At 39.9% G+C, this 72,089-nt stretch overlaps 1 protein-coding gene across 1 annotated transcript; it reads left to right on the top strand.

Annotated features, from left to right (window-relative positions):
- The first annotated feature begins 46,252 nt into the window (after positions 1 to 46,252).
- LOC140888083 (uncharacterized) lies at positions 46,253 to 46,966 on the top strand. Its single transcript, XM_073295758.1, has 2 exons — positions 46,253 to 46,763; positions 46,827 to 46,966. Exons 1-2 carry the CDS (start codon positions 46,253 to 46,255, stop codon positions 46,964 to 46,966), a joined length of 651 nt encoding a protein of 216 aa, XP_073151859.1.
- The last annotated feature ends 25,123 nt before the right edge of the window (positions 46,967 to 72,089 follow it).

Raw genomic sequence — 72,089 nt, 5'->3', positions numbered from 1 at the left:
TGTTTTATTTGTTCCAGATTTGATTAAAAACATTATTTCTGTTTCTATGCTTGATAGAGATGGTTATTCTTGCAATTTTGTGAATGGGATTTGCAATATTTACAAGAATGAATGTTTGATTGGAAATGGACAACTTGAAAACGATCTATATAACTTAAAATTAAAAGACGTTCCAATAAATAATGTTGATAAACCGGTAACAACAAACAAAAGGAAAATCGATAGTCAAAACCCGGCAAACCTTTGGCATGCTAGGCTAGGTCATATTTCCTCAAGGAGGATGAACAAGCTAGTGGGAGAGGGCATGTTTGATATGTCTGATATTAACTCTCTACCTACTTGTGAATCCTGCCTGAAAGAAAAAATGACTAAATCTCCTTTTAAGGGGAAACCTGAGCGTAGTCAAAATCTGTTGGATTTGATCCATACAGACGTTTGTGGTCCATTTAGAATTGGTACTCAATATGGCCACACCTACTTCATTACCTTTACTGATGATTATTCAAGGTATGGGTATTTATATTTAATGAAATATAAGTCTGAAGCATTTGAAAAGTTCAAAGAATTCAAGGCTGAAGTAGAAAACAAGCTAGGTAAAAGTATTAAAGCACTTCGATCGGATCGAGGTGGAGAATACTTAAGTACCGAGTTTTTGGACTATCTAAAAGAGAATGGGATTCTTCTCAGTGGACTCCTCCTATGACACCACAGCTGAATGGTGTATCGGAGCGTCGTAATCGAACTTTGTTGGACGTGGTTCGATCCATGATGAGCTTCACTGAGCTTCCACCTTCGTTTTGGGGCTACGCGCTTGAAACGGCGGTGTTGTTGTTGAACAACGTCCACACCAAAGCAGTGGACAAAACACCATACGAGCTATGGAATGGCAAAGCTCCTAAGTATTCGTACTTAAGGATTTGGGGATGTCCTGCTTACGTGAAGCAGACAGTGGGAGATAAGCTGGATAGTCGATCCACCTTATGTTATTTTGTAGGGTATCCGAAGAATTCAATCGGATATTATTTCTATCATCCTACTGAAACAAAAGTGTTTGTTTCAAGAAATGCCACCTTCTTGGAGAAGGAGTTCTTATTGGATAAGAAAGGCGAGATGATGGAACTCGAAGAAATTCGAGAAGAACCCGAAATACAAAATAATGATCCTACACCTCAGGAACCATTGATGGACACGCCTATACCTAGAAGATCCGAGAGGACTTCTAGACCTCCTATTCGATATGGTCTTCTTCTTGAAGGGATCAAGATGAACCCGACGTTGGATGTGATCCAAGAAACTTCAAGGAAGCAATTTCTAATGCGGATTCAAATTTATGGCTTGAAGCTATGCAGTCGGAAATGATTCGATGCATACAAACCAAGTTTGGTCTTTAGTAGATCCTCCCGATGGAATTGTTCCAATAGGGTGTAAATGGATCTACAAGAGAAAGCTTGGGCCTGATGGTAAGGTATTGACCTACAAGGCGCGATTGGTGGCGAAAGGTTATACTCAAAGACAAGGAGTTGACTATGATGAAACCTTTTCACCAGTTGCAATGTTCAAGTCCATAAGAATCCTTATTGCCATAGCTGCTTGGTATGACTATGAGATATGGCAAATGGATGTGAAGACTGCATTTCTTAATGGAAACATTAAGGAAGAGATCTATATGATGCAGCCTGAGGGATACACATCCATGGAAAGCGAGCATAAGGTATGCAAGCTTCAGAGATCGATCTATGGTCTCAAACAAGCATCAAGAAGTTGGAACAGAAATTTGATGAAACAATAAAGGATTTTGGTTTCATCAAGAACCCGGAGGAACCGTGCGTGTACAAGAAAGTAGTTAAGGATGCTGTGACATTCTTAATACTTTATGTTGATGACATCCTACTCATTGGGAATGACGTAGGGATGTTGCAGTCAACAAAGATATGGTTATCAGGTAGATTCTCGATGAAGGATTTGGGTGAGGCATCCTATATTTCTAGGGATACAGATCTAAGAGAATGATAGGACTTACTCAAGCTACTTACATCGAAACCATATTGAAAAGGTTTTCAATGGATGGGTCCAAGAGGACATCTACCTATGTGTCATGGAGTTTCTCTATCCAGGTCTATGTGTCCCAAGACTGATGAAGAGGTAGAGAAAATGACACATGTACCATATGCGTCAGCCATTGGTAGTATCATGTATGGGATGATATCTACCAGACCGGATGTAGCATTTGCTCTGAGTGTCACTAGCAGATATCAAGCTAATCCCGGTCAAATTCATTGGAAAGCCGTGAAGGACATTTTAAGTACTTACGAAGGACTAAGAATATGTTCATGGTATATGGAGGTAGAGAACTTAATTAGAAGGCTATACCGACTCTAGCTTCCAAAGTGACGTGGATGACTCGAAATCACGCTCTGGATTTGTGTGCATGCTCAATGGCGGTGAAGTCTCTTGGACGAGTTCCAATCAGGACACCTCAGCGGATTCCACCCACCTGAGGCAGAATACATTGCAGCATCAACTGCTGCAAAAGTGTCCGTTTGGATGAGAGGAATTTCGTCCAAGAGCTGGGCGTTATTCCGTAAGTTGTTGGTCACAGTCCCGGTGTACTGTGACAACACGGTTGCCCATTGCTCAGGCAAAGGAACCAAGGGTCCCATCAAAGAGCCATACACGTACTGAGGAAATACCACCATCCATCCGGGAGATCGAGGAAAGAGGAGACATCACTGTCGAAAGAGTGGCCTCTGCAGCCAATATCGCTGATTCACTTACTAAGCCCTTGCCAGGACCATTATTTGACAAAACATCGCGAAGCAATGGGTCTAACGTAGTATGAACTAAGTTGGGCTTTAGGGCAATTGGGATATTGAAAGAGTAGGTGCCCGGTAAGCCAAGTTGTGTCTAAGGAGGCTTTGATGACTCTTTGTATAAACAATCTTTTTGTTTAATATAATTTACACTTTTATTAATGGCAATGACTTTATCTTTCTTTCATATTGTTATATTGTGATATACTATTGTTTTTTTCGATAAAGAACTTGAATATACTACAGTGTATGTAAGATGTGGTAGTACATGGGGATGTCCTATCATGAAACACATCTTTATAGACACTGTAATATTCTAAACAGTTCCAATCCGATTGAGCCGTCCGTTAGTAAGGATAAGGATCGCTCGAGATTGAGAACCCCTAGCATTTTTGCTATTCAGAGTACCACGTTTCATTGGTAGGGAACATAGAGATGTTCGAAAGCATGCAAATGGATATTAATAAATGAATGAGTGAACAACCCGTAACCGTGACTTTCCAAGTGGTTATCACTTCGAGTGGATAAAGTCCGCGGTTTTGGTTGTACACCATTAGTCATTACTACTTGAAACATCATTGAGACTCTATATGCAAGGTACTTGTGCTTTGACCACGTTTACCGACTCTATTGGGGTCATAAGATGTCGGGATGTGGTACAGTTACAACACATATAGGAGTCGATGCTTTGTTGTCAAGGATTCACCACACATACTTGCGAGTGTGGATATCCTATGCAATCTGAGGAGATATTAGTGTGACGAATCTCTGGCCAGAGTACATGATGTGTTTTAAGAAATGGTTTCTATAAGTAAGCACATACGATGTCAACTAATTTGATCTTCAAGATTCATTGCATAGTTATTCGAATCTCAAACGACACTCGATTTACCAATGGTTGTTGAATTCGATCGGGATATATGGATGAAGGGACCTCGGTAACTGTACGCTAACCAAAACCTTATTGGTTCTTGTAGGCACTAGCAGTGATACCTAGGGAATCATGGGGCGATGTTGCTAGGCGCTCTTACCCGATTCGATTGGGCAAGTCGGAAAATTGTTGTTTCCGAGTCACAAGGAGTTGTGAGCCCACGGCTAGCTGTATCCCTGAACCATTGAGGGTCATACAAAGTAATGGCTTTTTAATCCCCGTTGAGATAGTTAAATTTAAAGAGTTAAATTTACTGAACAAAGAAGTGGGACTTCCTTATTTTTAAGAGTAGAGGAGTAAGATTTCCTAAAATGACATAGGGATGGGAATTTTTGGAAATCACCGAATTCGGATTCAGAAAAATTAACATGACTCTTAAAAGGTGCAGAAATGGTTTCTTGTGAACATTGGTAAAATTTGGTTTATCAATCAGAGTCACGATGATGTTTATATTAATTTCTGAAACATGCGGGCTTTGGCTTGTCAGGCTTGAACTTATGACATATGGGCCCTAAGCTGTTAGCAGCCCATAATTATAAATAAGTTTATTGCAGTACATAATTTAAACAACAGAGGTCACAATTTTCGAAAACCTAGCTGATTTTCTCTCTAATCTGAGCCGCCCCCCCTCCCTCTCTACTCGGCAAAATCCAGCCTGTCAATTTTGTTTTGCAATGTCTGGTTTAACGGATCAAATTCGTTATTTCCTCCTTCGTAGAAACTTCTGATAGATTTTCTAGTGCAATCTATCAGAGGGATTAAATCTCTGTTCGTGGACTTGATTGAAGAACAGTTCGGCCATCAGTTCCTGGGAGAAACAACTAGAGCAAAGTGAAATCTGGTGGTGTCCATAATCTCGATTCGAGAGCTTTGATGTAAACAATTAATAATTGTTATTTAATTTTTACACACAAAACAATTTAATCGTAAAGTTTTGAGTACCCATTATGGAATCGTTCCATATAAAAATTTTAACTTCCGCTGCACCGGTATCAATTTCTGATTGATCCGATCCGCAGTTTCTCCAACAGTCAGAGATCTGAAGGGGTTTTTTTTTTTTTATTTTTTTAAGTGTTCAGCATGAGAACCAGTCCTTGGAGGGATTTTCATTGACAAGTGTGAACTCTGAGCGGATAGGTTTTGACCTATGAAGATACTGCTAGTGTAGTAACCCAATATTTTTTAAAAAAAGGATAAAAAAAAAAAAAAAAATAAAAAAGGAAAATAATAAAAAAAAAACCCCAGATTCCATTTTAAGATAATAATATGTTAAACATAATTAAGGGTTAGTAATTAACCGATCCTGGAGTTTAATTGGGCTTTAGAAGAGATTTGGGCTTTTGGACTTTGGGCCTGGTCGGAAGCTCTTCCAACTCAGGTCGGAAAGCTCCGATCCAAGCAACTTCGGAAGCTCATCAGAAGCACAGAGATCGAAACTGCTCCGATCCTGGAACGGACGTTCCGAGCTCACAGCTTCCAGCAATGCTCGATGACTCAGCCGCGAGTTTTGACAAGTGTCACACGGAGGGCAGATTCGGGAGAAGCTCCGATCGTCGGATCGGAAGTTCCCCCCCCCCGATCCTGGCTGTGACAAGCATGCACGCAGTGAAGCTGGATCGGAAGCTCCGATCACGAAATCGGAAGTTCCGATCCTGGACAGGGATTTTGCCTATAAATAGGGCTTTTCTCAGATTCAGTTCTAAATACGAATTCCCGAGTTTCTTTCTTCAGTTATATAGTTTGAGATATACACTTGAGGGCCTTATTCGTTATAATAGAGGTTTCTAGAATAACCAAGGTGTGGTTATAGCCATCCGGTACTAGCGACTCCAAAGCCCTAAACTACTGACGAAGGTATGGTCCCGGGAATCTGTTTAAGTTTTGGGAGTACTTATTAGCTTAGTTTAAAGGATAGAGAAATTATGTAGTGATACAGTGAACTTTTGAATATAGGCTTGGAACCTAGGATCCTATTATACTTGAACTAGGCCTAGTAGGTACGTACACATTCACAGAGATTGCCAGCGAGTATACATGTTTATGTTTTGCATTTATTTGGCATTATTATATGGCATGAAGTATGATTTATCGCTTTTTATACTCATATGTCATGTGCATATACACGTTGGGCCTATACCGTTTTATACCTGATTATAGAGCCGCTCAGCTCTATACTCGATAGTCTGTCACTGAGAGTACCCCGCTGACGGCGGGGGCATGTATGTCTGTCCTACTCTGGTTAAAATTAACTTAGACGAGTGTGGTTGCACACAAAGGTTGAATCCGTTCGGTTGGCAGCACTCATGTGGCGCCGGTTTCTGAGCATGATTTTTCCAGATGGACCCTGTACCAGTACCTCATGTTTGCCATGCATTTATATACATATGTTTACTCATGTCCTATGTACTGGGCGTTAGCCGCTCACAGACCTAGTTGGTTATCTTGGCACACCCTAATTCCATGGGCAGGTCGCAGGATGGACGGAGCCCGGTAGTTCGAGGCAGGACTAGGGACGGGAGCTTTGTTAGGGGAATTTATACAGCAGGATTTGTTTTAGCTGTATAATGTTTATTTGTTTAAGATTTCGACTTAGTTGTATCACTTACAGTTTTAAGCCTGGATTATTGTTACTAAGCTCAGATATGTAAATTATGGTTAAGTTTCCGCACGGTTTTTACTCTTATTAAGTTATTTTACTGTATTAAGTTTAATGCATGCTATTAGTTGCCAGTTAGTAGGTGATTCCAATGTAGGGTCACTACATTTTTGGTATCAGAGCATGCATAGATTTTTGGGATTAGTACTTGGGAATTAGTCAAGTCCTTTGAGTAAATTCTTTGCGCATTTGGGATTTTAATGTTGCAAATCTTTTCAGGATATGGCTGTCGAGAGTCACGGTAGTATTGGCCAGGGAGGGGGGGGAGTGGGGTGGTCATCACTCATCGTCATCATCCGCCATCATGATGATCAACATCGTCATCCTGAGGGTAGACGTCAGCTACATCTATCAATAAGTTCAATGCAAGTAGGACCAAAACCCTTGGTGGGAGGCGAGAATCCTGAACAAGCTAGAAGCTGGATGTCCTAAACTCGAGAGTACTTTCCGAGCTTTCGATTGTACTGAGGATCAGAAACTGGAAGTTCTAAGAATTCGTTCTAGAGGATCGAGCAAGGTTTTTGGTGGGATGCCAAAGCTGCCTCAGGCACGCGACTGAGAGAGGGACAGGGAACTTGGAGGGGATTTCTGTCGGGAGTAAATTTTCAGAAATTTGTATTTTCCTCCGGCTGTTTGCCAAGCACGATCTATGGAGTTGCTTACTCTGAGGCCAAGGAATCAAATGACTAGTGAGTCAATATCAGCAACGATTTCTTGATCTGCTACCTTTCAATCCCTCATATCAATGAGAGTGAGGCCGTCGAAGTATGATATCTTTCTACAAGGTTTGAAACCAAGATATCTACTCTCAGGTTGTTCGTCTGTGATGATCCGGTATCTTTTGAGGACTTTGGTGAACCGTTGCCGTCTTGGGAGACTAGCAACATCCGGGCACAGTTGATGAATGTCTAGCACAGCCATAGTGGATCTTTTGAGCCTCGATGCTCAATCTGTTGTGCAATCTGGACCTACATCTTCTTCTACTCCTACTACTTTCAATCTGGATCTCATGGTTCACGAGGTATGTTCCGTTTCAGGAAATAAAAAGAAGAAGGAGGAATTTTGTAGCCAAGTGTGGAGGGAAGCATCCTACAGCTTCATGTCGGAGAGCTAACTGGTGCTTGTGTATTATTTGCGGTCAGCAGGGACATATGCGGAGAGATTGTCCTCAGCGCATGGGTTTCTGCTAAAGATATGGAATCGGGATCACAAGTTGGATCTCAGGCTTATACATTTTCCATGTCAGCAGGCCAGCACCACAGAGTTCTTCTGGTTATCGTCCCCAGACTCAAGGGCAGGTGTTTGCTCTGTTCTCAGGAGCAAGCTATAGAGGGAAGCGATCGTAAATGTTGGCAGATACCCTTTTTTTTGTTATGTGGTAGATTTCCTGCACTAGTATAATTGATACTGGAGCAATCGCATTCCTTTATTTCTAGTCGCTTTGTTAAGAGAACACTAAATTACCTTCATGGTGATCCATTAGATATGGATTTAGTTGTATCTACTTCCGTTGGGGCAAGAGATAGTAACTAAGCGTCCTAGTGATGGGTTGCCTTCTGGAGTTTGAGGGTAATGTGTTAGCAGCTAATTTGATGATATTAGCAATGGCATGATTTTGAATGTATCTTGGGAATAGATATGATGACTTTGTTATCACGCTACTGTGGATTGTTATCAGCATCTGGTACCAGTTTCATCTTGCTGAGGGTGATTAGTTGGAATTTTTTATGGTGTGGGTGCGCAACCTCCGATGCCTCAACTTGTTTCGGCTCTAAAGCGCAATGTCATGTCTTTGGAGTCAGGTGGGGAGGGCTACGCTCTTATATTGCAAGTTTTGATATGTCCACGAGTAGTCCGGGTATTGAGATACAGCTACCGGTTGTCAGCGAGTTTCCTGACGGTATTCCCTTAATGAAATTCCTGGTTTTCCTCCGGTTCGAGAGGTTGAATTTGGTATTGAATCTAGTACCAGGAACTACGCTATATCCCGAGCACCTTAATCGTCTGGCACCGGTCATGAGGATGAGGGAATTAAAACAGCAGTTACAGGATCTGCTTGAGATAAGGGATATATTACCGTTCGAGTGTTTCTTTCTCCGTGGGGAGGCACCTGTTTTTATTTGTCAAGAAGAAGGATGGATCGATGCGATTAGGTATTCATTACAGGCAGTTGAATCGTGTCACCCAATCAAGATATAAGGATCCTTTCCGCGGATTAGATGATCTATTTGATCAACTTCAGGGTACTTCTGTTTACTCGAAAATAGATCTGAGATCTGGATACCACCAAATGCGGGTACGAGACTCAGATATTTCCTACGAACCTTCTTTCAGGCGACCATATGCGGGCATTAAATGAATTTTTGGTTATGCCATTTGGTTTGACGAGAATGCACCGGCAGTCTTTATGAATCTGATGAATCAGATATTTTTCGAGAGTACCTGGATAAAGATTTGTCATCGTCTTCATTGATGATATTCCTTGTCTATTCCTCATGACAAGGGATGAGCATGCACATCATCTAAGGATTGTTTTACAGACGTTACAAGATAAGCAGTTTGTATGCGAAATTGAGCAAATGTGAATTTTGGCTTGATCGGGTAGTGTTTCTCGTCATTGTGATTTCTAATGAAGGGATACTGTTGATCCTAGTAAGATAGAGGCTAGTGCTGAACTGGTCTCCGTCCGACGATGGTTGCCTGAGATTCTTAGTTTCCTTGGTTTCTAGCTGGATATTACCGTCGTTTCATTGAGAATTTTTCACAGTTGGGCCTGGCCTTTTGACATCAGCTTACTCGGAAAGATGTTTTCCTTCATATGGTCCTCGGATTGTGAGGAGTCATTTCACCGAGCTGCGTAGAACGTCTTACTACTGCAACCTGTGCTAGCTCTACCTCCCCCATTCTGGATCAGGAGGTTATGTATGTCTATAACTGATGCCCATATGGTCAGGGGTTAGGATGTGTTCTGACACAACATGGACATGTTTATTGCCTTATGCTTCTCGACGGTTGAAGACGCATGAGAGTAAATTATCCAAGTACATGATCTCGAGTTACCCGCCATTGTATTTGCGCTCAAGATCTCGGAGGCATTATCTTTATGGCGAGAAATTTGAGATATTCCACGGATCACAAGAGTTTGAAGTATTTATTCCACTCCAGGCGGAGTTGAATATGCGATAGAGACGTTTGGATGGAATTCTTCTAATAGATTATTGATTGTGAAATCAAATATCATCCAGTGTATCTGTTAATCTTACTGCTGATGCCTTGAGTGTCTCGGCAGGTGTGAACGTTCTGCACTTCAGACTAGTGAAGTCATCTCATATGATAAAAGAGATGCTGTTCTTTGAGTTTTAACCGCTCAAGCACAAGAAAAGCGAGAAATAGGATTCGGATGTATAAATATTTTGTCTGAGCCAACATTGTATATCTCGGATCAGAGTTGCTCAGATATCTGATGTATAAGACTCAGCATTTGGCACGTCTAGCCAATGGAGTTAATACATCTGGGATTCCCATTTTTCAGGCAGAGTGGTTTAATTGTGCTTATCTAATCCTAGTGGTTGTACCTAATCACAGATTGCCGAAGCTCAGGAATATTAATATTCTTTCTCAAGCTCACAGGAGTCGATTATTCAGTTCATCCTGGAAGCATGAAAATGTGATAAGGACTATGCGAACTAGATTCTGGTTGGAAAGGGATGAAGAGGTGTGTGTAATCAATTTGTTTCAAGATATTTGGTTTGTCAACAGGTCAGCTGAACACCGACGACCAGGTGGATTACTGCAAAATCTTGAGATTCCCAAATGGAAGTGGGAGCACGTGACTATGGACATTTGTTACCCACTTGACTAATGGACGTCACGGGTCAGTGTGATGCTATCTGGTCGTTGTATGACCGTTTGGACAAAATCAGCACACTTTATTCCTTATAACCGAGAGTATTCTTTATGATTCGCATGACACGTTTATACAATCCAGGAGATAGTGCGATTACATGGGATTCCAGTGAGCATAGTCAGTGATAGAGACCCGCGATTTACCTCACGTTTTTTGGGTAGTTTTCAGGAGGCGTTGGGTACCTCTATGAATTTGAGCACTGGCATATCATCCAGAGACTGACGGGCAATCAGAGAGGACGATTCGTACATTGGAGGATATGCTACGTTCTTCTGTCATGGATTTTGGCTTATCTTGGCAGGATCAGTTACCTTTGATCGAATTTGCCTACAATAACAGTTATCATCGTAGTTTCGATATGGCAACTTTCGAGGCATTGTACGGTCAACGGTGTCATACTCCGTTATTTTGGGATGAAGTCGGGGAACGACAAGTCGAGGGTCCTGAATTGTGCAGCAGATTGTAGACAAGGTAGATTTGATCAAGCATAGGATCAAAGTTGCTCAAGATAGACAAGCCAGTTATGCTAATATTCGCCGCAGGCCACTTCAGTTTGAGCCTGGTGAATATGTGTTCCTTCGAATATCACCTTTCAGGAAGGTGATGAGAGTCGGTGTGAAAGGCACGGTCTGTGCTCGTTTCATTGGGCCTTTCCAGATACTGGAGAAGATTTGAGATGTTGCATATCTTCTGGCGCTACCGCCAAATCTTTCCAGTATACATAATGTTTTTCATGTGTCGTTACTTCGATAGTACATAGCTGATGAATCTCATGTAATTCAGTCTACTGATATTCAGCTAGAGCCAGATCTGTCTTTTGTTGAATGACCAATCCGTATCCTAGAAAGGAAGGAGAAAGTTCTTCGGAACAAGACTATACCACTTGTCATGGTATAGTGGCAGCGCCGAGGCGTTGAAGAAGCAACTTGGGAAACAGAGAGTCGTATGCAAGCAGAATATCCTGAGTTGTTTGCTTTGTACTTTTCATTTACCATGTAAGATGTAATTTCAGTTGTTGTAATAAAACATGATTTGATGCTTCATATTGTTATCTTGATTTGTCTTTAGATGTTATTTGTCGGACGAGATATCTAAAGGTAGGGAGTATGTAGTAACCCAGATTTCATTTTAAGATAATAATATGTTAAACATAATTAAGGGTTAGTAATTAACCGATTTCGGAGTTTAATTGGGCTTCAGAAGTGAATTTGGGCTTTTGACTTTGGGCTGGATCGGAAGCTCCGAACTCAGATCGGAAGCTCCGATCCCAGCCACTTCGAAAGCTCATCGGAAGCACAGAGATCGGAAGCTCCGATCCTGGAACGGACGTTCCGATCTTCAGCTGCCAGCAATGCTCGATGACTCAGCGAGTTTTGACAAGTGTCAAACGGAGGGCAGATCGGAAGCTACGATCGTCGGATCGGAAGTTCCGATCCTGGCGTGTCAAGCATGCACGTAGTGAGCTGGATCAGAAGCTACGATCCCGAAATCGGAAGTTCCGATCCTGGTCGGGAATTTTGCCTATAAATAGGGCTTCTCAGATTCATTTCTAAATACGAATTCCCGACTTTCTTTCTTCAGTTATATAGTGTGAGATATACACTTGAGGGCTCTATTGGTTATAATAGAGGTTCTGGAATAACCAAGGTGTGGTTATAGTCATCCGAGACTAGCGACTCCAAAGGGCTAACTACGGACGAAGGTATGGTCCGGGAATCTGTTTAAGTTTTGGGAGTACTTATTAGCTTAGTTAAGGCTTATAGAAATTATGTAGTGATACAGTGAACTTTTGAATATAGGCTTGGAACCTAGGATCCTATTATACTTGAACTAGCCTAGAGGTACGTACACATTGACTGAGATTGCCAACGAGTATACATGTTTATGTGTTGCATTTATTTGGCATTATTATATGGCATGATGTATGATTTATCGCTTTCTATACTCATATGTCATGTGCATATACACGTTGAGCCTATACCTTGCTATACCTGACTATAGAGCCGCTCAGCTCTATACTCGATAGTCTGTCACTGAGAGTACCGCGACGGCGGGGGCATTTATGTCTGTCTACTCTGGTATACTAGACGAGTGTGGTTGCACCTAGAGGTTGATCCGTGCGGTGGCAGCACTCATGTGGCGCCGGTTCTGAGCATGATTTTTCAGATGACCCTGTACCAGTCATCATGTTGCATGCATTATATACATATGTTTACTCATGTCTATGTACTGGGCGTTAGCGCTCACGTCCTAGTTGTTATCTTGGACACCCTATTCCATAGGGCAGGTCGCAGGATGGACGGAGCCGGTAGTTCGAGGCAGGACTAGGGAGCCGGAGCTTTTCAGGGGAATTTATACAGCAGGATTTGTTTTAGCTGTATAATGTTTATTGTTTAAGATTTCGACTTGGTTGTATCACTACAGTTTTAAGCCTGGATTATGTTACTAAGCTGATATGTAAATTATGGTTAAGTTTCTGCACGTTTTTACTCTGTTAAGTATTTTACTGTATTAAGTTTAATGCATGCTATTAGTTGCCAGTTAGTAGGTGATTCCATGTAGGGTCACTACAGCTAGACTAGTGGATCTAGTAGGTAATTGGATTCTCTTGTGATAGGACTTATCCAGGATATGAGATTGTAGACTGTCTGGGACATTGACTCGGAGGTGAGTATTTTCCAGCGATGAGAGTTTTCCTCAGTGGTGGATTATATTAGATGCTAAGGATTGTACAGGTCTATTTGAGTGAGGGAAGCGTGACTTATGCCAGTTTACACTTGATGGTGATTCCAGGTGGGACATCATGGTAGGCTACCTCAGTCTTAAATTTTTGCACAGTCTTAGCAAGGGATATAATCAGGAGTGTGTCCGAAGATTGTGGAAATATTTGGGATTCATTAGTTAAAATTCTTGGACTCGACGAGCCTTGTCGTTCATCTTGAATGAATGAGGTAAGGTAGGATAAGTCCGAGGATAACGCTAAGTACCGTCTGATGTTTACAAAGGTTAAGCGTAGCATTCTTCCACGAGTTGGAAATGGTCTAGGTTGATTGATCACGGAAATTTCTTGGGTTTAGTCCGCCTTAATATTCCAGTGTACGAGATAGATGTCAGTGGTAAGGCGCGAGACTGTGCCAATAGACTACTAATAGCTATTGTCTGGCTATCGAGTATAGGTGTGTTGAAACCAGAACGATTTGGGTATTACAAGTGTTGGGAATCGTAGACTTGTGGCATTCGAGTCAAGATTATTGATCGAGCCACGTAGGTAATATGATTTTGATTTCACTATCCAACTAAGTGCGAGCTGTAGTAGAATCAACGAGGTCGATGAGTTGAGCCCAATCTGTGATGATCAGGGTGTAGCAATTAAGAAATACTTGGGATAGTATTTTGTCGCATAGTGCTTAAGGGGATTAGGACTTGGTACAATCTCAGAGCAGTCGGCGATTTGGGTAATTTAGAAGTCTCTAGGGTTGCCAGAGATGGGTTTTATTTTGGGTTGCTGCTAATCGAGGACGATTGCAATTTGACTTGTATGGTCAAATTTGGATGATAACGAGGATATCAACAGTAGGAACAAGCAAGGTAAATTGATCCAAGAAAATTGCTTAGTATTATCAATGGTATACTTAAGGTTGAATATAGAAAGAGATCAAGTTTCTTCTTCTTGTGGGAGTCTTCCACTAACAACGATATCAAGGGTGTAAACCGAACATTCCGACGGAGTGTTCTTGTCCGACGAGTGTTGGAAAAGCTAATGGACATCAGCAAGGAGACATCAGTTGTCTGATCATGATATGTGACATTAGCTAGGATCTAGTTCTCGAGATCTAGCAGGTTGTGTCACTAATCTTTTAGCGAGTGATGAACGATGTCTCTGAAATGACTGAGATAGTCGATGATCGATGGTTACGCTTATCGTGTCACGCCCAAATTACCCAACTCAAGCAGATAATCATTGAAAATGTAGTAGTGTGAGTAGGGATTGTTCCCACGAGAAAAGGTAAATTCAATGTGTTCTAAATAAAACAAATGGGGGGTTTCAAGTTTGGATTAACTACTAAAAACTTTAAGCAATCAAAATTCACTAGCATGCAAAATTTAAATAAAAGACTGGAGAAATTCAATAAGAGACGAGACTTGGTATCGATCGACTATACCCTTGATATTTATTCATTCAATCATCAATTCTCTAAAATAATTAATCTTATTAAATATTCGTCATTGAAAATTCAATTTCTGTTTCAACCGTAATATTAGTTAATTAGAAAACAGCATTCTTAATTAACCCTTACCAATGGACCAACCCGAAAACAACAATCTAGATTTAAATCCACGGTAGCATTCAAACTAGTAAAACTGACAAAACTAGACAACACAACACCAGCGGTTATATTTAGCCTATCCAATAATTGACATACGAGATAATAAATTCAACAGCAGAAATTATCACACATATTTGCTTCGCAAATTAGGTTATTCAAACAATTACGGATTTGAATTCTAATTTAGCTATCGCTTGCAATACAAAATCCTAAGATGGCCAATCCTAAAATCTCGCATACAAACATAAAATAAAACAAATCAAATATTGATACTTAATAAAAATTAAAACACTACAAATCAAATCTCATAAATGAAGTATACCAAGGGTTCGTCTCCCTCAACCAAGTAAAAGAGTTTAGCTACAACGATTCATAGCAAAATTCACAAAATTCAAAGAAAAAGAAGAAAACTAGAATTAAGAATTCAAGAAGAAAACCTAGCCTCCAATTTGTCTCCACAAGTCTGATAAAAAATCCTACTAAAACGGAATAATAGTCTAATAAAGGCTAGGAACTAAATTAACAAAGTTTCAAAAAATATATTTTTTTTCCGAAACATAACGCCCGCTCGATCTGCAGGAAATAGCGGATCGAGCGACGTGAAAATCCAACTGCTACTGCCTCGCGTAAATAAGGCTCGCTCGATCGGTAAACATCTGCAGATCGAGCGAGAGAAATTGTCCTTCCTACTATCCTCAAAATATAAGTGCTCGCTCGATCTGCATACTCTTGCGGATCGATCGAGAGAGAATTTCCAGAAATTGTCCAGCATTTCCCTTGCTTCAAATCTCCGTTCCTCCGAGGTTCCATCTTAGTCCGCAAAATAAGTGACCTAACCACAAAAACAAGAATCTCATCATGCAAACACGGAAAATGCAATAACGAACAAAATGCTAAAATAAAACATGCAACTAATGCGAAACAACAACAAAAATGATATTAACAAATGCAACAAAAACACAACTATCAAATACCCCCACACTTAATCCTTGCTCGCCCTCGAGCAAGTTATGCAAAAAACACAATGAAACAGAACAAACATCTAAGCAAGGATGAATCACACAATTCATAGCCTCAGATAAAAACCATTTTCACCTCAAAAAATAAGTTCATAGAAACTCTCAATTATCAATGATGCACCTTCAGTCGAATGCGAACGTGTGTGTGTGTCATGTTACCCCAGTTACATGCAACTTTAAAAGAACAATGTTTCAAGACTGTTCGCCGACCTATACCAATTCAGTGCAATCTACACCATCAATAATTCTCCTCCCAACAATCCTTCAACACAACCCAACTTTCTTGAGAATAATTACGCACCTTCGGATTTTACACCCGGTATTGCTTTAGCCCCAATAATTACCCGCAAACTTATCTACAACTAAGAGAGGATTAGGATTTCAATCCCCTCGTCTATAGCCCGGATGGAGCATCAACCCCATTTTATCCGCATACTTAGCCTTGAATTTGATCTTTTAGGATTAGGATTTCAATCCTTTTCAGGCCCGGATGGAGTTGTAAATTTTTTTTTTCTAGGTGCGCCCAAGATCGTTTATGCCATATCAAAGAAATCATCAAGATTCAAACACTATCAAGTTCCACAAACACCTATTGTCGTGCAATGGTCCAACAGACATCCACAATATCTAATACATCACTACACTTCACTGGTTAAACATGCGTGCTTAAGAATATTCAACAAACAACCTACGGTTTCTCATATCCAATCGGAGTTAAATTTTTTCAAAAATCCATTTTTCAACTAGCTCGTCATAGGCTAATGATTTCATCCTCAACTTATGCATTTGGATAACACAAACAAAAATAACAACAATAAGATGCATAAACAACACAAGAAAATGTAACAACGAAACAAAATGCATGTAATGTAACCCCCCACACTTAAACAACACATTGTCCTCAATGCAAAAACAAAAGAAGAACAGAACCAAACAACGAAATAGAATGAAATGCAAGAACGCAAAACGGGACTCCCCTGGTTCACAGGTCTGCGGCATCTTCCTCTTCAGCCTTCGGAGGAAGGAAAGGGGCGGCGTATTGGAATGGGAAAGGTGGTGGATATGGCAGAGCGGCTGGCACAACATTTGGATCAAGACCATGGTGGATTGTTGAAAGAGTAGGTGCCCGGTGAGCCAACTTGTGGCTAAGGGCTTTGATGACTCTTTGTATAAACAATCTTTTGTTTAATATAATTTACACTTTCATTAATGGCAATGACTTTATCTTTCTCCATATTGTTATATTGTGATATACTATTGTTGTTTTGATAAAGACCTTGAATATACTATAGTGTATGTAAGATGTGGTAGAACATGGAGATATCTATCATGAAACACATCTTATAGTCACTGTATATTCTAAACTGTTCCTAGTCGATTGAGCCGTCCGATAATAAGGATAAGGATCGCTCGAGTTTGAGACTAGCATTTGCGATGCGGAGTACCACGTTTCATTGGTAAGGAACATAGAGATGTTCAAAGCATGCAAATGGATATTCATACGATGAATGATCGAACTACCCTATCCGGACTTTCCAAGTGGTTATCACTTATCGAGTGGATATAGTCCGCGGTTTTGGTTGTACAACCATTAGTCCTTACTACTTGAGACATCATTGAGACTCTATATGCTAGTACTGTGCTTTGACTCGTTTACCGACTCTATTGGGGTCATCAGGTGTCGGGATTGGGTACAGTTACAACACATGTAGGAGTCGATGCTTTGTTGTCAAGGATTCACCACATACTTGCGAGTGTGGATATCCTATGCGATCTGAGGAGATATTAGTGTGACGAATCTCTGGCCAGAGTACATGATGTGATTTAAGAAATGGTTTCTTAGTAGCACATGCGATGTCACTATTTGATCTTCAAGATGCATTGCATAGTTATCGAATCTCGAGCGACTCTCGATATACCAGTGGTTGTTGATTCGATCGGGATATATGGATGAAGGGACCGTACTGTACGCTAACCAAAATCTACTGGTTCTTGTAGGCACTATCAGTGATACCTAGGGAATCATGGGGCGATGTTGCTAGGCGCTCATACCATGATTCGATGGGCAAGTCGGAAATTGTTGTTCCGAGTCACAAGGAGTTGTGAGCCCACGGCTAGCTGTATCCCTGAACCATTGAGGGTCACACAGTGTAATGGATTTTTAATCCCCGTTGAGATAGTTAAATTTAAAGAGTTAAATTTAATGAACGAAGAAGTTGGACTTCTTATTTAAGAGTAGAGGAGTGAGATTTCCTAAAATGACATAGTGATGGGCATTTTTGGAAATCACTGAATTCGGATTCAGAAAAATTTATCTTGACTTTAAAAGGTGCAGATATGGTTTCTGTGCACATTGGTAAAATCGGTTTATCAATCGGAGTCACGATGAATTTTATATTAATTTCTGAACATGCGGGCTTTGCTTGTCGGGCCTGAACTTATGACTAATGGGCCCTAAGCTGTTAGTGGCCTACATTATAAATAAGTTATTGTAGTACAGAAATTACACATAACAAGGCACAAAATTTTCAAAAACCCTAAGCTATTTTTCTTAAAGTGGCCGACCCCTCTCCCCTCTGCTCGAGAAAATCCAGCCTGTGATTTTGAATTACAGTCTGGTTTAACGGATCAAATTCGTTAATCTCTTCGTAGAAAACTTCTGATAGATTTTCTAGTGAAATCTATCAGAGGGATTAAATCTCTATTCGTGGACCTGATAGAAGAACTGTTCGTCCATCGGTTCCAGGGAGATACAACAAGAGCAGAGAAATCTGTTGGTGTCCAGAATCTCGATTCGAGATTAAAGGTAAAAATTATATAATCGTTATTTGAATTTTTACACACACAATTTAATCGTAAAGATGTGATACCCAATATGGAATCGTTCCATATAATAAAAATTTTTAAACTTCCGCTGCACCGGGTATCAATCTTGTTTGATCTGAACGCCGCGCAATCCAACAGTGGTATCAGAGCCAGGTTGCTCAGATCAAGCGATTAAATAAATCGATTGTACAAAAATTTTTTAGGCCTCGGTTTTTGAAACAAAATAAATATTTTAAAAATAAAAATATTTTTTTTCCCGGGCAAAAACTCGGGCAGCGATTGGATCGCTGCCCGGGAGGGGCAGCGCTGGGCGCTGCACAGGGCGGCGCACGACGCTGCACAGGGCAGCGCACGGCGCTGCACAGGGCGGCGCACGACGCTGCGCAGGGCAGCGCACGGCGCTGCCCTAGGGGCAGCCGGGCTGCCCGGCCCGGGAACGTCCCGGGCGGCCCGCGGAAAAATTAATTTTTTAATTTTTTAAATTAAATTTTAATATGTTAAAATTCTATTTTTGGTCCGATCGAAAATTGTTTTTGATTGGTCTACGAGGCGTCGGATCGAATTGTTCGAGTCCGAAAATTTTAAAATTGATTTTTGGATAAATTTGAATTTTTGGAAAATTTAAATATTTTATCCGATAAATTGAATTTTGAAATTAATTATTTTTGGTACAATTGATGATAAGATATGATCTTATGGATATATTGAATAAAATATGATTTTATGTATAAAATTGGATTTTATAGATAAAATATGATTTTATTTGATAAAAAGATAAAATATGATTTTGTATATAAAATAAGATTTTATGTATGAAATATGATTTTATCCTTTTAAATTTAAATTGCCATTGCATGTTATCCAATAAATTAATTTTGAATTAAATGTTATTGGATAAGGATGATCGATTGCCATGACCAATTTTGTAGGTGTATGTTAGGAATTTACATTTGTTTTTATTGTTGTTGGTTTTATTAATGGGCCTGGTTTATGGCCCAATATGAATTGTCATATGTAATAAAAGTGGGCTTGGTTTATGGCCCGTTCCCACCCCTTAAAAATGTATCCCCTACTTGCCATTGTTATTTATTGTAAATACATTAGATTTAGTGGGAGATCAAGATTTGAAGATGGAGGTGGGCCCAGCAGACAATAAAGACAGAAGAAATGTAAATTGGAAGCAAATGTAATAGGATTGCATTGCATACTGCATATTACCTAGGATTGGACTAAGACTCGTGATTGGCAACCACGGGTCGATTAGAAATGGAATCGATCATCCTATATAATATGTGATATTATAGTTGTATGCATGTTTTAGACAAAATTGTGTGAATCCGACAAGCATACAAAATTTTAAAAATGATGAGACAAATTTTTATAATTAAAATCCCTCATTTTAAATATGATTTAAAATTGATATCAAGATAAATAAAGGAAATTTAAATTTGTTTAAATGTTCCTACCTTCCATCAACGATCAATGTATGAGATTCTACCCGCGGATACGGTCCGGCTCATATTATTGGGGGGGCCCGTTCGTCGGAAAGCTGTACATTGGATCGACACATGTTGTAAGTTGGGTGGAACTCCCATGGATCGGCTCATATTATTGGGGGATCCACATGGCGACCGTCCATCACAACTTAATATTGATGGGTCATCTTGACATGTCACAATAAACGGCGTCATATTATTGGGCCCTTATTGGACATGAGGTTAAAAAAACATGGAGGTTTCTTTGGAAGCAATTGGGCTCTACCTTTTGAAATTATGGTTGGCTGATATTATTCGGGACCATAGATTGTCAATTGGACTCCATGTTCTCACTAAGGAAAACAGTTTCCCGTTTTCACTAGAGGGTAGTGAAATCGTTAAAATAGTGGGAGTGAGATTCATAAAATAAATTTCGCCTATTTTATGTCTTAGTAAATTAATTAAACAATCAACGATAATTGTCTGTTTCATCTCAGTAATCCACATGTTTCTATTCTCCAACAAAACAAACTTATTGGCGCAAACAATACAGAATGATTCCATAAGTTAAGATTGTCCTAAGTTCGGAAAAGATTTTCTAAGTGTTAGAAAAGGCGTCTCCGAAAAATAGCCCCGACTGATGTAACTGCCCAAAGGTTGGCCGAACTAGAGAAATGGTTGGACCATGATCTCAAGGCCAAATGTTACATGCAAAATTGGACAAGTCTAAACAAGTTTGCCATCACTGCAAGAAACCCGGTCATTGGAAACGTAACTGCAAGGAATACCTCGAGCAGTTGCGAACTGCAAAGGGTATGTTTTACATTGAAATAAATGTTTTTCTTAATACTACTTCTTGGGTATTGGATACCAGATGTAGATCTCATATTTGCAATGAGTTGCAAATGATGACAAGAAGTAATAAGCTTAGAATGGGTGAGACCCAGCTGAGGCTCGGAAATGGTTCCAGAGTTGAAGCTAAAGCTGTGGGAGATATGTAAGAGTGGGTGCCCAGTGAGCCAACTGTGTGGCTATGGGTTTTGTTGACTCTTTGTATAAACAATCTTTTGTTTAATATTATTTACACTTTTATGGCAATGACTTTATATTACTTCATATTGTTATATTGTGATATACTATTATTGTTTTGATAAAGACCTTGAATATACTATAGTGTATGTAAGATGTGGTAGAACATGGAGATGTCTGTCATGAAATACATCTTATAGTCACTGTATGTTCTAAAACCGTTCCTAGTCGATTGAGCCGTCCGATAATAAGGATAAGGATCGCTCGAGTTTGAGACTAGCATTTGCGATGCGGAGTACCACGTTTCATTGGTAGGGAACATGGAGATGTTCGAAGCATGCAAATGGATATTCATAGGATGAATAGTCGAACTACCCTATCCGGACTTTCCAAGTGGTTATCACTTATCGAGTGGATAAAGTCCGCGGTTTTGGTTGTACACCATTAGTCCTTACGACTTGAAACATCATGGAGACTCTATATGCTAGTACTGTGCTTTGACTCGTTTACCGACTCTGAGGGGTCATCAGGTGTCGAGATTGGGTACAGTTACGACACATATAGGAGTCAATGCATTGTTGTCAAGGATTCACCACATACTTGCGAGTGTGGATATCCTATGCGATCTGAGGAGATATTAGTGTGACAAATCTCTGGCCAGAGTACTTGATGTGATTTAAGAAATGGTTTCTTAGTAGCACATGCGATGTCACTAATTTGATCTTCAAGATGCATTGCATAGTCATCGAATCTTGAGCGACTCTCGATATACCAATGGTTGTTGATTCGATCGGGATATATGGATGAAGGGACCGTACTGTACGCTAACCAAAATCTACTGGTTCTTGTAGGCACTATCAGTGATACCTAGGGAATCATGGGGCGATGTTGCTAGGCGCTTTACCATGATTCGTTGGGCAAGTCGGAAAGTGTTGTTCCGAGTCACAAGGAGTTGTGAGCCCACGGCTAGCTGTATCCCTGAACCATTGAGGGTCACACAGTGTAATGGAGTTTTAATCCCCGTTGAGATAGTTAAATTTAAAGAGTTAAATTTAATGAACTAAGGAGTTGGACTTCTTAAATAAGAGTAAGGGAGTAGGATTTCCTAAAATGACATAGGGATGGACATTTTTGGAAACCACTGAATTCGGATTCAGGAAAATTTATTTTGACTTTAAAATGTGCAGAAATGGTTTCTGTGCACATTGGTGAAATCAGTTCATCAATCGGAGTCACGATGAATTTTATATTAATTTCTGAACGAGCGGGCTTTGCTTGTCGGGCCCCAGCTTATGATTAATGGGCCCTAAGGTGTTAGTGGCCTGCATTATAAATAAGTTATTTCAGTACAGAAATTAGACACAACAGGTCATAATTTTTGAGAGCAAAAATCGAAAACCCTAGTTCCTCTCAAAGATTGTTTCGGCCGAACCCTCCCCATACTCTGCCCGAGATTTTCCGGTCTGTGATTTTGAATCGCAGTAAGGAATAACGAATCAGATTCGTTTATTCTCTTCGCAGAAAACTTCTGATAGATTTTCTAGTGCAATCTATCAGAGGGATTAAACCTCTGTTCGTGGACCTGATTGAAGGAGTTCATCGGTTCCAGGGAGAGACAACAAGAGCAGATAAAATCTGTTGGTGTCCAGTAATCTCGTTGCGAGATTGAAGGTAAAATTTAATAATTGTTATTTGAATTTTACACACACAATAATTTAATCGTTGAATGGTTGATACCCACACCATGGAATTGTTCCATGATAAAAATTTTAAACTTCCGCTGCACCGGGTATCAATCGTGATTGATCTGACCGCCAGTTTTCCAACAGTGGTATCAGAGCCAGGTTGCTCAGATCAAACGATTAAATTAATCAATTGTACAAAATTTTTGAGTCTCGGTTTTTGAAACAAAATAAATATTTTTAAATAAAAAAAAAAAAAAATTTTCGGGGCAAAACCCGGGCAGCGATTGGATCGCTGCCCGGTGGGGCAGCAATTGTTGCTGCCCCGGGCGGCGCACGGCGCCGCCCAAAGGGGGCGCACGGCGCCGCCCAAGGCGGCGACCGTCGCCGCCCAGGGCGGCGCACGGCGCTGCCCAGCGCAGCGCTGGGCGCTGCGCAGGGCAGCGCTCGGCGCTGCCCAGGGGCGGCGCTCGGCGCCGCCCAGGGCAGCGCACGGCACTGCCCTAAGGGGGCAGCCGGGCTGCCCCCGGCCCGCGCCCCGGGTGCGGGCCGGCCCGGGAGTGTCCCGTGCGGCCCGCGGGAAAAATTATATTTTTATTAATTTTAATATTTAAAATTTTATTTTTGGTCCGGTCAAAAATTGTTTTTGATTGGTTCACGAGATTTCGGATCGAGTTGTTCGAGTCCGTAAATTTTAAAATTGATTTTGGATAAATTTGAATTTTTGGAAAATTTTAATATTTTATCCGTAAATTGAATTTTGAAATCAATTATTTTGGTACAATTGATGATAAGATATGATCTTATGATATATTAAGTAAAATATGATTTTATTTGTAAAATTGGATTTTATAGATAAAATATGATTTTATTTGATATAGAGATAAAATATGATTTTATATGTGAAATGAGATTTTATATATAAAATATGATTTTATCTTATTTAAATTTGAATTGCCACAGCATGTTATCCAATAAATTAATTTTGAATTAAATGTTATTGGATAAGGATGATCGATTGCCATGACCAATTTTGTAGGTGTATGTTAGGAATTTACATTTTGTCTTTATTATTGTTGGTTTTATTAATGGGCCTGGTTTATGGCCCGATATGAATGTCATATGTAATAAAAGTGGGCTTGGTTTATAGCCCGTTCCCACCCCCTAAAAATGTATCCCCTACTTGTCATTGTTATTTATTGTAAATACATTAGATTTAGTGGGAGATCAAGATTTGAAGATGGTGGGCCCAGCAGACAATGAAGACTGAAGAAATGTAAATTGGAAGCATATGTAATAGGATTGCATTTGCATACTGCATATTACCTAGGATTGGACTAAGACCCGTGATTGGCAACCACGGGTCAATTAGAAATGGAATCGATCATCCTATATAATATGTGATATTATGATTGTATGCATGTTTAGACATAAATTGCGTGAATCCGGCAATGCATGCAATAAATTAAATATGATAAGACAAATATTTTTATAATTAAAAATCCCTCATTTTAAATATGATTTAAAATTTATATCAAGATAAATAAAGGAAATTTAAATATTGTTTAAATGTTCCTACCTTCCATCAACGGTCAATGTATGTGATGCTACCCGCGGATACGGTCCGGCTCATATTATTGGGGGGGCCCGTCCGTCGGAAAGCTGTACATTGGATCGACAAATGTTGTAAGTTGGGTGGAACTCCCATGGGATCGGCTCATATTATTGGGGGATCCACATGGCGACCGTTCATCACAACTTAATATTGATGGGTCATCTTGACATGTCACTTTAAACGGCGTCATATTATTGGGCCCTTATTGGACATGAGGTAAACACATGGGGGTTGCTTTGGAAGCAATTGGGCTCTACCTTTTGAGAATTATGGTTGGCTGATATTATTCGGGACCATAAGTTTGTCAATTGGACTCCATGTTCTCACTAAGGAAAAAGTTTCCCGTTTTCACTAGAGGGTGGTGAAATCGTTAAAATAGTGGGAGTGAGATTCATAAAATTAAATTCGCCTATTTTATGTCTTAGTAAATTGTTAAACAATCATTGATATATGTCTGTTTTCCTTTTCAGTATTTCATACAATGAATTCGCGAAATCCTTTATTCTCGATCCTCGAACAAAACAAGCTGACTGGCGCCAACTATACGGAATGGTTCCGGAAGTTGAAGATTGTCTTAACTTCGGAGAAAATGCTCTACGTGTTAGAGAAAGCACCTCCGAAGGAAGCACCAGCTGACATAAGTCCGGAGGAATTGGCCAAACTTGATGCATGGTGTGACCATGACATCAAGACCAAATGCTATATGCAAGCCTCGATGTCTGATGAACTCCAGAGGCGATTTGAGGACACGGTGAATGCTGCTGACATTCATACGCAACTCAAGGAACTTTTTGGGGCTCAGTCGAGGGCTGAAAGGTTCTCTACTGTTAAGGAGTTGATGACGTGCCGCATGCGTGAAGGGACTTCGGTCCGTGATCATGGGGTACGAGTGATTTGGCTCATACAGAAGTTAGCGACCCTTGATTTGGTGTTGGAGCATGAACTCAATGTGGACTTGCTGCTTCTATCTCTTCCTTCTTCATTTGATGGATTCGTGATAAATTTTAATATGAACAAGATAGAGGCCACCCTTGAAGAGATGGTCAATATGCTCGTTACATATGAATCCACACTTAAGAAGGATAAGCCAGCTTTCTTGGTGGGCTCCTCATCTTCTGCTAAGAAGGGGCCAAGTATGAAGGGCAAGAAACGTTCTGCCCCACCCAAGAAAGTGGAACCCGAGAAGAAGCAAAAGACAAAGGCTTCAAACAATGGAAAATCCAAGGATGTTTGCCATTACTGCAAGAAGCCGGGTCATTGGAAGCGCAACTGCAAGGAGTATCTTGAGCAGTTGGGAACTGCAAAGGGTATGTTCTATATCGAAATAAACATGTCACTTAATACAACTTCTTGGGTATTGGATACCGGATGTGGATCTCACATTTGCAATGATTTGCAGGTGATGACAAGAAGTCGCAGGCTTAGAATGGGTGAGACCCAGCTGAGGCTCGGGAATGGTTCCAGAGTTGAAGCTACGGCCATTGGAGATGTTTGTTTGATTTTGCAGAATGGTTTTAAATTATTGTTGAGAGATGTTTTATTTGTGCCAGATTTAATTAAAAACATTATTTCTATTTCTATGCTTGATAGAGATGGTTATTCTTGTAATTTTGTGAATGAGATTTGCAATATTTACAAGAATGAATGTTTAATTGGAAATGGACAACTTGAAAACGATCTATACAATTTAAAACTAAAAGACGTTCCAATTAATTATTTTGATAAACCGGCTACAACAAACAAAAGGAAAATCGATAGTCAAAACCCGGCAAACCTTTGGCACGCTAGGCTAGGTCATATTTCCTCAAAGAGGATGAACAAGCTAGTGGGAGAGGGCATGTTTGATATGTCTGATATTAACTCTCTACCTACTTGTGAATCCTGCCTAAAAGGAAAAATGACTAAATCTCCTTTTAAGGGGAAACCTGAGCGTAGTCAGAATCTGTTGGATTTGATCCATACAGATGTTTGTGGTCCATTTAGAGTAGGGACTCAACATGGCCACACCTACTTCATTACCTTTACTGATGATTATTCAAGGTATGGGTATTTATATTTAATGAAATATAAGTCTGAAGCATTTGAAAAGTTCAAAGAATTCAAGGCTGAAGTAGAAAACAAGCTAGGTAAAAGTATTAAGGCACTTCGATCGGATCGAGGTGGAGAATACTTGAGTACCGAGTTTTTGGACTATCTGAAAGAGAATGGGATTCTCTCTCAGTGGACTCCTCCTATGACACCACAGCTTAATGGTGTATCGGAGCGTCGTAATCGAACTTTGTTGGACATGGTTCGATCTATGATGAGCTTCACTGAGCTTCCACCTTCGTTTTGGGGCTATGCGCTTGAAACGGCGGTATTGTTGTTGAACAACGTCCACACTAAAGCAGTGGACAAAACACCATACGAGTTATGGAATGGCAAAGCTCCTAAGTATTCGTACTTGAGGATTTGGGGATGTCCTGCTTACGTGAAGCGGACAGTGGGAGATAAGTTGGATAGTCGATCCAGCTTATGTTATTTTGTAGGGTATCCGAAAAATTCAATCGGATATTATTTCTATTATCCTGCTGAAACAAAGGTGTTTGTTTCTAGGAATGCCACCTTCTTGGAGAAGGAATTCTTATTGGATAAGAAAGGCGAGATGATGGAACTCGAAGAAGTTCGAGAAGAACCCGAAATACAAAATAACGATCCTACACCTCAGGAACCATTGCTGGACACGCCTGCACCTAGAAGATCCGAAAGGACTTCTAGACCTCCAGTTCGATATGGTCTTCTTCTTGAAGGGGATCAAGATGAACCCGACATTGGATGTGATCCAAGAAACTTCAAGGAAGCAATTTCTGATGCGGATTCGAATTTATGGCTTGAAGCTATGCAGTCAGAATTGGATTCGATGCATACAAACCAAGTTTGGTCTTTAGTAGATCCTCCCGATGGAATTGTTCCGATAGGGTGTAAATGGATCTACAAAAGAAAGCTTGGGCCTGATGGTAAGGTATTGACCTACAAGGCGCGATTGGTGGCTAAAGGTTATACTCAAAGGCAAGGAGTTGACTATGATGAAACCTTTTCACCAGTTGCAATGTTCAAGTCCATAAGAATCCTGATTGCCATAGCTGCATGGTATGACTATGAGATATGGCAAATGGATGTGAAGACTGCTTTTCTTAATGGAGACATTAAGGAAGAAATCTATATGAAGCAGCCTGAGGGGTTCACATCCATGGGAAGCGAGCATAAGGTATGCAAGCTTCAGAGATCAATTTATGGTCTAAAACAAGCATCAAGAAGTTGGAACCAGAAATTTGATGAAACAATAAAAGATTTTGGTTTCATCAAGAACCCGGAGGAACCGTGCGTGTACAAGAAAGTAGTTAAGGATGCGGTGACATTCTTAGTACTTTATGTTGATGACATCCTACTCATTGGGAATGATGTAGGGATGTTGCAGTCAACAAAGATATGGTTATCAGGTAGATTTTCGATGAAGGATTTGGGTGAGGCATCCTACATTCTTGGGATACAAATCTATAGGGATAGATCTAAGAGAATGATAGGACTCACTCAATCAACCTACATCGATACCATATTGAAACGGTTTTCAATGGATGGGTCCAAGAGAGGACATCTACCCATGTGTCATGGAGTTTCTCTATCCAAGTCTATGTGTCCCAAGACTGATGCAGAGATAGAGAATATGACACATGTACCATATGCGTCAGCTATAGGTAGTATCATGTATGGGATGATATCTACCAGACCGGATGTAGCATTTGCTCTGAGTGTCACGAGCAGATATCAGTCTAATCCTGGTCAGATGCATTGGAAAGCCGTGAAGGACATTCTTAAGTACTTGCGAAGGACTAAGAATATGTTCATGGTTTATGGAGGACGAGAACTCAAACTGGAAGGCTATACCGACTCTAGCTTCCAAAGTGATGTGGATGACTCGAAGTCAACCTCTGGATTTGTGTTCATGCTCAATGGCGGTGCTGTCTCTTGGAAGAGTTCCAAGCAGGACACCACAGCGGATTCCACCACTGAGGCTGAATACATTGCAGCATCAGCTGCTGCTAAAGAGGCCGTTTGGATGAGGAATTTCGTCCAAGAGTTGGGCGTCATTCCTGAATTTGTTGGTCCAGTCCCGGTGTACTGCGACAACACGGGTGCCGTTGCTCAAGCAAAGGAACCAAGGTCTCATCAAAGATCCAAACACGTACTGAGGAAATACCACATAATCCGGGAGATTGTGGAAAGAGGAGACATCAGTGTCGAACGAGTGGCCTCTGCAGACAATATCGCTGATCCACTTACTAAGCCTTTGCCAGGACCATTGTTTGACAAACATCGCGAAGCAATGGGTCTACGTAGTATGACTAGTTGGCTATAGGGCAAGTGGGAGATTGTAAGAGTGGGTGCCCAGTGAGCCAACTGTGTGGCTATGGGTTTTGTTGACTCTTTGTATAAACAATCTTTTGTTTAATATTATTTACACTTTTATGGCAATGACTTTATATTACTTCATATTGTTATATTGTGATATACTATTATTGTTTTGATAAAGACCTTGAATATACTATAGTGTATGTAAGATGTGGTAGAACATGGAGATGTCTGTCATGAAATACATCTTATAGTCACTGTATGTTCTAAAACCGTTCCTAGTCGATTGAGCCGTCCGATAATAAGGATAAGGATCGCTCGAGTTTGAGACTAGCATTTGCGATGCGGAGTACCACGTTTCATTGGTAGGGAACATGGAGATGTTCGAAGCATGCAAATGGATATTCATAGGATGAATAGTCGAACTACCCTATCCGGACTTTCCAAGTGGTTATCACTTATCGAGTGGATAAAGTCCGCGGTTTTGGTTGTACACCATTAGTCCTTACGACTTGAAACATCATGGAGACTCTATATGCTAGTACTGTGCTTTGACTCGTTTACCGACTCTGAGGGGGTCATCAGGTGTCGAGATTGGGTACAGTTACGACACATATAGGAGTCAATGCATTGTTGTCAAGGATTCACCACATACTTGCGAGTGTGGATATCCTATGCGATCTGAGGAGATATTAGTGTGACAAATCTCTGGCCAGAGTACTTGATGTGATTTAAGAAATGGTTTCTTAGTAGCACATGCGATGTCACTAATTTGATCTTCAAGATGCATTGCATAGTCATCGAATCTTGAGCGACTCTCGATATACCAATGGTTGTTGATTCGATCGGGATATATGGATGAAGGGACCGTACTGTACGCTAACCAAAATCTACTGGTTCTTGTAGGCACTATCAGTGATACCTAGGGAATCATGGGGCGATGTTGCTAGGCGCTTTACCATGATTCGTTGGGCAAGTCGGAAAGTGTTGTTCCGAGTCACAAGGAGTTGTGAGCCCACGGCTAGCTGTATCCCTGAACCATTGAGGGTCACACAGTGTAATGGAGTTTTAATCCCCGTTGAGATAGTTAAATTTAAAGAGTTAAATTTAATGAACTAAGGAGTTGGACTTCTTAAATAAGAGTAAGGGAGTAGGATTTCCTAAAATGACATAGGGATGGACATTTTTGGAAACCACTGAATTCGGATTCAGGAAAATTTATTTTGACTTTAAAATGTGCAGAAATGGTTTCTGTGCACATTGGTGAAATCAGTTCATCAATCGGAGTCACGATGAATTTTATATTAATTTCTGAACGAGCGGGCTTTGCTTGTCGGGCCCCAGCTTATGATTAATGGGCCCTAAGGTGTTAGTGGCCTGCATTATAAATAAGTTATTTCAGTACAGAAATTAGACACAACAGGTCATAATTTTTGAGAGCAAAAATCGAAAACCCTAGTTCCTCTCAAAGATTGTTTCGGCCGAACCCTCCCCATACTCTGCCCGAGATTTTCCGGTCTGTGATTTTGAATCGCAGTAAGGAATAACGAATCAGATTCGTTTATTCTCTTCGCAGAAAACTTCTGATAGATTTTCTAGTGCAATCTATCAGAGGGATTAAACCTCTGTTCGTGGACCTAATTGAAGGAGTTCATCGGTTCCAGGGAGAGACAACAAGAGCAGATAAAATCTGTTGGTGTCCAGTAATCTCGTTGCGAGATTGAAGGTAAAATTTAATAATTGTTATTTGAATTTTACACACACAATAATTTAATCGTTGAATGGTTGATACCCACACCATGGAATTGTTCCATGATAAAAATTTTAAACTTCCGCTGCACCGGGTATCAATCGTGATTGATCTGACCGCCAGTTTTCCAACAAGATATTTATTTAATTTTGCAGAACGGTTTTAAGTTACTTTTGAGAGATGTTTTATTTGTTCCGGATTTAATTAAAAATATTATTTCTGTTTCTATGCTTGATAGAGATGGTTATTCTTGCAATTTTGTGAATGAGATTTGCAATATTTACAAGAATGAATGTTTGATTGGAAATGGACAACTTGAAAACGATCTATACAACTTAAAACTAAAAGACGTTCCAATAAATTATGTTGATAAACCGGCAACAACAAACAAAAGGAAAATCGATAGCCAAAACCCGGCAAACATTTGGCACGCTAGGCTAGGTCATATTTCCTCAAGGAGGATGAACAAGCTAGTGGGAGAGGGCATGTTTGATATGTCTGATATTAACTCTCTACCTACTTGTGAATCCTGCCTAAAAGGAAAAATGACTAAATCTCCTTTTAAGGGGAAACCTGAGCGTAGTCAAAATCTGTTGGATTTGATCCATACAGATGTTTGTGGTCCATTTAGAGTTGGGACTCAATATGGCCACACCTACTTCATTACCTTTACTGATGATTATTCAAGGTATGGGTATTTATATTTAATGAAATATAAGTCTGAAGCATTTGAAAAGTTCAAAGAATTCAAGGCTGAAGTAAAAAACAAGCTAGGTAAAAGTATTAAAGCACTTCGATCGGATCGAGGTGGAGAATACTTGAGTACCGAGTTTTTGGACTATCTGAAAGAAAATGGGATTCTCTCTCAGTGGACTCCTCCTATGACACCACAGCTGAATGGTGTATCGGAGCGTCGTAATCGAACTTTGTTGGACATGGTTCGATCCATGATGAGCTTCACTGAGCTTCCACCTTTGTTTTGGGGATATGCGCTTGAAACGGCGGTATTGTTGTTGAACAACGTCCACACTAAAGCAGTGGACAAAATACCATACGAGTTATGGAATGGCAAAGCTCCTAAGTATTCGTACTTGAGGATTTGGGGATGTCCTGCTTACGTGAAGCGGACAGTGGGAGATAAGTTGGATAGTCGATCCAGCTTATGTTATTTTGTAGGGTATCCGAAGAATTCAATCGGATATAATTTCTATTATCCTGCTGAAACAAAGGTGTTTGTTTCAAGGAATGCCACCTTCTTGGAGAAGGAGTTCTTATTGGATAAGAAAGGCAAGATGATGGAACTCGAAGAAATTCGAGAAGAACCCGAAATACAAAATAACGATCCTACACCTCAGGAACCATTGCTGGACACGCCTATACCTAGAAGATCCGAGAGGACTTCTAGACCTCCTATTCGATATGGTCTCCTTCTTGAAGGGGATCAAGATGAACCCGATGTTGGATGTGATCCAAGAAACTTCAAGGAAGCAATTTCTGATGCGGATTCAAATTTATGGCTAGAAGCTATGCAGTCGAAAATAGATTCGATGCATACAAACCAAGTTTGGTCTTTAGTAGATCCTCCCGATGGAATTGTTCCAATAGGGTGTAAATGGATCTACAAGAGAAAGCTTGGGCCTGATGGTAAGGTATTGACCTACAAGGCGCGATTGGTGGCAAAAGGTTATACTCAAAGACAAGGAGTTGACTATGATGAAACCTTTTCACCAGTTGCAATGTTCAAGTCCATAAGAATCCTTATTGCCATAGCTGCATGGTATGACTATGAGATATGACAAATGGATGTGAAGACTGCTTTTCTTAATGGAGACATTAAGGAAGAAATCTATATGAAGCAGCCTGAGGGGTTCACATCCATGGGAAGCGAGCATAAGGTATGCAAGCTTCAGAGATCAATTTATGGTCTAAAACAAGCATCAAGAAGTTGGAACCAAAAATTTGATGAAATTGTTTCATCAAGAATCCGGAGGAACCATGCGTGTACAAGAAAGTAGTTAAGGATGCTGTGACATTCTTAGTACTTTATGTTGATGACATCCTACTCATTGGGAATGATGTAGGGATGTTGTAGTCAACAAAGATATGGTTATCAGGTAGATTCTCGATGAAGGATTTGGGTGAGGCATCCTATATTCTTGGGATACAGATCTATAGAGATAGATCTAAGAGAATGATAGGACTCACTCAATCAACCTACATCGACACCTTATTGAAACGGTTTTCAATGGATGGGTCCAAGAGAGGACATCTACCCATGTGTCATGGAGTTTCTCTATCCAAGTCTATGTGTCCCAAGACTGATGAAGAGATAGAGAAAATGACACATGTACCATATGCATCAGCCATAGGTAGTATCATGTATGGGATGATATCTACCAGACCGGATGTAGCATTTGCTCTGAGTGTCACGAGCAGATATCAAGCTAATCCCGGTCAAATGCATTGGAAAGCAGTGAAGGACATTCTTAAGTACTTACGAAGGACTAAGAATATGTTCATGGTATATGGAGGAAGAGAACTAAAATTGGAAGGCTATACCGACTCTAGCTTCCAAAGTGACGTGGATGACTCGAAGTCAACCTCTGGATTTGTGTTCATGCTCAATGGCGGTGCTGTCTCTTGGAAGAGTTCCAAGCAGGACACCACAGCGGATTCCACCACTGAAGCTGAATACATTGCAGCATCAGCTGCTGCTAAAGAGGCCGTTTGGATGAGGAATTTCGTCCAAGAGTTGGGCGTCATTCCTGAAGTTGTTGGTCCAGTCCCGGTGTACTGTGACAACACGGGTGCCGTTGCTCAGGCAAAGGAACCAAGGTCTCATCAAAGATCCAAACACGTACTGAGGAAATACCACATCATCCGGGAGAGTGTGGAAAGAGGAGACATTACTGTCGAAAGAGTGGCCTCTGCAGACAATATCGCTGATCCACTTACTAAGCCCTTGCCAGGACCATTATTTGACAAACATCGCGAAACAATGGGTCTACGTAGTATGACTAGTTGGCTTTAGGGCAAGTGGGAGATTGAAAGAGTAGGTGCCCGGTGAGCCAACTTGTGGCTAAGGGCTTTGATGACTCTTTGTATAAACAATCTTTTGTTTAATATAATTTACACTTTCATTAATGGCAATGACTTTATCTTTCTCCATATTGTTATATTGTGATATACTATTGTTGTTTTGATAAAGACCTTGAATATACTATAGTGTATGTAAGATGTGGTAGAACATGGAGATGTCTATCATGAAACACATCTTATAGTCACTGTATATTCTAAACTGTTCCTAGTCGATTGAGCCGTCCGATAATAAGGATAAGGATCGCTCGAGTTTGAGACTAGCATTTGCGATGCGGAGTACCACGTTTCATTGGTAAGGAACATAGAGATGTTCAAAGCATGCAAATGGATATTCATACGATGAATGATCGAACTACCCTATCCGGACTTTCCAAGTGGTTATCACTTATCGAGTGGATATAGTCCGCGGTTTTGGTTGTACACCATTAGTCCTTACTACTTGAGACATCATTGAGACTCTATATGCTAGTACTGTGCTTTGACTCGTTTACCGACTCTATTGGGGTCATCAGGTGTCGGGATTGGGTACAGTTACAACACATGTAGGAGTCGATGCTTTGTTGTCAAGGATTCACCACATACTTGCGAGTGTGGATATCCTATGCGATCTGAGGAGATATTAGTGTGACGAATCTCTGGCCAGAGTACATGATGTGATTTAAGAAATGGTTTCTTAGTAGCACATGCGATGTCACTATTTGATCTTCAAGATGCATTGCATAGTTATCGAATCTCGAGCGACTCTCGATATACCAATGGTTGTTGATTCGATCGGGATATATGGATGAAGGGACCGTACTGTACGCTAACCAAAATCTACTGGTTCTTGTAGGCACTATCAATGATACCTAGGGAATCATGGGGCGATGTTGCTAGGCGCTCATACCATGATTCGATGGGCAAGTCGGAAATTGTTGTTCCGAGTCACAAGGAGTTGTGAGCCCACGGCTAGCTGTATCCCTGAACCATTGAGGGTCACACAGTGTAATGGATTTTTAATCCCCGTTGAGATAGTTAAATTTAAAGAGTTAAATTTAATGAACGAAGAAGTTGGACTTCTTATTTAAGAGTAGAGGAGTGAGATTTCCTAAAATGACATAGTGATGGGCATTTTTGGAAATCACTGAATTCGGATTCAGAAAAATTTATCTTGACTTTAAAAGGTGCAGAAATGGTTTCTGTGCACATTGGTAAAATCGGTTTATCAATCGGAGTCACGATGAATTTTATATTAATTTCTGAACATGCGGGCTTTGCTTGTCGGGCCTGAACTTATGACTAATGGGCCCTAAGCTGTTAGTGGCCTACATTATAAATAAGTTATTGCAGTACAGAAATTACACATAACAAGGCACAAAATTTTCGAAAACCCTAAGCTATTTTTCTTAAAATGGCCGACCCCTCTCCCCTCTGCTCGAGAAAATCCAGCCTGTGATTTTGAATTACAGTCTGGTTTAACGGATCAAATTCGTTAATCTCTTCGTAGAAAACTTCTGATAGATTTTCTAGTGCAATCTATCAGAGGGATTAAATCTCTATTCGTGGACCTGATAGAAGAACTGTTCGTCCATCGGTTCCAGGGAGATACAACAAGAGCAGAGAAATCTGTTGGTGTCCAGAATCTCGATTCGAGATTAAAGGTAAAAATTATATAATCGTTATTTGAATTTTTACACACACAATTTAATCGTAAAGATGTGATACCCAATATGGAATCGTTCCATATAATAAAAAATTTTAAACTTCCGCTGCACCGGGTATCAATCTTGTTTGATCTGAACGCCGCGCACTCCAAAAATTGTCAGATTGCGCAACAAAGAATCCAAAGCCTGCGAATTATGCGCCGCCACTGTATTGTATGCATCCTGATGTTGGGCGAAGGCCGTGAGCTCGCGGATGGCATCAGCTTAAGATCTCCGAGGAGGAGGAGGTGGCCGTGGCTGGGCTTGTGGTGGTGGTTGAAAGTGACCATCCCGTATAAAATGCTTGACACGGTGTGCCCTCTTAGCTTCGATGAAAGCGGAGTCGAGTGGTCGCTGAGGTGACAACCACTCTTCATCATTCCGAACTGAAATGTCGGCGCGTAAGCATAAACAGGAGATGATCATGGGGAAATAGAGACCCACGGTGACATTATGGATGGACTTTTGGATCTCGCTATGAAGAACCCGCCCCACATTAATGGGTGCTCCTACTTCCAGCGCATAAATAATGGTGGCGCGCTCTAAACTGACGTCGCTTGAATGCAAGATTGGCATCAGACGCCGATTCACAAAAGCATACCATATTGCAGGAATCACACGCAAGAACCGATCCTTGAAGTTCAAAATAGAAGCTGGATTGACCCATGTAGCACCGGGGTACGCTAGTTGTTCAAGTAATTCATCCAAATGCGGGCCGTTTTGCAGGCTTTGGTAGAGCGAATCGTCCACCTTCGGTATTTCCAATAAAGCATTCAGCTCATAGGGCAGAAAAAAGATCAGTTTCCCCCGAACAAATGCCTTGCTATCTGTCCGTTCAGCTGCATTTGCATAGAATTCGCGGACAAGCGGCACTACAGCTGGCGGAGGATCCTCGCAGAATTTCGTCCACCCACGCTCATGAATAGTCTGGACAATATCTGGATAGGCCAAGTTTTCTTCAAAACCACGTTCAAGGATGGGTGAACGACTTACCTTGGCTTCGAAGTACCGATGACGAGCGGCGTCATTGACAAAGTGGCCGACGAACTCGGCATAAGTACGATCAGCAGCCCGAGAAGAGGATTCACCTTGGTGTTGGGTGCATTTGGGACCCATGAAGAGTAGGGAGATGAGAGTAAAAGTGATAGTTGCAATTCGTCGAACACCTTGCGTGCGAATAAAAATCCTTTAACTCCTTGAAAAACACAAGATCAACAATGAAGAACTACATCCGAAAGATGCCTAAGGAGAAAAGCTCGACGAAAATAACCCACGACGACAAAAAATTGAGGATGGTGACCGGCGGTGGACGTGAGGTCCGACGTGAGAGAGGCCGGAGAAGAGGGCGGAGAAGATGGCATCCGAAGAGTTGTGGCGGAACTTCCGAGAGATTTTCCTACGAATTAAAAGATGGAAATATGAAATTAGGGAGGAAAATAAGCTAAAACGAAAGGTGGGGCTGTAGGGAGGCACAAGAGAGAAAGGAGAGAATAAGAAGGAAAGAAAGAAAGAAGGGGGAAGGGAGTCGGCGTTTTAATTAAGGTAAAAGTACTCTCGCTCGATCCGCAAGATATTGCGGATCGGGCGAGACAAATGTGCAAACTCACTGTCCCGACTAAAAGTGCACTCGCTCGATCCGCAAGATGTTGCGGATCAAGCGAGACAAATGTGTAAACTTACTGTCCCGAGCAAAATAGCACTCGCTCGATCTGCAGGAAATAGCGGATCGAGCGAGACAAATTGAAATTTTTTTTTTCGACTTTTCAAAAAACGAGCAGAAGTAAAAATGAAAAAAACACTGGGTTGCCTCCCAGTCAGCGCTAAATTTGCAGTCAGTCTATAGCTCGACTGCATGCCATGATTTATTCGACATTTGGCGGGGCATCGAGAGTGATATCATGCTCTTCCACTCTGACGTTCACTTGGACTCCTTTATAATAGTGCTTAAGTCGATGGCCATTCACCTTGAATGTTTTGGATGTGTCCAAACTTTGGATTTCCATTGCACCATGAGGAAAGACATTAGTTATAACAAAAGGTCCATTCCAACGCGAACGTAACTTACCTGGAAACAACCGAAGTCGTGAATGATAGAGCAAAACTTTCTGACCGACTTCGAAGTACCGTCGGGAGATCATCTTGTCATGGAAAGGCTTTGTTTTATCCTTGTAAATTTTAGAGCTAGCATAGGCATCATTCCGGATCTCTTCTAATTCTTTCAACTGTAGATTCCGGTGCTCGTCGCTCTCAGTTATCTGCATGTTAAAAGTTTTTATAGCCCAATAAGCTCGATGCTCCAACTCCACTGGTAAATGACATGCTTTCCCAAAAATCAACCGATATGGAGACATTCCAATCGGTGTCTTGAATGCGGTTCTGTATGCCCACAAGGCATCATCCAATCGCAAGCTCCAATCCTTTCTCGTAGGATTCACGGTCTTCTCTAGGATAGATTTGATTTCTCTGCTGGATACCTCAGCTTGACCGTTGGATTGTGGATGATATGCCGTGGAAATCCTGTGCGTCACATGATATTTCTTCAGTATACTCGCCACGGTTCGGTTGCAAAAGTGTGTGCCTCTATCACTGATGAGGGCTCTAGGAATTCCAAACCTAGAGAAAATGTGATGCTTGATAAACTCTGCAACAACTTGAGAATCGTCAGTACGGGTGGCCTTTGCTTCCACCCACTTCGAGACATAATCCACAACAAGTAATATATAAATATAACCATATGAATTCGAAAAGGGTCCCATGAAGTCGATGCCCCAAACATCAAAGATCTCACAAACTAGAATAGGTTGTTGGGGCATCTCCTTTCGTTGGGAGATGTTACCTGTCTTTTGGCATTGGGCGCACGACTTACAGAACAGGTAGGCGTCTCGAAATAAGGAGGGCCAGAAGAATCCGCTGTCCAACACCTTCCTTGATGTCCTTCTCGGTCCAAAGTGGCCACCACATGCATAGGAATGACAAAACGTGAGAATAGGGATTACCTCGCTTGCGGGAACGCATCGTCGTATAACTTGATCAGCGCAGTGCTTCCACAAGTATGAATCATCCCACACATAATACTTCGCATCACTTCTCACTTTGTCTTTTTGCGCCTTAGAAAATTCAGAGGGGAAACCATTAGTAACTAAATAATTCACAATATTTGCGTACCATGGTAATTCGGTGGTCGTCGAGAACAGCTGTTCATCAGGAAATTCGTCACGCAAATTCAGCTCCTCATCAATATGAACTAGATGACTCAAGTGATCAGCAACTAGATTCTCGGCCCCTCTTTTGTCTTTGATTTCTATATCAAATTCATTCAGCAGTAGTATCCATCGGATCAGCCTTGGTTTTGCCTCTTTCTTCGCCATCAGAAAACGAAGAGCTGCATGGTTAGAATAAACAATAACCTTAGCACCAAGTAAATATGAACAAAATTTTTCTAAAGCAAAAACTACTGCTAAAAGCTCCTTTTCAGTAGTGGAGTAGTTTCGTTGGGCATCGTTCAGAATGCGCGAAGCGTAGTAGATAGCATGCGATGATTTCCCAACTTTTTGGCCTAAGACAGCGCCGACGGCATAGTCACTGGCGTCACACATAATCTCAAAGGGCTTGCTCCAATCCGGTGGTTGGATTATTGGTGCAGATGTCAAGGAGTTCTTCAATTTGTCAAAGGATGATTTGCATGACTCATCAAACTCAAATGACACATCTTTTTGTAATAGCCTACACATGGGGGATGCGATCTTGGCGAAATCTTGAATGTACCTCCTGTAAAAACCTGCATGGCCAAGAAAAGAACGCACTTACCGCACACATGTGGGGTAAGGTAGAGATTTAATGATATCAATTTTAGCTCTATCTATCTCTATTCCCTTTGATGACACAACATGACCCAAAACCACACCTTGCCCAACCATAAAATGACATTTTTCAGAATTCAAAACGAGGTTGGTTTCGACACACCTCTTAAGGACAAGTGCAAGGTTAGATAGACAGTTTTCAAAGGAATCACCATAAACAGTGAAGTCATCCATAAAAACTTCTAAGATATGCTCAATAAAGTCTGAAAAAATACTAACCATACACCGTTGGAAAGTGGCCGGTGCGTTGCAAAGTCCAAAGGGCATCCGTCGATAAGCAAAAGTGTCAAACGGGCATGTGAATGTCGTTTTTTCCTGATCCTCTGGCGCGATAGCAATCTGAAAATAACCAGAATATCCATCAAGAAAACAATAGTAAGGATGACACGCTAACCTTTCAATCATTTGATCAATAAAGGGTAAAGAAAAGTGGTCCTTTCGGGTTCCGGCATTCAGCTTCCTATAGTTAATACAAACCCTCCACCCATTTTTAATACGGGTGGGAACCATCTCGTCATCCTTATTCTTCACAACGGTGATTCCGGTTTTCTTGGGTACCACTTGGACCGGACTGACCCACTGACTGTCAGAAATTGGGTAGATAACCCCAACTTCAAGTAGCTTCAGAATCTCAGCCTTTACCACCTCCATCATCGGTGGATTCAGTTTGCATTGCGGCTGACGTGAGGGGTTTGCTCCTTCCTCCATCAGAATTCGGTGCATGCATGTAGACGGGCTAATTCCTTTAATGTCTGCTATGGTCCACCCAATAGCAGTCTTGTGCTCTTGTAACACCTTGACTAATTGCTCCTCTTGATCAACTTCCAAGCTGTTGGAGATGATAACCGGTAATGTTTCTCGTTTACCAGGGAAAACATACTTTAGATGGTTTGGAAGTGTCTTCAATTCGACCTCTGGTGCCTGCAAAACAGATGGAAGACGCCTAGTATTATAAACTGACAAAGCTAAGTAAGAGACATTACCTGACTGAGGTAGCTCAGGAGAACTATTCAGAAGTTTCTCAATCTCTTCTATTTCTTGATTGCATCAAATTCCATCTTCCGTCTGCATAATGGGTGCTGTAATAGCCACCTCTAGATCATCTTTCCCTGCATGCTCACAATACTCTTGTGCCAAGAAATCCACAATATCAACAGAAATCACGCAATAATCACTATCAGGGAATTTCATGGCATCATAAATATTAAATTTTACAACCTCGCCATCGAATTCCATAGTAAGTGTGCCACTGTGAAAATCAATTTTCGTCATGGAAGTTTTCAAAAACGGTCTGCCTAACAAAATAGGACTATTATGATCACCGTTTTCCATATCTAGCACATAAAAATCTGCAGGGAACACTAATTCATTTACTTGCACCAACACATCTTCCACTACTTCCCTAGGGTATGCATTAGACCTATCCGCTAACTGTATGACAATTCCAGTTTTGTTCAATGGGCCAAGTTTTAAGGATGCATATATAGAATAAGGCATAACATTAATTGATGCTCCTAGATCTAGCATGGCCTTCTCAAGTCTAACATTCCCTATAGTGCATGGGATAGAAAACATACCTGGATCCTTACATTTTGCAGGTAGTTTCCTTTGGATCACTGCAGATACATTCTCACCAAGTTCCACTTTTTGACAGCCCTTCAATGTCTGCTTCCTCTTTGCTGTGCACAACTCCTTCAAAAACTTTGCGTATCGAGGTACCTGCTTAATCGCATCTAGCAATGGAATATTGACCTCACATCTACGAAAAGTTTCATAGAGCTCCTTAATCCCCTCACCTTTTCTAGAGTCCTTAAGTGCTAAGGGAAAAGGGGCAATAGGCTTATATTCAGATAAAGGAGAAAACTTACCTCTTGGCGAATCATCCTTGGATGATTTTTCTTCACTTACCTTTTGCTCTTCTTCTTCTTTCATCTTCTCTTTGGGCTCAACCTCAACTTCTTTCTCCATCATTTTCAACTCCTTCCCATTCCTTAAAGTTATTGCACTTGCGTTCTCTCTTGGGTTTACCACAGTTTGAGATGGCAGACTGCTGGAATTTTGTGATTCCAGCTTGTTGATTGCTGTAGCTAGCTGTCCCATTTGAGTGGTTAAGTTTTGTATACTTTCCTGGGTGTCCTGTTGAAAAGATGCAGTGTTAATGGCAAGTTCCTTAACTATATTTTCGAGAAACTCGCCTGGAGTTGGTATCTGAGGTCTCTGCTGTTGCTGTTGAGGATACGGCGGCCTATAAGTTTGATTATGTGGTGGTGCTTGAGGCCCCGATTGACTTGCTTGAGGATTCCCATATCTTAGATTTGGATGATCCTTCCAACCAGGATTGAATGTGTTGGAATAAGGATCATACTTCCGTTGTGGTGGTCCAGGAAATCCGCCAGTAGCGTTTACCTGTTCAACTGAGTCCTCTTGAAGTGTAGGACACATATAAGTGGCGTGTCCTATTGCAGCGCAGATGCCAATGCCTTCGCAGTCTGTCCATTCCCTATAGCCATCTGACGCACAAGAGTAGTCAATTCAATTAATTGCTGTTCAAGGGAAGAAACATTTACCTCGTTTTTCTTCCTTGGTACATGCTCATTCCTATTGGTGCCGAATTGTTGAGAATTGGCAGCCATATTTTCAATCAAATTCCGTGCTTGTACTAGCGTTTTGTCCATGAAAACACCTCCACTCGCCGCATCCAACATGCTCCTATCATGAGGCAACAAACCTTCATAGCATAATTGAATCAACTGGTTTTCACTTATCTGGTGTTGCGGACAACTAGCGCAAAACTTCTTGAACCGCTCCCAATATTCGTGCAGTGATTCCCCTAAATATCGCTTGATGCCATAAATTTCTTTTCGAATGTTCGCAGCTCGAGAGGCTGGAAAAAATTTATCCAGAAAGATCCTTTTCATCTCCGTCCACGTGGTGATAGAGCCAGAGGGCAAGTATTATAGCCAATCCTTAGCAGCACTCTTCAAAGAGAAAGGAAAGGCCCTCAGTTGAATCAGCTCCTCCGTCACTCCATGGGGTTTCATACTAGTGCAAACCACGTTGAATTCCATCAAGTGTTTGTTCGGGTCTTCACCTGCAAGACCATGAAAAGCAGGTAGTAAGTGAATTAAACCAGATTTAAGTTCAAAAGTAGCATTATTTTCTAATGTAGGAAAAGTAATGCATAGAAGTTGTTGATTGGGATCAGGAGTGCCCAATTTTCTGAGACTCAGGTCAGCATTAGCAGCCATCTCTTCTTCTGGAAAAGCAGCTCGAGCAGCGGATTCTTGTTTTTGCCTACGGAGTTCTCGCCTTCGCCTATGCAAAGTTCTTTCGATCTCTGGATCGTAGAAAAAATCCTCTTCAACAAGATCACCTGAAATCATGAACTAAAAAGAACTAGAAACAAAGAAAAGAAAAGACAGTAAGATTAATCAAAATAAAATAAAAAGAAAATGAACACAAAAAAAAAATTGACACTTTCCCCGGCAACGGCGCCAAAATTTGGTTACGCTTATCGTGTCACACCCAAATTACCCAACTCAAGCAGATAATCACTGAAAATGTAGTAGTGTGAGTAGGGATCGTTCCCACGAGGAAAGGTAAATTCAAGGTGTTCTAAATAAAATAAATGGGGGGTTTCAAGTTTGGATTAACTACTAAAAACTTTAAGCAATCAAAATTCACTAGCATGCAAAATTTAAATAAAAGACTGGAGAAATTCAATAAGAGACGAGACTTGGTATCGGTCGACTACACCCTTGATATTCATTCATTCAATCATCGATTCTCTAAAATAATTAATCTTATTAAATATTCGTCATTGAAAATTCAATTCCTGTTTCACCATAATATTAGTTAATTAGAAAACAACATTCTTAATTAACCCTTACCAATAGACCAACCCGATAACAGCAATCTTGATTTAAATCCACGGTAGCATTCAAACTAGTAAAACTGAAAAAACTAGACAACACAACACCAGCGGTTATATTTAGCCTATCCAATAATTGACCCTACGAGATAATAAATTCAACAGCAGAAATTATCACACGTATTTGCTTGGCAAATTAGGTTATTCAAACAATTACGGATTTGAATTCTAATTTAGCTATCGCTTGCAATACAAAATCCTAAGATGGCCAATCCTAAAATCTTGCATACAAACATAAAATAAAACAGATCAAATATTGATGCTTAATAAAAATTAAAACACTACAAATCAAATCTCATAATGAAGTATACCAAGGGTTCGTCTCCTTCAACCAAGTAAAAGAGTTTAGCTACAACGATTCATAGCAAAATTCACAAAATTCAAAGAAAAAGAAGAAAACTAGAATTAAGAATTCAAGAAGAAAACCTAGCCTCCAATGTGTCTCCACAAGTCTGATAAAAAATCCTACTAAATCGGAATAATATTCTAATAAAGGCTAGGAACTAAATTAACAAAGTTTCAAAAAATATATTTTTTTTCCGAAACATAACGCCCGCTCGATCTGCAGGAAATAGCGGATCGAGCGGCATGAAAATCCAACTGCTACTGCCTCGCGTAAATAGGGCTCGCTCGATCGGTAAACATCTGTGGATCGAGCGAGATAAATTGTCCTTCCTACTGTCCTCAAAATATAAGTGCTCGCTCGATCTGCATACTCTTGCGGATCGATCGAGAGAGAATTTCCAGAAATTGTCCAGCATTTCCCTTGCTTCAAATCTCTGTTCCTCCGAGGTTCCATCTTAGTCCGCAAAATAAGTGACCTAACCAGAAAAACAAGAATCCCATAATGCAAACACGAAAAATGCAATACGAACAAAATTCTAAAATAAAACATGCAACTAATGCGAAACAACAACAAAAATGATACTAACAAATGCAACAAAAACACAACTATCAATCGACTTAGTAGCCAATGAGGTTTGCCTTTGGGATTGAAGACTTGAAAATCGTGACGAATTGAGTTTGCTCTTTTCGGTCAGCAAGTCACATCCATGAGGACTGTTTGTCAAGGATATTGCATTTCAGCAATGGACAATAATCGGATGTGTTGTGTGTGACAAATTACTTCAAGTGAAAAGTGTCTCCAGGATTGACTCGAAGACCAATGATTTAGTCCTCTTAGTGCTAAGGATGATGCGTTTAGCAAAGGCACGAGTTGACTGTTTGAATCCGTTGGGATTTAGTTTTCAGGATCAATAAATTCCACCTTGAGGTTGTGATAAGTGCATTTTATGCGCTTATATTGTTAGTATTGTGCTTGACTCTTGTGTTTTATTGGTCGATTTTATGCGCTTTTCTGTTGTTTTTTTTATATGAAGGAAACAAGGTGTGGGAATCGAGTTGATGGATATAAGTGCAAAAGAGGGAAGAAAAGATCAAGAATTGAAGGCTTAAAGATTTGAAGAAAAGGAGAAATTCGAGAGCAAGGAGCGCCCGCCCTGCTAAGTGGCGCGCCCGCGCGATGATCTAGAGGAACATGGAATTTTTGCGTGAGGGTTGAGCGCACGCTCTATACCAATGAGCGCCCACGCCATTGCTGAGAAGAAAAGAGGAGAAAGTGCGTAGATACTGAGCGCCCGCGCAGGAACAATGAGCGCGCGCGCCATTCTGAGGAATTAAAGAGCGTAGAGGTTGAGCGCGCGCGCCACTATATGGAGCGCCCGCCCCGTCGGTCGCACAGACTTATTTTTGGAAGAATTTTATGTTTTGGAAACTCTTGTTTTAATTCCTAGGCTTATCTTTGGACGATTTGTTACCAAGAGAGAGTTTTATTATTGAGAATTGGGGGAAGAACGCAAGAAGGGAGACTAGGTTTTTTCTAAGAATTCTAGAATTCCACCTTTTCTTATAATTTTTACTTTGTTCTTCATGAATTGTGTTGGCTAGTTTTTAATACTTGGTTAAGGAAAACGAAGCCCTTGATTAATTTACTCGTGAGATTTTTGTTTTACAGATTTCGATTATTGTTGAGTATCAAGTATTATTCTGATTTATTTCATGATTATTAGATTGATCACCTGATAATTCTTATATATAATCTACTGCTAAATTAGAGTTTGAATCCGTAATTGTTCGAATTATCTGATTTGCGAAGCAACTACATTTAATAATCGTCCGCTTGTGAGGTTAGGAATTGTAGGGATAATAATTGACTAGGCTAAATTCATCCGCTTGTGTATGAGTTGTCTAGATTTATCAGTTTTACTAGTTTGCATGCTATCGTGAGTTTAAATCTAATCGCTTGTATTGGGTTGATTCATTGATAAGGGTTATCTTAGAACGCTTGTGTCTAGTTAACTAAGATTAAGGTAAAACAGGAATTTAATTTCCAATGATGAATATTCAACGTGATTAAATATTTTTAGATAATCGATGATCGAACGAATGATATCAAGGGTGTAGTTGACCGAAACCGAGTCTAGTCTCCTATTGAATTTCTCCAATCTTTATTTAATTTTTGCATGCCAGTGAATTTTAGTTGCTTAAATTTCTTAGTAGTTAATCCAAACTTGAAAACCCCCCTTTTTCTTTTAAAGAACACTTTTAAATTTTCCTTTCCTCATGGGAACAATCCCTACTCACACTACTACATTAATTTGTTTATCTGATTGAGTCGGGTAATTTGGGCGTACGCGATAAGCGATACCAAATTTTGGCGCTGTTGCCGGGGAACGGTGTTAATTTATTGTGTTCTTTTTCTTAATTGCTTTCTTTTTGTTTTATTCTGTTTTTCTCATTCTGTTCTATTTTTTCTTTGTTTCTAGCTTTTTCTTTAGTTCATGCTTTCAGGTGATTTTACTGAGGAAGACTTTCTCTACGATCCGGAAATTGAAAGAACCTTGCATAGACAAAGGAGAGAACTTCGTAGGCAACAACAAGAAGCCGCTGCTCGAGCTGATTTTCCTGAAGAATAAGAGAAGGCTGATAATGCGAACCTGAGCCTCAGACAATTGGGCACTCCAGATTTGAATCAACAACCCATTTTAATATGTGAAATATTTGATATATGGGGTATCGACTTCATGGGTCCTTTTCCTAGTTCGTACGGATTTATTTATATATTACTTGCTGTGGATTATGTCTCGAAATGGGTGGAAGCCAAAGCCACCCGTACTGACGATTCGAAAGTGGTTGCAGATTTCATTCAACACAATATTTTTTCTCGGTTTGGAATCCCAAGAGCCCTCATTAGTGATAGAGGAATGCACTTCTGCAACCGAACTGTGGCTAGTTTATTGAAAAGATATCATGTGATGCACAAACTCTCCACTGCGTATCACCCGCAATCGAATGGCCAAGCTGAGGTCTCAAATCGAGAAATCAAATCCGTTTTGGAGAAGACAGTGAATCCTACTAGGAAAGACTGGAGTTTGCGCTTGGATGATGCACTGTGGGCATACAGAACCGCGTTCAAGACACCGATTGGGATGTCCCCATATCGGTTTATTTTTCGGAAACCATGCCATCTGCCTGTCGAATTGGAGCATCGAGCCTACTGGGCTATTAAAAATTTCAACATGTGGATGGATGAGAGTGGAGCGCACAGGAAGCTGCAGTTGCAAGAACTAGAAGAGATACGCAATGATGCATATGCGAGCTCAAAGATTTATAAGGAAAAGACAAAGACTTTCCACGACAAGATGATTTCTAGAAGGGTCTTTGAAGCCGGTCAAAAAGTTTTGTTATATCACTCACGACTTCTATTATTCCCAGGTAAGTTGCGTTCTAGATGGATTGGCCCGTTTGTTATCACTAATGTTTTTCTTCATGGTGCAGTAGAGATAAAGAGCTTGGAAACGTCGAAAATATTCAAGGTGAATGGCCAACGCCTGAAGCATTACTTTGAAGGGGTCCAAGCGAATGAGGAAGAGGATGCGCATGATCTCACACTCGATGATCCGCCACAGATTGATTAACTCATAGCATCCAGTCGGGCTGACGACTATAAACCAAGAGCTTTTTGGGAGGCAACCCAAATTTTTATTTTTCTCGTATTTACACCTCTGTTTCATTCATTTCTTTTGTCATTTTATCTTAGTTTTTACTTTATTAATTTTGCGTAACTTGAGAGTTGATATGGTTTTACTTCTACACAGGTTTTATCGGAGAAAATTGGACAATTCGAATCTATAGAGCGCGCGCCCCACTCTATTGCGCGGCCGCGCCACCTCTATATCAGAAAATTTATATTTTTGCATAGGCCAAGAGCGCGCGCCTGCGCAGCTTTAAAGTCAGGAAATTTCATTTTTGCAAAGCTAATGAGCGCGCGCCCCACAACATTGAGCGCCCGCACAATCCCTGGGCACCAAGTCTTATAAAGTCGAAGCACATGAGTGCGCGCCCCACTTTCATGCGCTCCCGCACGATCTAACATCTCGAGAGATAAATTATGCGAAGCCTATGCGCGCGTGCTCCATCACCACCGAGCGCCCGTGCGACGGGATATATAAAACACTTTTTTGAGTTTGTTGTCTCACTTTCTCCCCCAACTCTTGCAAACTTCTCTAAATCCCTAAATCCCTAATCTCACGAGATCGATTTCATTCACCACATCCCTTCTTTGGAGAGATTTGTCTAATACAATCTCCCAAATCTTTTCCCCAATTTCTCTCAACCCGTCGAAGAAGCGTGGATTTTGGTTTGATTGCTCATATTGTTAGTGGGAATTGTTTGGCGCTTTTCAAGTCGGACATCGAGTTCGTTCTTATATTGGGTAAGTGTTGGTTTTCATCTTCGGGTTTGAAGCTTTCCTTCAAGACGATATTCATATTGTGATGTTGTGAAGTTTGAATTTTGTTGAAGTTTGGGGGGGCATATTATTTATGAATTGTTTGTTTGGTGATTGTGGTGGAGTCGTGTCGTGGGTGTATTGTTGAAGTTAGAGGGAAGAAGGGTGTGGTATTGTGGTTTTTGTGAATTTTCAGGAGTGCACACCAAGTGTTTGTTCTATGGCGCCCACGAAGAAAACTAAGTTTGGGGCCTCTTCTTCTTCTACTCCCGCCCCTTCCGCAGATAGTAAGCGTTTCTGGAACGCCCAGGTGGCTGCAATTTATCAAGAATGGCTTGGGAAGAATATCCTCGCTGAACGAGGATTCAACGCATCTATTGGTTTTGACCCTAGTACTTATATGACGAGTGTTGGTCGGGAAATTTTTGCCCAAAAATGGCATGAGTTTGCAAAGCAACCTCAGGACGCAGTTGTTCCTGTGGTTAGAGAGTTCTACGCCAACCTCAAGGTGAAACATGTTCAGTTGAAGGTACTCGTGCGTGGGAAAATGGTTCCATTCGACTCCCACACCATCAATACTCTCTTTAAGATTCCTCCGGTGTATCACGACGAATATCAAGAATTCAAAAACAGCGACATGGATTACGATGCTGTTATTCGTCACATCTGTCGACCGGGGGCTGAGTGGCGCTATGGGCGAGATGGTATGCCATCCAAGTTAAAGAAGATTGAGCTGCAATATGAGGTCAATCTGTGGTATAATTTTATTTGTGCTCGTCTGAAGCCGACCGACCATGAGCACGAGGTTACACGGGATCGCGCTTTATTGCTCTATTGCATTGTGGAGGGGAAGTCCATTGATTTGAGACTCATTTGTCAAGAGACTATTCTGCACTTAGTAGGCGGCAAGACGAGTGGTGGTCTTGCATTGCCTGTCATTATTTTTTATCTTTGTGAGGAGGTCGGGGTGGACTGGAGACCCACGGAGGAGATTTTGAAGCCCATCACCGCCATTGCATTTGACTGTAACACCCGCTTGATACCTCCAGCGGTGCAGTGAGCAAGAGACGAGAGGGCTGCAGGACGTCGAGCACAGGCACCCCAGCATCAGTCGGATCCTTCTATGACTGATCGATTGGCTAGACTCGAGGAGGAGGTGCGCCTATCACGACAGGAGCAGCAGCAGCAGAGAGAGGAGATTCGCACTATGCAGCAGACGTCTGGAATCTTTATGAACTACATGATGGACCTCTCTGCAGCTATTCTCCCACACTACTTTCCTGATGGTGCCAGCTTCCTGCCCCCGCGACCACAGTGGCCTCCGATGTTTGGCCCAACTGACCCTCCTGCTGATCCACATCCTGACGGTGATGGTGGTGACCACTGACGGTCATCACCCGAGGTACATGTCCTGGTTTTGTTATTTTATACTGTCATATCATTGAGGACAATGTATGTACCTAAGTTTGGGGGGAGTTTCGTAGGATGCTAGGTGTTACTTTGTTTTGCTTTGTTTAATTGAGCGTTAGTTGTGTTTGTGTGTCCATGTCTAGTTTGTTAATTTATTGATTAGTGGTTTTTGTGTGAGTTGTATGAGTTGCATCACTTTTGAGAACAATGGTAAGATAACCAATGTTTAGTTGTTTTAATTGGGAAATTGAATCCTTGAATGTCTGCCTCCTGACAAACAAATTTTTTTTGAAACCTCGACCAAGTGGACTTGAAACTCTTATATACTATGTGAATTTCGTTTGACCCTGAATTTGAAACGGACATAAATAGAAAGGATTGAGGCGTCGTTTGGATCAATTGGGCCTTTACTTATTTATTCATGCATTATCCATAGTTGCCCTTTGAGCTATCACATATACATGAGCACAAGAGGTGCATTTGCTGAGTTTTTGTTGTGCAAAATCATCGTTTACTGTTGGTGATTTCTTCTTTTTCTGCACTGGTCGAATTCATATGAGTTAATTATGGAGAGATTAATCTAGAACTAGTTGAACATCCCTCGAGGCGCAATACGGGTATACTGTGACTTAGGAATGAGATAGGAAATTTTTCTAATTCGATGAGCCTTTCAAGCCACCCTTAATACATTATGTCCCTAGTACCCCTTTTGAGCTAATTGAAAATGAATGGCATGCGTGAAAACGTGTGATAAAACCCCATTCAGCATTATTTCAAGGTCCTACAATTACTACATGCAGCTTAAACACTATTTCCTACCTTTAGGGAGTAATTGCATGTTTGATTTTTATACTCTTGATTTGAATACTTAAATGGATAGTGTGTTGAGAATTTCAATGAAAAATCGACAGAAGTGTAGTAGTAAAAAAAAAAAAAAAAAAGAGAAAACTGTGAAAAAGAAAAAAAGAAAGCGGGATGAAAATGCAAAGAAAAAAAATGGAGTTGAAAAGAATGAAAAAGTTTGCCGTGTGAATGAAGAGGAGTGGATTTAAGAGATAAAATCATATTTTACTCCCTTTTTGAATTCTTTCCTTCGTTTGTAGCCATAAGCCCAGCTGTACATTATAAGTCAAATAAGACCTATGGACCAAGTCACAGTCGCCTAATATACTAGTGGAGAGGGGTTGCGAGAGTATAGCCTATGGATTGTCGATTGACATTTTTTATGAATATGCATTTTGATCAAAACACGCACACACTTTATTCTTTCTTGAACTAATTTGATTGTGAGAGTTTTTGATTTAATGTCTTTTGTGTTGATCCCGAGTTACCTTGAAAGTCCTCATGATCTATAGATGTTTGCGCTGAGTTTGGGGGAGAGTGTTGTGAACGTGAGTTGCGGAGTCTAAAAGCCTATAAGGTTGAGCTATGTTTCTTGCTTAATCAATTTTTCAATGTTAGGAGGATGTGATGTGATTGGATTTAAAAATTTTAGATTTCATTGCGGAGGTTATTGATACACGATAATTCTTGATGATTCTGGGGTGTTGTGTAAGTTTCTTTTTAGACATTTGGTTTTGTTCGGGACGAACAAGAGTTCAAGTTTGGGGGAATTTGATAAGTGCATTTTATGCGCTTATATTGTTAGTATTGTGTTTGACTCTTGTGTTTTATTGGTCGATTTTATGCGCTTTTCTGTTGTTTTTGTTATATGAAGGAAACAAGGCGTGGGAATCGAGTTGATGGATATAAGTGCAAAAGAGGGAAGAAAAGATCAAGAATTAAAGCTTTAAAGATTTGAAGAAAAGGAGAAATTCGAGAGCAAGGAGCGCCCGCCCTGCTGAGTGGCGCGCCCGCGCGATGATATAGAGGAACATGGAATTTTTGCGTGAGGGTTGAGCTCACGCTCTATACCAATGAGCGCCCGCGCCATTGCTGAGAAGAAAAGAGGAGAAAGTGCGTAGATACTGAGCGCCCGCGCAGGAACAATGAGCGCGCGCGCCATTCTGAGGAATTAAAGAGCGTAGAGGTTGAGCGCGCGCGCCACTATATGGAGCGCCTGCCCCGTCGGTCGCACAAACTTATTTTTGGAAGAATTTTATGTTTTGGAAACTCTTGTTTTAATTCCTAGGCTTATCTTTGGACGATTTGTTACCAAGAGAGAGTTTTATTATTGAGAATTGGGGGAAGAACGCAAGAAGGGAGACTAGGTTTTTTCTAAGAATTCTAGAATTCCACCTTTTCTTATAATTTTTACTTTGTTCTTCATGAATTGTGTTGGCTAGTTTTTAATACTTGGTTAAGGAAGACGAAGCCCTTGATTAATTTACTCGTGAGATTTTTGTTTTACAGAGTTCGATTATTGTTGAGTATCAAGTATTATTCTGATTTATTTCATGATTGTATGTTTGATTATTAGATTGATCACCTGATAATTCTTATATATAATCTACTGCTAAATTAGAGTTTGAATCCGTAATTGTTCAAATTATCTGATTTGCGAAGCAACTACAATTAATAATCGTCCGCTTGTGAGGTTAGGAATTGTAGGGATAATAATTGACTAGGCTAAATTCATCCGCTTGTGTATGAGTTGTCTAGATTTATCAGTTTTACTAGTTTGCATGCTATCGTGAGTTTAAATCTAATCGCTTGTATTGGGTTGATTCATTGATAAGGGTTATCTTAGAACGCTTATGTCTAGTTAACTAAGATTAAGGTAAAACAGGAATTTAATTTTCAATGATGAATATTCAACGTGATTAAAGATTTTTAGATAATCGATGATCGAACGAATGAAATCAAGGGTGTAGTTGACCGAAACCGAGTCTAGTCTCCTATTGAAATTCTCCAATCTTTATTTAATTTTTGCATGCCAGTGAATTTTAGTTGCTTAAATTTCTTAGTAGTTAATCCAAACTTGAAAACCCCCCTTTTTCTTTTAAAGAACACTTTTAAATTTTCCTTTCCTCGTGGAAACGATCTCTACTCACACTACTACATTAATTTGTTTATCTGATTGAGTCGGGTAATTTGGGCGTACACGATAAGCGCTACCAGGTTGTGACTGGCGGTGATTATATCATCAGAGACTCTGAGATGAGTTATATCGATTACAATGACTGTCGAGTTTCAAGACAGGATAGGAAGAGTTTTCATATGCATGTGTACTGTGGAATGTCCCGGTAGAGCATTTTGGTAGGAGATTGCCTCAGTCTTGATGTGTGTGCAGTAATTGTAAGTATGTATAACTATCAATAGGATGTCCAAAGATAGCTGAATCTTGTAGAAGATTTAACTAGCCTATCGATTGAGATTCATGGGCAAGTAACTTGTAGTCGAGACGATGAAGTTTGGCATTTTTGGAGAATGTTGTCTCTACATTTGTCACTGAATCTAGCAAGAGAATTTCGAGAAATGAGACTCGACCTGACAGCATGGAGACACATATGTGTCGTTTGGGGGCCATGTTGAAATCCATGGAAACACAAATTGGTCAACTAGCAAATGCTTTGAAGGATCAGAATCGAGGGAATTTTCTCATTAATACTGAAGTGAACCCGAAAGAGCAATGCAAAGTAGTGGAGTTAAGGAGTGGAAAGAAATTAGGGGCTGAAGCAAGAAGAGATGAACAAGAAAAAGTTAAGGAAGCTGAAGAACCAGTGGTTGAGAAAAAAATTGATGAAAAGAAAAAGAAAGAATCTGACTGATAAGTGTATTTTATACACTTAATTTATATATGATTTTAATTGTTAGTTGTTTGTTTCGAGCAGATTTATGTGGTGTTTTGTTGTTTTTATGATTGCAGAGAATTATTGAAGTTATTTGAAAAATAGAAGAAAAATGAGGAATTAAAAGAAAAGAAAAGGAAAAGGAAAAGAAAAGAAGAAATAAGAGAAAAGAAGAAATAGAAAAGGAACGTATAGGGAAGAAAAGATTGAGAATAGTATGGGCTTTCTTATTGGGCCAAATAACAGCGCTTCTCTTTAGCGCTTTCACAAGTGCTATCGCGCTGTGTCATGAGAGGATTGAAATCGAACTAAAGGCGCGCCCGCGCCTTCACTAGAGCGCCCGTCCCGTCGCTGCTGATTGGAAATTTTATTATTTCGGGTAATTATTCTATGGGCTTTTGGATGGGATTTTTCACACGATATATAAGAGATTCAAAGTTTGAGAGATTAGAGGAGAGCCGCCACACACACATATCATACATATCAGAGAACAGAGATCGTGATCGTGTGGGATTTCTTGAAGGATTTTATAAGCTTTTACTTGAAGAACGAAGACGGAGATCGATAGACCGGACACGGCGTCGACGACGGATTTGTTTTCTATCTTTTATTTTATTCTGAATATGTTTGGATTTATGAATTATTGTTTTATTCAGAATTTCGTTATGAACTAATTTTTTAGAGTCTAGAGGCCGGATGGAACCTGATGTAGACACTTTCATCATGAATTTTTGATTTTATTTAATTGAGTTTCTTTTAGATTAATTGTTTTTTCTAGAATTGATTGTCTTTTCAATTATCTGATCAATAATTGATTTGTTATATTTATTTGAAATCTGGCACTCGGGAGAGGAGATTTTGAATAGGACCATTGGAAAATACACTGTTAATTATTTATATTGCTCGAGAGAGTGTATAATTTTAACAGAGCCTTTAAAAGAGAACATTGTTTTGTGATAGATCACTGCGATAAATTCTTAATAGGGATATTGGAATTGAATTGTAGTTGATAAAAATTATTTGTTGCTCGGGAGAGGGAAATAATAAACTTAAGTATTCTTGGCTATTAATTTATTGAAATTCATGAAGATTAATTAATTAGGATTGATTGTTGTTCAAACCAGGTGAAATATAAACATCTAGACCAATTTTTCTCTGATTGAATTTTATCTGAAAGTTGTGTGCGTGCTAATCAAAGCTCCATTGCTATTTTATTTTTCTGCAAAATTTCTGAAAGTTTGATTTTCTAGATAAATTTTAGACTATTTTAATTACAAGCACTGAATATTTTCATTTTACTCCCTGTGGGATCGATATCTGATTTTATCACTATATTAAAACTTGACACTCGTATGCTTGCGAGGAATTTTCACAATACTGACTCAAAACCGATGTACAAGCCACAACTTCCTTACCATAGAGATGTTCAAGAAGAAGGCGCTTGATGAGCAGTTTTCCAAGTTACTAGACATCTTCAAGAAGATACACATCAATATTCCTTTTGCACATGATTTGGAACAAATGTCTAACTATGCTAAGTTCATCAAACATGTGATGTTCAATAAGAGGAGATTGCAAGACAATGAAGTGGTAAACCTGACAGAAAAGTGTAGCGCAATCTGCAAAAAATGTTTCCACAAAAGCTTAAGGATACAGGGTGTTTTACTATTACTTGTTTTATTGGTGGTGCTAAAGTAAATAGAGCTTTATGTGATTTATGAGCAAGTATAAATTTAATGCCTTTTTCTGTGTACATGACTTTGGAGCTTGGGGATGTCAAGGCGACCACCATCACATTACAGCTGGCTGACCGAAGTATTACATATCCACGGGGTATTTTGGAGGATGTTTTGGTGAAGGTAGACAAATTCATATTTCTAGCCGACTTTGTGATAGTGGACATGGACGAAGATGAAGAAACTCCCATGATTTTTGGGAGACCTTTTTTGGCTACTGCAAGAGCGCTAATCGATGTCCATAAGAGAGAACACACACTTAGAGTTGGTGGTGAAGCTGTAATCTTCAACATCTATCACACCATGAGGGGACCAAACGAGGTAAGTACATGTAAAAGCATTGAAGTTATTGATTCTCATAATTCTTTTTCATGTGCAGGAATTAATGATCCATTAGAAAGATGTTTGGTTGCAGATGAGGCATTTGATAAGGAAGACGATTGGGAGCGACATGAACAAGAAGCATTTCTTGAGGGAGCTCCGAAAGAAAAAATGGTGAGTCCTAAGGAATCTGAAGCATTGGAAAATAGTGCACCAGAGGTATCTGCTGAAACTCATGATCTTAAAGAGTTACCTGCACATTTATGTTATGCGTTCCTTGGTGAGAATTCAACTTGTCCTGTTATTATTTCTTCTCATATGTCTGAGGTCGAAAAAGATAAGTTTTTGAGATTTTAAGAAATTTTAAGACTGCATTAGGATGGTCGATTTCTGATATTAAGGTTGTTAGTCCAATAATTTTCATGCATAAAATTTTGATGGAAGATTCTTATACTCCTTATGTCGATCATCTGAGGCGGTTGAATCCCGCCATGAAAGAAGTGGTTAAAAAAGAAGTTTTGAAAATTTTAAATCGGGTGTGATATATGATATTTCTGATAGTAGTTGGGTATCTCTTGTTCAAGTGGTGCCTAAGAAAGGTGGGATTACTGTGGTCAAAAATGAAAATAATGAGTTAATCTCCACACGTACAGTAACTGGCTGGCGAGTTTGTATAGATTATAGAAAGTTGAACAAAGCTACTCTTAAGGATCACTTTCCACTTCCTTTCATTGATCAAATGCTTGATAGAATTGCTGGTTATTGTTATTACTGTTTCTTAGATGGCTATTCAGGTTATAATGAAATTGCAATAGCATTGAAGGATCAGGAGAAAACTACTTTCACGTGTCCCTATGGCACGTTTGCTTTTCGAAGGATGCCTTTTGGTCTATGTAATGCACCAGCTACTTTTCAACGGTGTATGATGGAAATTTTTGCAGATATGGTGGAAGACGTGATGGAAGTTTTCATGGATGATTTTTTCAGTCTTTGGTTCATCTTTTGATCACTATTTGCATAATTTGTACCTTGTTTTGCAGAGATGTCAAGAAAAGAACTTAGTTCTTAATTGGAAGAAATGTCACTTTATGGTTCAAGAGGGCATTGTCCTTGGAGATAAAGTGTCATCACAGGGAGTAGAGGTGGATCGGGCTAAAGTGGTTGCAATTGAGAAGCTTCCACCTCCAAAGAATATAAAGGGCATCAGAAGTTTCTTAGGCCATGCGAGGTTCTATCGGCGATTCATCAAATATTTCTCTAAAATCACTAAACCCCTATGTAATTTGCTTGAAAAAGATTCTACTTTCATATTTGACAATGATTATTTGCAGGCCTTTGAGAAGATCAAGACTGTGTTAATCACAACACCTATTATGATCGTTCCGGATTGGAAAGAACCGTTCGAGCTGATGTGCGATGCTAGCGACTATACAGTGGGGGCTGTTTTGGGCAAGCAAAGAGAGAGGATGTTTAGAGCCATTTATTATGCCAGTCTTACTATGGATGCTGCACAACAAAACTACACCACCACAGAAAAGGAGATGTTTGCCGTAGTTTTTGCTTTGGATAAATTTAGTCCCTATTTAATTGGCACTAAAGTAGTTTTTTATACTGATCATGCAGCGATTTGCTACTTGTTTGCCAAGAAGGATGCTAAACCACGCTTGATTAGGTGGATTTTACTTATTCGGGAATTCGATTTTGAAATCAAGGACAAAAAAGGGAGCGAAGATCAAGTAGCAGAGCACTTGTCAAGACTGGTGCTAGAAGACGTTAAGGAGGAAGAAAGCATCAAAGAAGTGTTTTCGGATGAACAAATATTTCAGGTAACTTCCTCTCTCCTATGGTATGCTGATATTGCTAATTTTCTTTTTGTGTGGTGCTATGCCTCCAGAATTGAACCACCATCAGAAGAAGAAATTCATCCATGACATTAAGTTCTACTTGTGGGATGATCCCTATGTTTTCAAGTGTAGTGCTGATCAAGTGATTAGGAGATGTGTGGCGGGTCAAGAAGCACAAGAAATCCTAGAACAATTCCATTCAGCACCATATGTTGGAAAACGGTGTTCAGATCAATCAGAATTGATACCCGGTGCAGCGGAAGTTTTAAAATTTTATATGGAACGATTCCATATCATGGGTATCAAAACTTTACGATTAAATTGTGCGTGTAAAAATTAAATAACAATTAAATTTTTACCTTGAATCTCGAAACGAGATTATGGATACCAACAGATAACTCTGCTCTTGTTGTATATCCCAGGAACTGATGGACGAACAATTCTTCAATCAGGTCCACGAACAGAAGTTTAATCCCTCTGATAGATTGCACTAGAAAATCTATCAGAAGTTTCTGCGAAGAGAATTAACGAATTTGATCCGTTAAACCAGACTACAAATTCGAAATTCACAGACTGGATTTCAGAGAGAAAACACAGAGGGGGGGCGGCCACTCTAGGTCTCAAAAACCCTAGTGTTAGAAAATTATGAGCCTCTGTTGTGTAATTTCTGTACTGCAATAACTTATTTATAATATGGGCTGCTAACAGCTTAGGGCCCATTAGTCATAAGTTCAAGCCTGACAAGCAAAGCCCGCACGTTCAAAAATTAATATAAAATTCATCATGACTCCGATTGATAAACCGATTTCACCAATGTGCACAGAAACCATTTATGCACCTTTTAAAGTCAAGATAAATTTTTCTGAATCCGAATTCAGTGATTTCCAAAAATGCCCATCCCTATGTCATTTTAGGAAATCTTACTCCTCTACTCTTAAATAAGAAGTCACACTTCTTTGTTCATTAAATTTAACTCTTAAAATTTAACTATCTCAACGGGGATTAAAAATCCATTACTCTGTGTGACCCTCAATGGTTCAGGGATACAGCTAGCCGTGGGCTCACAACTCCTTGTGACTCGGAACAACAATTTCCGACTTGCCCATCGAATCATGGTAAGAGCGCCTAGCAACATCGCCCCATGATTCCCTAGGTATCACTGATAGTGCCGTGCCTACAAGAACCAATAGATTTTGGTTAGCGTACAGTACGGTCCCTTCATCCATATATCCCGATCGAATCAACAACCATTGGTAAATCGAGAGTCGTTCGAGATTCGATAACTATGCAATGCATCTTGAAGATCAAATAGTGACATCGCATGTGCTACTAAGAAACCATTTCTTAAAACACATCATGTACTCTGGCCAGAGATTCGTCACACTAATATCTCCTCAGATTGCATAGGATATCCACACTAGCAAGTATGTGGTGAATCCTTGACAACAAAGCATCGACTCCTATATGTGTCGTAACTGTACCCAATCCCGACACCTGATGATCCCAATAGAGTCGGTAAACGAGTCAAAATACAGTACTAGCATATAGAGTCTCAATGATGTTTCAAGTAGTAAGGACTAATGGTGTACAACCAAAACCGCGGACTTTATCCACTCGATAAGTGATAACCACTTGGAAAGTCCGGATAGGGTAGTTCGATCATTCATCGTATGAATATCCATTTGCATGATTTAAACATCTCTATGTTCCATACCAATGAAACGTGGTACTCGGCATCGCAAATGATAGTCTCAATCTCGAGCGATCCTTATCCTTATTAACGGACGGCTCAATCGACTAGGAACTGTTTAGAATATAAAGTGACTATAAGATGTGTTTTATGATAGCCATCCCCATGTGCCACCACATCTTACATACACTATAGTATATTCAAGGTCTTCATCTAAACATCTTATAGTATGTCACAACATAATAATATGATAAAAGATAAAGTAAATGCCATTATAAAAGTGTAAATTATATTAAACAAAAGATTGTTTATACATAGAGTCATAAAAGCCCTTAGCCACAAGTTGGCTCACCGTGCACCCACTCTTTCAATCTCCCACTTGCCCTAAAGCCAACTAGTCATACTACGCAGTCCCATTGCTTTGCGATGTTTGTCAAATAATGGTCCTGGCAAGGGCTTAGTAAGTGGATCAGCGATATTGTCTGCAGAGGCCACTCTCTCGACAGTGATGTCTCCTCTTTCCATGATCTCCCGGATGATGTGGTATTTCCTCAGTATGTGTTTGGATCTTTGATGAGACCTTGGTTCCTTTGCCTGAGCAACGGCACCCGTGTTGTCACAGTACACCGGGACTGGACCAACAACTTCAGGAATGACGCCCAACTCTTGGACGAAATTCCTCATCCAAACGGCCTCTTTAGCAGCAGCTGATGCCGCAATGTATTCTGCCTCAGTGGTGGAATCCGCTGTGGTGTCCTGCTTGGAACTATTCCAAGAGACAGCACCGCCATTGAGCATGAACACAAATCCAGAGGTTGACTTCGAGTCATCCACGTCACTTTGGAAGCTAGAGTCGGTATAGCCTTCCAATTTCAGTTCTCTTCCTCCATATACCATGAACATATTCTTAGTCCTTCGTAAGTACTTAAGAATGTCCTTCACGGCTTTCCAATGCATTTGACCGGGATTGGCTTGATATCTGCTCGTGACACTCAGAGCAAATGCTACATCCGGTCTGGTAGATATCATCCCATACATGATACTACCAATGGCTGACGCATATGGTACATGTGTCATTTTCTCTATCTCTTCATCAGTCTTGGGACACATGGACTTGGATAGAGAAACTCCATGACACATAGGTAGATGTCCTCTCTTGGACCCATCCATTGAAAACCTTTTCAATATAGTGTCGATGTAGGTTGCTTGAGTGATCCTATCATTCTCTTAGATCTATCTCTATAGATCTGTATCCCTAGAATATAGGATGCATCACCCAAATCCTTCATCGAGAATCTACCTGATAACCATATCTTTGTTGACTGCAACATCCCTATGTCATTCCCAATGAGTAGGATGTCATCAACATAAAGTACTAAGAATGTCACAGCATCCTTAACTACTTTCTTGTACACGCATGGTTCCTCCGGGTTCTTGATGAAACCAAAATCCTTTATTGCTTCATCAAATTTCTGGTTCCAACTTCTTGATGCTTGTTTGAGACCATAAATTGATCTCTGAAGCTTGCATACCTTATGCTCGCTTTCCATGGATGTGTATCCCTCAGGCTGCATCATATAGATCTCTTCCTTAATGTTTCCATTAAGAAATGCAGTCTTTACATCCATTTGCCATATCTCATAGTCATACCATGCTGCTATGGCAATAAGGATTCTTATGGACTTGAACATTGCGACTGGTGAAAAGGTTTCATCATAGTCAACTCCTTGTCTTTGAGTATAACTTTTTGCCACCAATCGTGCCTTGTAGGTCAATACCTTACCATCAGGCCCAAGCTTTCTCTTGTAGATCCATTTACACCCTATTGGAACAATTCCATCGGGAGGATCTACTAAAGACCAAACTTGGTTTGTATGCATCGAATCTATTTCCGACTGCATAGCTTCAAGCCATAAATTTGAATCCGCATCAGAAATTGCTTCCTTGAAGTTTCTTTGATCACATCCAACGTCAGGTTCATCTTGATCCCCTTCAAGAAGAAGACCATATCGAATAGGAGGTCTAGAAGTCCTCTCGGATCTTCTAGGTATAGGCGTGTCCTCTGAAGATTCTTGAGGTATGGGATCATTATTTTGTATTTCGGGTTCTTCTCGAATTTCTTCGAGTTCCATCATCTCGCCTTTCTTATCCAATAAGAACTCCTTCTCCAAGAAGGTGGCATTCCTTGAAACAAACACTTTTGTTTCAGTAGGATGATAGAAATAATATCCGATTAAATTCTTCGGATACCCTACAAAATAACATAAGGTGGATCGACTATCCAACTTATCTCTCACTGTCTGCTTCACGTAAGCTGGACATCCCCAAATCCTCAAGTACGAATACTTAGGAGTTTTGCCATTCCATAACTCGTATGGTGTTTTATCCACTGCTTTGGTGTGGACGTTGTTCAACAACAACACCGCTGTTTCAAGCGCGTAGCCCCAAAACGATGGTGGGAGCTCAGTGAAGCTCATCATGGATCAAACCATGTCCAACAAAGTTCGATTGCGACGCTCCGAAACACCATTAAACTGAGGTGTCATAGGAGGAGTCCACTGAGAGAGAATCCCATTCTTTTTTAGATAGCTCAAAAACTCGGTACTGAAGTATTCTCCACCTCGATCCGATCGAAGTGCTTTAATACTTTTGCCTAGTTTGTTTTCTACTTCAGCCTTGAATTCTTTGAACTTTTCAAATGCTTCAGACTTATATTTCATTAAATATAAATACCCATACCTTGAATAATAATCAGTAAAGGTAATGAAGTAGGAGTGGCCAAATTGAGTACCAATTCTAAATGGACTACAAACATCTGTATGGATCAAATCCAACAGATTTTGACTACGCTCAGGTTTCCCCTTGAATGGAGATTTAGTCATTTTTCCTTTCAGGCAGGATTCACAAGTAGGTAGAGAGTTAATATCAGACATATCAAACATGCCCTCTCCCACTAGCTTGTTCATCCTCCTTGAGGAAATATGACCTAGCCTAGCATGCCAAAGGTTTGCCGGGTTTTGACTATCGATTTTCCTTTTGTTTGTTGTTACCGGTTTATCAACATAATTTATTGGAACGTCTTTTAATTTTAAGTTATATAGATCGTTTTCAAGCTGTCCATTTCCAATCAAACATTCATTCTTGTAAATATTGCAAATCTCATTCACAAAATTGCAAGAATAACCATCTCTATCAAGCATAGAAACAGAAATAATGTTTTTAATCAAGTCTGGAACAAATAAAACATCTCTCAAAAGTAACTTAAAATCGTTCTGAAAAATTAAATAAACATCTCCCACAGCTTTGGCTTCAACTCTAGAACCATTTCTGAGCCTCAGCTGGGTCTCACCCATTCTAAGCTTGCGACTTCTTGTCATCACCTGCAAATCATTGCAAATGTGAGATCCACATCCGGTATCCAATACCCAAGAAGTAGTATTAAATGAAATATTTATTTCAATATAAAACATACCCTTCGAAGTTCGCAACTGCTCTAGATATTACTTGCAGTTACGTTTCCAATGACCGGGTTTCTTGCAGTGATGGAAAACATCCTTGGACTTTTCCATGTTTGAAGCCTTTGTCTTGTTCTTCTTCTCGGGTCCGGTTTTCTTGGATGGGGCAGAACGTTTCTTACCCTTTGTACTTGGCCCCTTCTTAGCAGAAGAAGAGGAGCCCACCAAGAGAACCGGTTTATCCTTCTTTAAAGTGGCTTCATAAGTTACAAGCATATTGACCATCTCTTCAAGGGAGGCCTCTATCTTGTTCATATTGAAATTCACCACAAAACCGTCAAACGATGAAGGAAGAGAGAGAAGTAATAAGTCCACATTGAGTTCATGCTCCAATACCAAATCAAGCGTTACCAACTTCTGAATGAGCCAAATCACGCGTACCCCATGATCACGGACCGAAGTCCCTTCATGCATGCGACACGTCATTAACTCTTTTACAGTAGCGAACCTTTCAGCTCTCGATTGAGCCCCAAAAAGTTCCTTGAGTTGCACGTGAATGTCAGCAGCATTCACGGTATCCTCAAATTGCCTCTGGAGTTCATCAGACATAGAAGCTTGCATATAGCATTTGGTCTTGATATCATGGTCCCACCATATATCAAGTTTGGCCAACTCTTCCGGAGAGCAACAATTTTCACATTTTTTTAGCTGGTGCTTCCTTCGGAGGAGATTTTTCTAACACGTAGAGCATCTTCTCCGAGGTCAAGACAATCTTCAACTTACGGAACCATTCCGTATAGTTTGCGCCAGTCAGTTTATTTTGTTCGAGAATAGAGAATAGTGGATTGCGCGAATTCATCTTAATGAAATACTGAAAAGAAACAGACAATAATCAGTGATTGTTTAATTAATTTACTAAGACATAAAATAGGCGAAATTTATTTTATGAATCTCACTCCCACTATTTTAACGATTTCACTACCCTCTAGTGAAAACGAGAAACATTTTTTTTAGTGGGAACATGGAGTCCAATTGACAAACTATTGTCCCGAATAATATCAGCCAACCATAATTTTCAAAAGGTAGAGCACATTTGCTTCCAAAGCAACCTCCACGTTTTTACCTCATGTCCAATAAGGGCCCAATAATATGACGCCGTTTATTGTGACACGTCAAGATGACCCATCAATATTAAGTTGTGAAGGACGGTCGCCATGTGGATCCCCAATAATATGAGAAAATCCCATGGGAGTTCCACCCAACTTACAACATGTGTCGATCCAATGTACAGCTTTCCGACGAACGGGCCCCCCCAATAATATGAGCCGGACCGTATCCGCGGGTAGCATCTCATACATTGATCGTTGATGGAAGGTAGGAACATTTAAACAATATTTAAATTTCCTTTATTTATCTTGATATCAATTTTAAATCATATTTAAAATGAGGGATTTTAATTTTGAAAATTTGTCTCATCATTTAAAATTTGTATGCTTGCGGGATTCATACAATTTAGTCAAAACATGCATACAACAATAATATCATATATTATTTAGGATGATCGATTCCATTTCTAATCGACCCATGGTTGCCAATCACGAGTCTAAGTCCAATCCTAGGTGATATGCAAGTATGCAATGCAATCCTATTACATTGTGCTTCCAATTTAAATTTCTTCAGTCTTTATTGTCTGCTGGGCCCACCTCCGTCTTCAAATCTTCATCTCCCACTAAATATAATGTATTTACAATAAATAACTATGACAAGTAGGGGATACATTTTAAGGGGTGGGAACGGGCCATAAACCAGACCCACTTTTATTACATATGACAGTTCATATTGGGCCATAAACCAGGCCCATTAATAAATCCAACAACAATAAAAAAAAATGTAAATTCCCTAACATACACATACAAAATTGGTCATGGCAATCGATCATCCTTATCCAATAAAATTTAATTCAAAATTAATTTATTGGATAACATGCAATGGCAATTAAATTAAAAAGAATAAAATCATATTCCATATATAAAATCTTATTTTACATACAAAATCATATTTTATCTTTTTATCAAATAAAATCATATTTTACAAATAAAATCCAATTTTATACATAAAATCATATTTTACTCAATATTTCCATAAGATCATATCTTATCATCAATTGTACCAAAAATAATTAATTTCATAAAATCTGATTTAACGGATAAAATCTATAAATTTTCCAAAAATTCAAATTTATCCAAAAATCAATTTTAAAATTTTCGGACTCGAACAATTCGATCCGACGCCTCGTGGACCAATCAAAAACAATTTTCTATCGGACCAAAAATAGAATTTTAACATATTAAAATTTTAATTAAAAATAAAATTAATTTTCCCGGGCCGCCCGGGACGATCCCGGGCAGCCCGTCGCTGCCCTGCGCAGCAACCATCGCTTCCAGTGTTTTACCCGTCAAAAATTTAATTTTAAAATTTGTTTTGTTTCAAAAACCGAGGCTTAAAAATTTTGTACAATCGATTAATTTAATCGCTTGATCTGAGCAACCTGGCTCTGATACCACTGTTGGAAAACGGTGTTCAGATCAATCAGAATTGATACCCGGTGCAGCGGAAGTTTTAAAATTTTATATGGAACGATTCCATATCATGGGTATCAAAACTTTACGATTAAATTGTGCGTGTAAAAATTAAATAACAATTAAATTTTTACCTTGAATCTGGAAACGAGATTATGGACACCAACAGATAACTCTGCTCTTGTTGTATATCCCAGGAACTGATGGACGAACAATTCTTCAATCAGGTCCACGAACAGAAGTTTAATCCCTCTGATAGATTGCACTAGAAAATCTATCAGAAGTTTCTGCGAAGAGAATTAACGAATTTGATCCGTTAAACCAGACTACAAATTCGAAATTCACAGACTGGATTTCAGAGAGAAAACACAGAGGGGGGGCGGCCACTCTAGGTCTCAAAAACCCTAGTGTTAGAAAATTATGAGCCTCTGTTGTGTAATTTCTGTACTGCAATAACTTATTTATAATATGGGCTGCTAACAGCTTAGGGCCCATTAGTCATAAGTTCAAGCCTGACAAGCAAAGCCCGCACGTTCAAAAATTAATATAAAATTCATCATGACTCCGATTGATAAACCGATTTCACCAATGTGCACAGAAACCATTTATGCACCTTTTAAAGTCAAGATAAATTTTTCTGAATCCGAATTCAGTGATTTCCAAAAATGCCCATCCCTATGTCATTTTAGGAAATCTTACTCCTCTACTCTTAAATAAGAAGTCACACTTCTTTGTTCATTAAATTTTACTCTTAAAATTTAACTATCTCAACGGGGATTAAAAATCCATTACTCTGTGTGACCCTCAATGGTTCAGGGATACAGCTAGCCGTGGGCTCACAACTCCTTGTGACTCGGAACAACAATTTCCGACTTGCCCATCGAATCATGGTAAGAGCGCCTAGCAACATCGCCCCATGATTCCCTAGGTATCACTGATAGTGCCGTGCCTACAAGAACCAATAGATTTTGGTTAGCGTACAGTACGGTCCCTTCATCCATATATCCCGATCGAATCAACAACCATTGGTAAATCGAGAGTCGTTCGAGATTCGATAACTATGCAATGCATCTTGAAGATCAAATAGTGACATCGCATGTGCTACTAAGAAACCATTTCTTAAAACACATCATGTACTCTGGCCAGAGATTTGTCACACTAATATCTCCTCAGATTGCATAGGATATCCACACTAGCAAGTATGTGGTGAATCCTTGACAACAAAGCATCGACTCCTATATGTGTCGTAACTGTACCCAATCCCGACACCTGATGATCCCAATAGAGTCGGTAAACGAGTCAAAATACAGTACTAGCATATAGAGTCTCATTGATGTTTCAAGTAGTAAGGACTAATGGTGTACAACCAAAACCGCGGACTTTATCCACTCGATAAGTGATAACCACTTGGAAAGTCCGGATAGGGTAGTTCGATCATTCATCGTATGAATATCCATTTGCATGCTTTGAACATCTCTATGTTCCATACCAATGAAACGTGGTACTCGGCATCACAAATGATAGTCTCAATCTCGAGCGATCCTTATCCTTATTAACGGACGGCTCAATCGACTAGGAACTGTTTAGAATATACAGTGACTATAAGATGTGTTTCATGATAGCCATCCCCATGTGTCACCACATCTTACATACACTATAGTATATTCAAGGTCTTCATCTAAACATCTTATAGTATGTCACAACATAATAATATGATAAAATATAAAGTACATGCCATTATAAAAGTGTAAATTATATTAAACAAAAGATTGTTTATACATAGAGTCATAAAAGCCCTTAGCCACAAGTTGGCTCACCGGGCACCCACTCTTTCACCATATGGAGGACATTTCGGAGCAACACGGACTGCGGCTAAGGTACTAAAATCTGGTTTTTATTGGCCTAATTTGTTTAGAGATAGTTACACCTTAGTGAAATTATGTGATAAGTGTCAAAGAACTGGTAATATACCTCGAAGGCATGAATTACCCCTTCTTTGTCAGGTATCAATTTTATGGGTCCATTTCCCTCTTCTTTTGGTTAATTACACTTATATTTTACTAGTCGTGGACTATGTTTTGAAATGGGTGGAAGCAATTGCCACCTCTACTAATGATGCTCGTGTTGTATTAAAATTCCTGCAAAAGAATATTTTCACTAGATTCGGCACTCCACGAGCAATAATCAGTGACGAAGGTACGCACTTTTGCAATAAAATTTTTAATACCTTTCTCACTAAGTATGGTGTCAGGCATAAGGTAGCGTGTGCATACCATCCACAAACCAATGGTCAGGCTGAGATCTCTTACCAAGAAATCAAGCAAATTTTGGAGAAAACGGTTAAGACAAATCGGAAAGATTGGGCAATCAAGCTAGATGATGCCCTTTGAGCCTACCGCACTGCATTCAAAACACCTATTGGGATGTCGCACTATAGGTTGGTATTTGGTAAAGCTTATAATCTGCCATTGGAACTTGAGCACAGAGCATATTGGGCGGTCAAAGCTGAACATGGATCATGAAGTATCCGAAGAGTTGCAAAAATTGCAGTTGACTGAGTTAGAGGAATTTCGGAATAAAGCTTATGAAAATGCTAAGATTTATAAAGAGCAAACAAAGAAGTGGCATGATAAACAAATTTTGTGAAGGGAGTTTGAATCAGGCCAACAAGTTTTGTTGTTTAACTCACGTTTGAAATTATTTCCAGGAAAGCTGAAATCGCGATAGTTTGGGCCATTTATCATGGAGACTGTTTATCCGCATGGTTCCATTGAGCTGAGATGTACAGATGGACGAACTTTCAAGGTAAATGGGCAGAGAGTCAAGCATTACTTTGGCAATGAAGTACAACATGCGGAGAGCACAGTGCTTGAGGAACCAAACTAAAAGCTGGTGAAAGTCGGGCTGATGACTATAAACCACGCGCTTTTTGGAAGGCAATCCAAAATTTTAGTTTTTACGTCTTTATTTTTTTTTATTTTTTTTTATTAAATTTTTGTTTTCAGTTTAGTATTCATATTTTTGTGTGCGTTGGAGATTAATTTCAATATATTTTTTTATTAATTTTGCAGGAATTTCGAGACCTTGTTCGTGATGAAGGCACGCCCGTGCACTCGTTCAGCGCACCCACGCATCCTGCAGCAAATCTAGCAACATAATTCGAACCCTATGCGCGCGCTCCCTTATATTCCGTGCGCCGCGCCTTGATTTCCCGGCGAATTACTCAATTGCGTACCTTAAGCGCGCCCGCCCAGGCATACACCGCGCGCGCGCCCGCCCAGGCATACACCGCGCACGCACCGTTTTGAAGCCGTGTTTCATGTCATATGTGCATCCTATGCACGGTCGCCTTATCCAAACAGCTCACCCGCGCGTCCTTTTCACATTCCCAAATCCTTAAGTGCTTACCTCCTGCGCAGCCGCTCCATCTGTAGCACGCCCGCCCCGCTAAATTTTCTATCACATATTTGCTCCTTCCTCATTTTCCTTTCTCACGTATGCCAAATTATTTTCTATCCTAATTCTCTACATTCCTAATCCTCCATCCTCACGCCTCCTTTTCTTCTTCCGATTCTCCTAATTAAAAATTCGGCCATCCCTTATCACCTTCACATACATATATTCTCCATATTCTTTACCATAAGTTTCAAGAGTCGGGTTGTCTCCACAAATTCAACAGGTGTACTCGGATTTCTGTTTAGTTCAAAGGGTGGTGTTGTTGCTTTGTCCATATTTCTATCACGATCTGGAGTAAGTTTCTTCTTTGTTGAGATTTCCAATTCCAAGTTGTGTGGTGATTGAACGTGGTTTGAGTTTATTGCAATTGGATGAGTGTTGCAGTGTTGTTTTGATTAAAAATTGTGGAGTGGTGATTTAATTTAGAGTGTGTGGAGTTTTGTTGTAACTTCAGTTCAAGTTTGGGGGAGTAATTGTGCGGTGGTTTTTATCAATATTTGTGGTTCATTCAAGTGCATCTTAAGTGTTTGAGTAATGGCTCCAAAGAAGAATTTGAAATCTGGAGCTTCTACATCTGCTCATGTCCCTGCTCAGGAAGTCCAGCTTTTTTGGAATGCTAAGACCGAAGAAAATTACCAAAGGTGGCTCGATATATTAACAGAGAGGGGTTTTGATATGTCGATGGGGTTTGAGCTAGGTCCGTTCTTGAATTTTATCGGCCAACTGTTATAGCTCATCAGTGGCATAAGTTTGTTAAGCGACCACAAGATGTTGTTGTTCCTTTGGTCAGAGAATTTTATTCGAATTTGAAGGTAAAACATGTGCAATTCAAAGTCTTAGTTCATGGGAAGTTTGTACCATTCGATGCTCATACCATTAATACACTGTACGACCTTTCGCCAGTGCTACATGATGAATATATGGAGTATCGCGATAATGAAGTGGATCATGAGGCAATTTTGAGACGAATTTGTGTTGCCGGAGCTGAATGGAGGTTGGGACATGATCACCGTCCATCTAACTTGAGAAAAACTGATCTGATTCCGGAAGCTAAGCTCTGGTATATGTTGTGAAAAATGCTCACAAGCATACGAGTGTCAAGTTTTAATATAGTGATACATCAAGTATCGTTTCCACAGAGAGTAAATGAAAATATTCAGTTCTTGTAATTAAAATAGTCCTAATTTTATCTAGAAAATCAATGATCACGAGGTTTGTAGAAAATGTAAATAAACAGAGGATTTGATAGCACGCACACAAAATTCAGAGATTTATCAATCAGAGGAAAAATGGTCTAGAGGTATAGATTTCACCTGATTTCGGCAATAATCATTCCTAAATAATTTATTTTAATGAATTCCCTTCAATTAATAACCAAGAACACTTAAGTGTATTATTCCCTCTCTCGAGTGCCGAATAAAATATATCATCCACAATTCAATTCCAATATCCCTATTAAGAATCTACTTGTAGTGATTTATATAAAACAATGTTCTTTTCTATGTTTCGTTAAAATTATATACTCTCTCGAGCTATATAAATAAATAACAGCGTAATTTCTATTGATCCTATTCAAAATCCCCTCTGTCGAGTGCTAGATTTCAAATAAATATTACAATTCAATTATTGATCAGATAATTGAAAAGACATGCAATTCTAGAAACACAATTAATCTAGAGGAACTCAATTCAGTAAAATCACAAATTCATGAAAGTGTCTACACCAGGTTTCATCCAACCTATAGACTCTAAAAGTTTAGTTCATAATCGAATTTAAATAAACACAAAACATGTTTATAAATCACAACATCAATTCAATAAATATATAATTCAAAGTAAGAAAACAAATCCGTAGTCGGTCTTCTATATCCAGTTGATCGACGTCCGTCTTTGTTGATTGACGTTCTTCTCTTCAAAATCACGTTCATGCTCTCCAAATTATGTTCTGATATGTGTGGCGGCTGATCCCCCTTCTAGGGTAAAAAATTCCCTTATATATTGCCTCCAAATCGTCCAAGAAAAAGCCCACAAAAATACCCAAGTTTTCTTGAATAATAAAATTCCTCACGTCTGAAAATCCCATCACGCGGGCGCGCTACATACATGGAGCGGGCGCGCGTCACTTACGCATAATCAAATTTCACAACATCCTGAGCAGCGCGGGCGTGCTACTTCACAGGCGCGGGCGCGCAGCTTGTTCGAACTTTAGCATTTTTCTGGCTTCTTCAATTCTTGATTTCTCCTCTATTCTCACTTCGTTTTGGCTTAATTTCACTTGCACTCATCAACTCCATTATTTCCTATAAACATAAAAAAAAACAACCAATTCACGCAGTATCTCCCAATAAACCACAAAAATCAAGTAAAATCAAATACCAATTAAGTGCACAAAATGCACTTATCAATTTACTTTTGTCTGTGTTCGACTAAAACCAACAGATCATGAATATGAGGTTACAAGAGACCGAGCCATTCTAGTATATTAAATCCTTTCGGGCAAGTCGATTGACTTGGGTCTTGTTTGTCAAGAGACAATTCAAAATTTTGTGGTGGGACATACTAGTGGCGGTTTTGCCTTGCCAGCTCTCCTGACTGATTTATGTGAAGAGGCGGGGGTGGAATGGAGCCCGAACGAGGAAGTACAGAAACCCACAGCGGCCATTGTCTGCAATGCTCCATTCCGGATGGTACCTGCTGCTGAGCACCGAGAGCGTGCAGCAAGGAGAGAGTTTAATGAGCGAGCTGCTGCACGGCAAGGAAATACGCCCCAGCCTGAGGTTCCTATTGCTGAGCCTGATTGTGTTCCTATTTTGGAGGAGGAATTGCGGCAGCATTGACAGGAGTTTCACGCATTTCAGCAGACGTTAGGCGTTTTCATGAATTTTATGATGGATGTTGTGAAAATTCCTCGCAAGTGTACGAGTGTCAAGTTTTAATATAGTGAATAATTCAGATATCGATCCCACAGGGAGTAAAATGAAAATATTTAGTACTTGTAATTAAAATAATCCAAACTTTATCTAGAAAATTAATAATCAAGAATTTTGCAATAAAAATAAATAATTAAGAGATTTAAAAGCACGCACACAACTTTCAAATTAAAAATCAATTAGAGAAAAATGGTCTAGAGGTATAGATTTCACCTGGTTTCAACAACAATCAATCCTAATTAATTAATCTTAATGAATTTCAATCAATTAATAGCCAAGAACACTTAAGTGTATTATTCCCTCTCCCGAGTGCCGAATAAAATATATCAACTACAATTCAATTCCAATATCCCTATTAAGAATCTACTTGCAGTGATCAATTCAAAACTATGTTCTCTTTAAAAGCTCTGTTAAAATTATAAGCTCTCCCGAGTCAGATAAACAATTAACAGTGTATTTTCTAATGTCCTATTCAAAATCTCCTCTCCCGAGTGCCAGATTTCAAATAAATATTACAAATCAATTATTGATCAGATAATTGAAAAGACAATCAATTCTAGAAAAAATAATTAATCTAGAAGAAATTAAATTCAATAAAATCAAGAATTCATGAAAGCGTCTACACCAGGTTCCATCTGACCTCTAGACTCTAAAAATTAGTTCATAATAAAATTTTGAATAGAACAATAATCCATAAATTCAAACATATTCAGAATAAAATAAAAGATAAAATAAACAAATCCGTCGTCGACGCCGTGTCCGATCGATCAAACTCCGTCTTCGTTCTTCACGATGAAGCTTCCAGAAACCCTTCAAGAAAAATCTCTCGATCAAACTTCTGATTTCTATGTAATTGTTGCGGCGGCTCCCTCCATAATCAGATGAAAAATTGCCTTTTATATCGTCTCCCAAAGCCCACTCAAAAGCCCACAAAATATAGAAGTTTCCTTCCGAATAAAAATTTCCAAGTTCAGAATTTAGCGACGCGCGCCCGCGTATAACTCTCTGTTCTCAAGTTTCTCAATCTTCTCCTCTAAAGCGCGATAGCGCTTGCTTTCTTCCTCATTAGCGCTTAAAGAAGCGCTAATCATTTAAGGCCCAATAAGCAGAAGCCCACTAACTCTTTCAATTCTTGTATGTTCGTTTCTTTTCCCTTCTTC

Source organism: Henckelia pumila, chromosome 3 (assembly GCF_033568475.1).
Source record: "Henckelia pumila isolate YLH828 chromosome 3, ASM3356847v2, whole genome shotgun sequence".
NCBI lineage: Eukaryota > Viridiplantae > Streptophyta > Magnoliopsida > Lamiales > Gesneriaceae > Henckelia > Henckelia pumila.
This window is presented reverse-complemented; position numbering and strand designations above follow the sequence as displayed.

What these genes read in the sequence shown, in the direction of transcription:
- LOC140888083 (XM_073295758.1), top strand. Translation starts at nt 46,253, where the DNA reads ATGCACTTCTGCAACCGAACTGTGGCTAGTTTATTGAAAAGATATCAT. An exon ending in ACGACTTCTATTATTCCCAG is followed by an intron (nt 46,764 to 46,826) that starts GTAAGTTGCGTT and finishes TTCATGGTGCAG; the next exon opens with TAGAGATAAAGAGCTTGGAA.